Source organism: Anopheles coustani, chromosome 3 (genome assembly GCF_943734705.1).
Source record: "Anopheles coustani chromosome 3, idAnoCousDA_361_x.2, whole genome shotgun sequence".
In the NCBI taxonomy this organism is placed as follows: domain Eukaryota; kingdom Metazoa; phylum Arthropoda; class Insecta; order Diptera; family Culicidae; genus Anopheles; species Anopheles coustani.
Window position 1 is genome coordinate 61905219 of NC_071288.1, and position 72089 is coordinate 61977307.

Consider the following 72089-nt stretch of genomic DNA (forward strand, 5'->3'; position numbering starts at 1 on the left):
AGAAACGTATACCGATCACTGAGTGAGATCGATTTATGGTTAGTTTTTATTTGAAAACTTTGTTTGGGAACTACAACTTGTCATCTATTTATTTTCAAGATATGTTAAAAAGGGACTAGTGATTAACGTGGACTTATTGTCGTAAAAGTCAACGAAGTCGGAAAGTAAACATCCACAACCATTGCTGTCCTAGTACGATCTGATCGATGCTTGATAGCCACAGAAAAGAACAGTGCCTATATCTCGGTGCCATTTAATTATGTTTCGTAACTTCACGGTAGCCAGTGTATAATTTTTTTCGTTTTTACCACCAATGCATCATTATGCAACAACATCCAAAACGAGAACCATTCGCAACTCGATAAAAAGATGATAAGACAACCGTAAAAACAAAATACAAAAAAATTGGCAAGTGAAGCCAAAATCGAAAAACCAAAACACAACAATTCATCCCATTCCTGGCCATGTCGTTCGGGCCATATGTTTCACCTTTCAAAAAAAAATGAAATAAAATAAAATAAAATAAACGAATGGTCTGTTTATCATCAATGGCACTCCATCGTCGTCTCCGGTCAGGGGTCCGCGGGTTGGTTGGTTCCTCTTTTGGTCCGGGCCAGAAATGTCCTCAGCTCGGTGCAGAAAACCAGTTTTCCCCTGGCCAGTGTGTTCTTCCCGGGGCACCGTGGAAGTGGCCGAAAAAGGCCCGACAGCCCATAACCGCATTGCCACACGAGAAAAGGCCGCGGACCCGTGTGGCATAATTGAGTGGAAAAGATAACATTTCGGTGCCTGCGTAAGATATTCGCCACCACGCGGGAAACGAGGAACTTCAGACGCAAGCAAAGGTAGAGAAGAAGAAGAAGAAGGAAAACCTGCAAACAACAAACGACTCAACGGAAAAAGCTCCTCCAAAGTGCCGAGAAGTGGTTGAGATCGCACGACAACGAGCGATGATCGGGGAACCGGCGATCGTATTCTTATCTAAATTAAAAACATTCATAAAACCAGTCGGCAGACTTGCGGTCAGACAGAACCCTCTCCTGGGATCGCGGAAGAGGCAGATGACGATAGTCAGCAGCATCATGATCAAGGCGCACAGTGGGATAAGGTAGAACAATCATGCGAATATTTCGATTTTTTTAATAAATTTCTTTACGATTTTGATTTGATTTTTACGTGATTTATAAATTCAATAACATGAAACAAGTCAATTTTTATTTTAGTGAAAATCCAGGTAGCGCCACTGAAGTATGAAAACGGCTTGGAATAAAAGATGTATGTATGCAGAAACGTGAAGAAATGTATCCATTGAATTTTATATTTCAAATTATCTTACAGAATATCATTCTTCGAAGCATTGCTTTTAGCGCCTTCTTCCTATGCGATTGATATGCTAAAGCTCAAAAATGGGTCAGGTAATACTCCATAACGTACGCGATGGTAGTGCCTTTACATAAAAGGATTATTCGCAAAAACGGGGAATATTCTGGAAGCTAAAATTTTCAGAAATTATCTACTTTTTCAGGACAAATGTATAATTATGTTGAAAAAAATTCTTAGATACGTTTTGGGACTCTTTTCTTATACATCAGTAAAGTTTGATAATCTTGGTTTTTCTTCATTTTCCATCATGTGGTTTCAATATCTGACAACTATCTGACTATCGTTCAAGCTTGTTATCATCAACATATAAACACGTTTTTTCCCAAAATATCTGCCGCTTATCCCACCGTGCGGCGTTGTCATCTTCGCCGTTGTCGTCGCTGCTGTCGTGATCGCTGTTGGTGAATGTTTTGGCGTGGTATTTGCATTTTTTGGTAATAATTTCCGCCACTCTGCTGCGGTGTCTTCCATTCCCCCATCCACGGGACGCCATTTTGTCTTTCGATAATGAGAGTTTTGCCTTTTCGATCCTTCCGCTGTTCTGCGACGCTGGAAGTACCGTCCTGAAAGGCTCATTCTCCTCAAGCCTCTAATGGATGGATGGACCCATCTCCGGCAGGACATCTGAGCCGGTGCCGGTGGTAGGCGTTGCTAGTGGCTTCTCGTTTTCTCGGTGACCTACACCGGGCGGTTCATAACACCGGCAATCAATTAAAAAACCCTCCGAATGGCTCGTTCAAGGTTGGGGCGCAATAAAAACCGCGGAACAAAAACGCAAACTCCCTCCCCGAAAAAGGGTACAGATCGTATCGACGCACTATCAAACGATAGGGCGACATTCGTGTTGTCTTTACTTCTCTTCTTTGTTGCTTTGCTCTGTCTCGAATGAGCATTTCACTAGCTGCTCGCAGAGGTGGACTACGTTTCTCGCTGCTGAACGTAAAAATACGTCTAGAACACATTCTTCAGCCTGCCACGTCACGTTGGATGAGTTGAGAATATTCGTGAGCCACTCGTGTGTTTGCTACAAATATGATACCAAAATTACAAGATGAATTCGCCGTGAGTTGTGGTCCATAATGGACTGTAGGACACTTTAAATGAGATGTCATTAGTGGAGGAGCGCCGGATCGGTCGGATGTGTTTGGGGGGCCTTTAATGTCGGTGTGCCGCATCACGCAATTTACAAGTTTAATGTTTATTCAAATATTCCAACGTAAAACTCCCCAGCAATCCCTGGTTTTGGCTCAAGCTGGGGTTCGTGTAGCCTCCTTCGGTTCCAATAACATGTCAAAAATGCGTAAAAAATACACCAAAGCATCAGATCAATCGAGCCATCCCATTTTCGGTGCATCTTAAAGTCTGCCAGCTTCATCCGAACAGCGTCTCTGCGTTGGGGAAGATCTGGCCGGCACAAAAAAAAACCAAAAGCTGCCTCAATTATAGTAATTATGCGAACACAAGTCAAAAAAGAAAAAAATGAATCAAATTATGCAACAATACACTCTGCCCGCCTTGGACCCGGGACGAGGCGATCCTTTGCAAGCCAGTTCTTCCTCGCAAGAAGATCGAGCACGATCCGCGCATCCCTTCAGATACGTTCCGATACGTTAATGTATTCCAACCTTTTGTCTCGGGCGGAGACAAAGGAGAGGTTTCGAAAAGTGGGCGAATTTGAAAGCCTTGAGTCGATTCTTTGAGGTTCAGGATCTTATTTTCAATTTTGGTCCCATCGTGCAAGCACATCTGTAAGAGCTTGGTGTTGATAAGTTTTTCCCTTAAAATTGAAAGCATTTTTTGCCACTAAAACTATTGTTTGTTCAAAAAAGGAAGTTTTTAAGACAATGCTTTCCACTAATTTTGTAATTTAGAGTCAGATTTATGATATTTAAGATCCTTCATAAATATTTAAGATCCTTCCGAGCGGCTTTTGTAGTAAAACGGAGGTTGGTAAATTTGAGGCTGTTTTTTGTTTATTTTCAAGAATTCTGCCCGGAACATGTTAAAACATTGTATTGCAGTCTACTATTTCGTGTTATTAAATTTGTGTCAGCGGTCAAGCCACCTGTGCTTATAAATAGTATCGATCACATGGAAGATTACTCGCGTAGCATTCCCACTTCCCTTTCAGAATATCCTACTCCGTTCTACTACTCGTACCTCGTTCTCAAGTCTAGATCTTCACTCTGACAATAAAGTATCCGACAACTTTGTCTATATTTTAAGATCTCATAACATATAGTGAAAATTTTTCTTGATCATACTTTCCACATGTTTGTACTAGGCCAAGTAAATGCCGAGTAAATTAAACTTAAAGTTGGAACTGTTGACTGTACGGATACTTTATTGTCAGACTGTATGTTTAGCGTGTTTTTCGTCGTAATGGTTGTTTGTGCTCGTGATCCCGTGCATTGCATGGCTAACGCTTACAATTTGTCAGTTCCTACTTTGGGTTTAAATATGTCTGTTGACTCGGTCAACCGTCTGTTACGTAATGATAGTATGTATTCAACACAATTCAATTATAATACTCTATTATTACCAATGCATACTGTACGATTCATGAGTCTCCAACAATGCACGCATCTTGTGAACAAAACTTAAAAAATCTCTCACGTTTATACTATTGTGCAACATATAAATAATCTAACGTGTATTGTAGTTAGTGAAATGCAAACTGAACCGTAGTGGGTGAGTGGGTTTATTCTTCTTAATTAGTTAATTGCTCTAATAATATCAATTCTCTCATTATTTTGGCTCATTTGTAATTTAACAGACTGGAAAGCTTTGGTCCGCTCAGAAGGGTTTGACTCCCAAACAATGATTTATGGCTCAGTCAAGTTCAAAGAATCAGCTAGATTTGGGAGGGAAAGCCTGTTGTTTTTCTTTGCTAGAACTATGAACGTCAAATCATCGCGAAGATTTCTTCAAAACAATAAAGGATGGAATCATTAGAAGGGAGTCAAATTATTATGAATGAATTAAAGAATCGACTCTCCATTCAACTTACTCCCTCTGAATTGATTCACTTTATTGAATATTGAATCGTTATTCTCATCGATAATCGTAGTGAAGGTTCACAACGTTTTGAAGACCATGAATCATAGAAAATTCATTATAAATTTGAATGATAATGACCATAATCACTCTTCCTTTTTCAATGCACTGTTTTTAATACACTTTATTATTTGAGTAAACTATAAAAATATAAATAACACCAAAAATTGCCCAAGAGCTTACTTGCAACTGGCTCATAAATGGAAGATTATGTTTCTCAATCTAGCCTAGTAGAAGTTTTCCTATAAATTGTTTAGATTTTTTGTCACTATAAAGAATGAAGTTATAACTGAAAAATGGTATTCAATATAATAATATGAATTGTTCAATCCCGTACATTAAACCTCGTTAGGTAGATGTTAGATTCATTTGAACGATGAAAGGAACAGTAAACCCAACCTTACCACGCCGATAGTCTGGTAGTGTTGCAACATTGTTGACGGTCCTCTTCAAGTGCCCTAGCGATGGGAATGTCGTCGCAATCGAAAGTGGATTTATTTTTTGCTACGGCATCCACTCCAACTCGACTGAGCGCGGCATTTTTTTCTAGAACGCACCATTCGAAAGCATCCTGATAGTGGCAGTCAAAGATTATCGGTACTAGCGGCTTATCACATTGTTGGGGCAACATTCGACACAAGCCGAGGTTTTATGCTTTCCGTAGGGCCCCAAAGGAGGGCACCACAGTAAGCTGCACCACTTCCTTGAACAGTATTGCAGTGCGCTTGGGGCTTATCAACTGGCTTCAATTGCAGAGCAATAAAAAATGTGAAGTAGAAGAACAGGACAGATAGCTCGACAATGGTTTTCCCTTTGAAGACATTTTTACTTTTTAATTAAAAAGTAATTGTTCAAAGCATTCATTTACCGATGCTGACCAAATTAGAAACCATTTCCAAAATCATTGTTTATGCCATCAGTCAGCGCCAGTGGGCACCAACACAACAAATCCACAGATGGCCCGAGAAAACTCTGGCAAAACAAAACTGGTCGGGCCGTTTGTTGACAAAACTGCACTGCACACCAAGCTGACGGTTGTTAAACAACGCAGAACGCGCGACGTTATCATCCATCATCCGGGGCCACGATGATAACTTCTGACACATTCAGCTCAACATCCGCATCCAGCTAGCTTGGGCCAGATGATGAATACGTTTTTTTTCCAAGTTCCAGTAAAACATCACGCGATTTGTGTACGGTGTGCCATTTCATCAGCAAAATTGATCGTTTTACCGTTGCTAAAATAGGAACAGGAATAGGAATTTGTGGAATTGAAATATTGATAACGTATTTCCGTATTCCTTCCTGATAATGTTGGTTGACATATTTAGTTTCATGAATTGAATGCATACTTATATTTAAACTTTTTCTTGATTACTTGGAACGTTTTCAAACATTGTCCATTTATTTACAGATAGTAAATAGAAACAATTTAAACAATGTCAATTCTGGAACTGTTATCGAATACTAAATGATTCATGGGGTTTTTTGAATACAAGTTAATCATTTACAATATTTCATATTGCAACACTGGTAGTAATCCAACAATTTTGCTCCACAACCGTTCTGCAAACAGTTCCCAAACTCTTTTTTGTTAACTTTTTCCCAACGAGTCTCCGCACTATATGTTTCGGCATTTCAGCTAATTCCGTTTTTCTTTGCTGCTTCGGGAAGATTGGCTCCACCTTCCCAAAATCCCCGCACTTTTTCTGCCTCAATTTGCAATGGAGTGAAAAATGATCGTACGGTTGCCGTAAGCGATAGGAAACCCCTCAGTCCGATACGAAATAACCGGTTGCATCATCTCCATCAACATTATCGTCCACACCGTCGTAATCGGGCGCGATGCGATGGCAGCAGCAACTGGAAGTGATCGATCGACACATTGTTGCTTTGTTTCGCATCAAACTCAGCAAGGAGGAGGAAGGAAAGCACCGCTTCAAAAATACGAGATAAAAAATTTCAGCAAAAAACGCATTTTCACAAAGAGAAGCTTTCGAGGTGTACGCACAAAAGGTGTCACTTTATCGAAAGGATAGTGGAAAGACTTGGTTGGAGCAGCAAACGAAACCAAGAACACCACCAAACTGAATCTGGAATTCTTACCACAAACGCCAATTGCTGGCAGCGGTTGGAATTCATAAAAATAAAACTCCACAATCCTCGCAGCCAATCTCTTGAGCATGTGAGAACGACGAATCATTGTCCTGGGAGTCAGACCCGAGGATCGGGAATCATAGCAAAAACCCTTGGAAAAGAGTGGATGTTCCGTGCACGGAATGTCGTTGTACAGACGTTCCCTCGGAATTGGTCAACACCGTCCTGGGTTGTCCTTTCTCCGTCCGGTGATGCCTTTCGCGGACAAGCAACGAATGCAGCCCAGCTTCCTCAATTCCTCCAGTATGTCAACGTCTTCTGTCACTGGCCACGGCCACAGAGTTCGGATGGTTCTTGCCCTGGAATCTTGGAACTACATAGCCTTTGTTTTAATTTCATCAGGCCAATGAGGTACATTCTTACACCGGAGCAGAATCTTCCCCAAAAACCGTCCAAAATCTTACACTCACCGGAAAATCCCCACCGAACGATTCGCTCGCGCAGCTCGACGCTCGTTCGGAATGGCGCGACCGTGCGATCGAACGATTATAACAATAATAATAACATCACAACACAAGTAACCGACGCGAAAGAAGAATTAAACAATCCAACGTGCAGCAGCCGACGTTGGCGCAAAGGATCGTCGCCATCGTCAGTTCGTGTCCAAACTGGATCCTGGAGCCAAACTCCCCGAACCGGTTCGCTGAAAAATATCGGTTTACTTAACCGATTACCTCCGTCGTCCGCGCCGTTCGAGCGATTGCTCTTCACCGAAGGTTTCGGTGGCACGTTTTGGCCATTTTCAACTTGCTTTGCTTTTTTCCTTCCCCCTACTGTTTCATTTTTTGGTGTTCTTTTTTCGGGTGTTTGTGTCTTTCAGGTTTCATGTCTTTTTTATGTTGTTCTTCTTTCATTTTACAATTTACGGACGTAAACAAGTTTGCATTTGAGACGTTGCCAGTCGCGTTATTTATTTTTGAGCAGTTTTACGTTTTTTCCACACTTTATTATTTCATCTTAAAGTTACGTATTTACACGTAGTTTTTTTCCTTGCCTTAGCGAACCTGACGTTCCCGCGTAATGCTTTTAATTCCTTTGAGAATTCAGTGCATTTACCAGGAGGACCGCAATACGTCAGCGCAGATTGAAGCATGCTGTACCAGCAAAGAGCCTGCAAAGTGAGAGGTTGTTCGGGGCAGTCGATTCATTAATAACTTGTCAGCAAAAGCTTGGTGCCCCGTAATGGTTGGCGCTACGCGCTCTCCATCGAAGGCAACATTCTGAACACTGGAATACCAAGCAATTCGCAAGCGTTCGCACGGTTCCCAATTCTCTTGACAGCTACTGCGCGACTGTGTTGAGTTGTCCTAGTTGCAAGTGTCTGGACAGCATTTTTTTCGTGCCGAAAATAATTAATCGTTTTCCCAAGTCTCTTTATGCTCATGAGAGAAATATTTTCTTATAAACGTTATTCGAAACCACGATCTCCTTAAATACTTTTCTAATAAAATACGAAAGGAAATGTAAATCTAATTCTACTCCTACATTAATTCCAATAGTCAAATGATTAGAAATATTCGAGAAAAAAAAGGAGACCGTTTGAAAAACGCGTTGCTCGTTAAACGAATTAATACCAAATAAAAAGAGCTACAAATAGAGCTCCTAAATAGTGCGAATATTTGAAGCAAACATGAAATGGGTATTTTACGATCATAACCACAATCAAATCGTTTCTACAGCTTGATGAGCATCGGCTTATCTTTGACCGGGCTCGTAAAGAAGCCCAAGCCAGCCCTGCCTCAATAACGCCCTGCTCTTGACATCGTTCTCAGCATAACAAACATTTCATATGCAACCGACAGATTTTCGAACCATTGAAAAGGTCCTTCTGACGAGCTGGTGTTGCTCGTCGGGTCCGTTTCTAGCCGAGACTTAGGGGTCAGCTTGCGGTGACCCTCGATAGTGGTCCTGAAACACCAGCCCCCCACGGCCACCGAAAGACACCCCGATCAGAGAGGTAGAAAAGTGAAAACCGATCCACCTTGCCTTCGACAGTTGTTGCGCCACCGACGCCGGTTTGTACGCAAAGTGCACGTCTCCGTGAGCAGACGCGCTATAGCCTTCAAGAATTACCGAGCTCGAAATTAAACAACGCCCGCTAACGAAAAGCCCCCGGCCCCATGCCCCGTGTCCTTGGTCCAAGTCCGGTAAAGAGCGGCTACATCGTGAGGGTCTCTCGGACGAGACGCACTTCACGCAGAGTGGTATCGGTCTGGTGCGTGGCTGAACTTTTCGAAAGCTACTGAACTTCAGATGACTACCAAATTTACTGCTCCGACGGGTGACTTCGGTATAGGGTACATGGGTCCGAGCCAACAGCACAACGCCTGCAGACAAGGTAGCCAAACAACTGACCTAACAATTTGAATTAATAAACATCGCAGACCCCTCCAGAGAGGGTCGGAGTCAGTTTCTCAGACCTCGGATAGCTCCATTTGAGACCAGTCGAATCGTGTTCCATTATTAACAAATTATATCTGACCATATTCCTCTCTTCAAAAATGCTTTTAAGGGATAAAACCTAAAGTTTTCCTAAATATCTGCCGATGCGAAGCTTTGACTTTTGTCAAACGTACATTTTAGTGAGCTAGAGAGTAAGTAACCTTTAAAAGCTCATGATTTTAAATGGTTCCTAGATAAGTAAATTGTTCCTGTTTTGACTTCAACATGTGCATATGGGGTCCACAAAGTCAAACATTTGTGGGTCCTTATAAGAACAAATTGGAGGTTTAATGCTGTATGTCTGTATTTAATGTTTAAAACCAGTTTTGATCACTTATACTTATTCCTTGGGATGTTCCACTTATATCCCCTTACCCTTCTACAGACATTGTTTCCATTCACTAACCAGTTATCTTATCAAACGACGCCGGTAAACCCATTCGTTTTGACGTCGCCGTGAATCCTCATTTTTCCATCTCACCCTGCATCATGCAGACGTGGTTGGTTTAAAAATGTATTCTTTGTTTCCACCCAGATTCACCACCCGGTCGCCCCTGGTAACGTTCCCGGTTGAAGTGCGTGGACAGAAACTGAATTTTCTTTCTAACGCAACTATCGATACGGTGGAAGAATTTCGACAGACGGCCACGAGCGCGTTTTGCAGGGAAGACAAAAATCAACATGGCGAAGATGTCGATGAAAGCACAACCAAAAACTGTGTATATGAATAAATTAACCTTGAATCGAATGAAATGAGTAAAATGGCTCCGGAATACGACCTATAGCATGAATAAACAACATGTGAAAATCGAATGTTATGTTTTATGTTTAAGAAATCCATCGATCGGCTCTTTAGAATTTGAACAAAAATTGTTTTTCTCTAACCAAATTAATTCAACCTGGACACTGACTACTTTACCGGCTTTACAAAGTAAATTCATGGGCAAAATTCAAAAAAGAAATTGTATTTTCTTGACTCTAGATACAAACCATGCACGAGCATGTTTTTGAACTGCCAAACACTGTGCGTGATGCTGCCTCTCAAAAAACAACGAGCGCTAAACTCCAAAATCGAACATACCTTCATAAAACGGGGCGAACAAGAAATTACCAGAAATGGGCGCTAAGAAAAACACACGAAGCGCGATGTTCGGATGGGGATTGGCAACCCCGGGCAAGGAATCCTTTAGAGTTGATTGCCCAAACGCACCGATCCGGGCAACAGCGCCGGACCTGGTGCGGCCCTGAAATTATGCTGGCAAATAAATTGCCCAGCCGTATCGGTCGTTATCGGTGCTGGTCTTCTGGTTCGCTTTCGTTCGAACCATTCCGCCGCGCCGGACCCGATCGCGTCGCTGGGCAATCCTGCATGTTTTAGGGTGGCCCGACATGGCGGGAGTCATGAGGGGTGGGAAATCCGGAGGACACGGATGCCATCGTGAGCCTGTGACATAAGCGATTCCTCATGGTATGCTGCACGTTGCGCTGCAGAAGTCTCAAAACCGGAATCCGGCTGAAGCTAACGCCCAACCCGAACGGGAATTAACATCGGTGCCTTGGTGCAAACAGCTGATAAGTAAAGCCAATGGTACGTTTACGTATCGGGATGATTTATAAACGCAAACGCGATGAACGAAACTTTGCAGCCCACCATCGGAGGTGACTAGTTGGTTTTTCACACTTTTTGTTTTTGTGAGTCTTCCATACCGCGGTATTATTAAAAATAATACATATAAAATTTGAAATGTAATAAATATGGCTTCAAAACTAACTATTTAGGGTGACTCAAATTTAAGTATTCAAATTCAGTAATAAAACCTGGATTCTTTTCATTTTACCACTACAGTAAAAATTGATACATGTGTAACGCTACATTTTTATTGATTGAGAACATCTTTTCTTCTCTGGTTCCTCTGGTTCCTGCCCCAATATATACCAATAACTAAACATTTTCCTCTTTTTCATACGCATCCAGTTAGTTCTCTCGTCAATTGGACCGTATTCTAACCAGCTTAATCATATGATTGTCCCAGACTCTTTATGAAACACATCACAACAAGTAACCCGATACTTGCTAGACTGCATTAGGAAATAATTTAAAACATAAACTATGTTTCTGTAACCATTTGCCACTAAAATCTATTGATCGTGTTTGAAAAGGACTATTGTAAAATCTTTATGCCAATTGTGCCAAAGGCAAACTTTTTCATCACAGCAAACTTCACAATCCAAATATTATTCACAAATCAAAAAAGAGTGGATGATACCTTAAAATTTGATTCGATTGGAAATGAAAATATATTTCTATCGTTTTGAAACCATCGAATCCCGAAGAAAATCGCATCACACGTACCTTCTTTATTTAACTTGTAATTTTTCAGTCTTGCATTCTTCTAACTGTTGCAAAGGTTAATATGCAATGTTCATTTTCCTTTGGAGAATAATATACCATTAATTATTTCATAAAATATGTAATCTGGCGTATCCATAAGAACAACATGATAATATTTAGCTTTATGCTAATACAAGTTAAATTTCCCTACTAATTCTTTAATTTATTTTATTACCTAAGCATACATTTTATTCAATATTCAAATTTTAATATACATAGTTTTCTTAAAAAAAACTGTTGACTTCCGTATAGCTTAACGCAGAGAAGTAAAGAAGCTTCTTTGCCTTGGTTTACTCTACAGACGGGTCTCTCCACAACGAACACTTTGAGTGGTTCGGTCGGATGTGAATAACTCAGGAAGGATGCATCATTGTTGATCGGCGTACGCTTATGAAAACAATCAACTCGGTTTCTTCTACAATCTTAAGTTGCCCGGAGCGGTGCGGGAGGGGGAGCAACTGTCAACAACCCGTCCGTCATCGTCCGTCTATCAGCTATTTTTTCCCTTGTTCTTTTTAGTCGTTTCTCGTATCTCATCACCCGCCCAAGAAGCAACAAACCAGAAACCAACATGAACCGTCCAGCGCAAACCCTTATCGTGTAACGCACCAGATATTGCAAATATGTAAACACTTGCTCCGTTTATTGTTTCCCTTCGGCGTGGCGCAGCAGTACATTTTAATTAACACCCCATGCGGACGTTGGACATGGCTGACGTTTGCGTTTGAAGAACAGACCGATTAGATACGCTGAGCAGCGCTTGCGAGTAGAGCGTGGGGCGATTTTGTTTCTTTTGCAAAACAGAAAATATCTTGTTTTTCCTTCCGGCCCATGCCAAAGACCGATTTACCGGTGAGGACATCGGTGCACTCGGAAGGGAACCACCTGGTCACACTCCCGTACGTGAGGTACGTACCATCACGCGTCCAAGATGTACTGTACTTCGACATCTATTCGCTAGCCGTTGGTCAAGAAGGTGATGGAGGCTTTGAATGACAACATGCATTACTGAATCATTGTAACGCACGCATATGTGATTCCCCGGGGTCACATATTCGAAGCAATCGCTGATGAATACAGGCACAAAGAAAACCTAACCACGTGTTTGTAGCTATCTTTAAAGAAATAAATAACACTAAAAATGACACATTTAATTGGCTGACATTGGCAGATAGACGAAATATTTTATTAATTAATTCTTCAGACGTGCGAATATTTGACCAGCCTTTAGGCAATATTTGGATGCCCTTGTCTGCTCGCGTTTATGACCATGGCGCGAATAAACGTGATATGACATAAGCCAAAATAACAGTTTCACCATGCCCGCTCGGACGTCTGGTACACGGTTCCTCCAGTTATTTACAAAAGCTAAAAATGTTCATGCATATTTTTGAATTAATTCACCTTGGCATTTGATAACATTCACACACCGGTTCGGCTATTTGGTTTCCAGAGCACCAATCGAATGTAAACTGTCGCCAGCTGCACAAAAGAAAACTATTTTGAATATTTTGCTAATCCGTAGTAATAGTTGGAAGATACGAAGAAGATTTAAAGAACGTAAGGAAGTGGAGAAATACAGAGTTGCTTGAGTGCGCCCGTACGAGGTATTTGCAAGAATTTTAGTCGGTATTTCGCAGTTTTTTTATGTTAAATCAGGAACTTATAATGCATTCGGAAATTTCTGATTCTTGAATACAGATTCGTTTCTGATTCTTGAATATAAATGTTGATGTAGGAAAAAAACGACTCTCTTAAATATTCTCGGGTATTCATCTTCATAAAAGTATTTTTCCTATTGATCATATACTGAATCTTGGACATACTTAAGGTGTGCAATACACGCCATTCATCGAGAAGCGTTGCAATATGCTGATAGCGGGGTTTTTGATTTTTTATTTCAACTGGAAAAAAATCGTTACTACAAGCAAAAGCTGCATGAATCGCTGGATAGATTCAAACTCTTTCCCGATCGCTCCTCCTTCGCCTCCTTGGGATCCCGTCCTCGGATTTCTATAACACACCAGAGGCATACACCGATAAGAGACCGCGTTCCCAGCGTTGCCGGACCAGAATCGGCGTTCCGTCTTCTTTTGCGTTGTGCAGTTGCCTGACCTGAAACTGTCCAGTGCGCGCCCAGTTGTATAACAGGCGAGTTACTGACATGGGACTTCGCTGATAACGCGGCACCCGTGTTGGCCTGCCCGCCTGGACACCCTGAATCGCTCTGGAGTTGACGCTGGCGATAAGGACGGCCGTTTGTTTGAGTTCGGAAACGTCAACGGTCCGGCGTGTACAAACCGAAAACTTCAACTAGCGTTGATAGGGGTCTTAGATTCCACGCCATCGTGCAGCGTGTTTCTATGAACACGAGCACATCCGTAGGCACTATAGTGAATGTTTTGCCTTTCATCTGAATCAAATCAAATCCCAAAGCGGATGCACTAAAAAGCGTGGTGGCAGGAAAGGTCACTGGATTTTTTTACACTACGAAATGAATAACAAGATGTTCGTCTTCGGTAAACATAGTATCTCTTCGAATACCTCGAAAATAGCACACGAGATGATTAGTGGAACGTATAGTGTTTCTTTAATGTTCTTCCTGTATGGTCTGGCTCAATCATTGCGCAGATTACGTTTTATTTAGGAACATTAAGATGAAGCCATTTTTTCTCTTCTTCGTACAACCCAAAACACCAGGGGTTATCCTTTGTGTTTGCAGGCCATATGCAGCAACGGTTCTAGACATGGACATTATTTAATTTGCGTCATTGGAACGGTGTTTTGTGTTTATTTGTTTCCAGGAATGATTTAGATGTCAAGCGAAGAGTGAAATTAAACTCAACAATCCTAATCTAGACCCGTACAACCTTTCATTCAAGCGTAGATGAATTGACCAACGGGATCGGTAACCGGTGAAGGTCATTTTCGCTTAACTAAAAAAACTTGATAACAACGTGTAACTCAATGCGTTTGCAAATTTTAAAGATTATTATGCATTTCCAAAATCCACCAAACATACACTTTCTTTCATTGCAACACCCAAACGTCGAAACATAACGAGTTAAGCTCTATTTCTATTTGCAATGGGTTGTGTTTTACGTGTGAAAAATCACGATACAATCGAGGATTATCGTTTCTACTAAAAAAATGCGGCTAATGATTGCCACTTTAAAAAGAACAAAACCGAGAAAAGATTTATATAAGTAAATGCGATAGAAATAATTAGACAATTAATGTACGAACTTTGGACAAGTATTGTAGAATACGAGATTGAATGAATAGAAATACACCTTCATCTGTGATTTAGAAAAAGACATATAAAAATATGACAATAATTCGCGTAATGTTCCAGGTCATAAAATGTTCAGTAATTATTTAAGGCAATTACATACCTTAAATAGATCAATTACCAGGTTTATTACATTGATAACTCTCGTAGTAAATCATCTACATTCGGTTTCACGAACGCTGTTTGAGTGCATGCTGAGGCAAATTCTTTGAACAGTCATAAAACTTTTCGCCAATCCCGTCCGTTTCGCGTAGACTTTTTCGGTTTGGAGAATACTCCAAACCAACCCCTGAGAGGCAGCCTTTGGTTGAACAAGCGCATAATCAGCTTCCCGCAGTTCCCCATTTACCATCTTCGCTAGTTTTTTGTTTACAAACATTCATTTTCGAAACAATCCGAACTTTGTTTTAGTTCCAGGAAGCGTCGTCGATGTTTTCTTTTGCTCGCCGTTTGCGTTTTTGGCAAATTTTAAGTGACGTTCTTTTCAGATTTTGTTTTTAGTCGTACGGCTTGTTTCTACGCTTCTACGCGGTATAAGACAATCTAAATGTACATCCGTCGGAAGAAAAGGGACGGGGCGCAAGCGGGAGACAATGGATGGATGCGGATGGAAAAGGATTGGAGAATAAATTGAAAATCACTTCGTGCGTCCTACGTTTGGGCGTATTAAATTAGCCTTCGACATAAGATCCCTGCCCGCCCTGAGCTTTGCATCTGACGTCTCCGTGTATTGGGAAGCGTACCATGACGATCGCCTCGGAACAATCGTCGATCCTGCGGTCATGGACTAACACATCGAAGAAACCCGTACGGGTAGAACAGTGCGCATGAAACAGGACACGAACCTCGGGACGATGCTGACGCAAAGGAGCAGGGAATAAAAAGGAACTCCATCGAGATGGGGAAGATAGAATTGTGTCGGAGAAAGAACAGCAGTAGTAGAAGCAGAAGAACGAAAAAGGCAGTAAGAAAAGATACATGAAACAGGTTTTGAAGACGATAGCAGCTCCGTCCGGGTCAGAAGGAGTACAGCAAAACAAAAAACACCAGAAATTTCAGAATAATAAAATCCACACCATCGTCCAGCACCATCCCCCACCAGCAAGTCCTGGGTTCTGCTGAGGATCCTGAGGGCTGGGCAATGGCAGCGGAAGCAGCGAGGGGTAGAAAGAATCCTTTTTCCACTCTGGAAACTTGTTTCACTGTGTTCAATTTTTTCCTCTCCTTTCGTAAGTTCCTTCTTGGGTCCGGTTACATGCTTCGTTTGTTGGCTGTATTCTACGTTAACTTTGCTTCTTTTACTAGCGTGTATACCGTCTTCTTTTACTTGTTGGTATCTTTATGTTCAAAGCACAAGCTTTTTCGAGCAGTACATTTTTCGGTCCAGCATCGTTTCGGGATCCTGCTGGTGGAATGCCAAAAAGGAAGCAACAACCGATCGGTCGTTCGACAGTGGACTCAAATCTCGGATGGGATGGAAGGGGAAGTAAATAAGAGCCTTGTGACCATGGGGAAGGGTATGAAGATGAGATGGAAGACGAGAATGCTATGTAATCAACTCCGGAGGATCAAACGGCTAAGATTTTCGGAACCCTCGGAGGTTCTTTGAGATCATCTGATCTGTTCCATCCGTCCTCCACGGTTATGCAAACGAGAAATACAAACTTACTCAAACGTAAAGGATACGGGACGGTGCATTGTTGCCCCGTTGCTTTCTCCACATTGCCCTCGTTTTCCTCAGGGTAATGGATGATCGAATACTCAGCAGCAAACAGGTAGTCGAAAGAACATGGGTTTTTTACCGTTCCTGTAATGACAAGGGGTCGATTTTTTACTACTACGTTTCATCTCGTAGACTTCGAGCGTGGAGAAAAATCAGGTGCTGCGGGTCCTCAGAAACCTATGGTGTGTCCAATATCCTTTGCGAATAGGAAAGCAGGTAAAGATGAAATCAGGAAGCAAGTTACCCTAGCAAAAACTAAATTAAAAAACATTTCCATTTCTTCCTTTTCGTTGGTAAGGTGCCAATGGTTGTAATAAACAGCAGCAATTTAAGGTTTCAGGTATCGCGCTATTTAAGGTAGCATTGAAAAAAATATATTAATAATACCTAAAAACAACAATTTCTGCCTTGTGACATCGTTCCGAGTACTGCACTTCTCAAAAGATTCTTAAATATTCTCGTATGACAAACGCGTAGAACAAAACATTGAAAGCAAGGGAAGAAAGAGTAGAGCCATTCTGATGCAGAATTTCTGTTTCAAACTAAGTCAAAAAAGCGAAGGAACAAATTATTTTAATTTATTTGCAGAATCGGTTTGCCTCCACCAACGTGTATTCCATCGACGGCACACATTCGAAGTACAAACACAATACACAACCAACGCACACTCGATCGGTTCGACTTCTTTCTCCTTCCACACAAGTTTTTGGGTTCGCAAAAAATCTTTGGAGGGGAAAAAGGCAATCTACGCTATCCCGCTCACATCAACATCGTAATTCCCTTTCAAACGCACACAGCACGCATGGGTCGTACACGGGAGCAGGGTTTCAAGAGGTGGATGCATGCAACCTAGCCGTTGTGTACAGCCGCATTGTTTGCATGTGTTTGAACGCATGTGTGTGCCACTTGTTTTGTTTGATCATTTCCTCCTTTTCATTTCGTTTTCATTTCGCTGCACGTCGGTTTACAAACGGCAGTCGGTTGCTCGAACTGGAGTTTGCTCGAAATTGGATTCGGTAGGACAGCGTTTGACCGGTACTATTTAATTGTGTATAATGTTTATAGTTTTTTAATTATAGCATGTTCTAAAAGCTCTTGTTGTCTCAGAAGCAAGTATTTTACTTACGAAAAACGTTACAAACAAGACATCACTTAAGTGCGTGAAACGCATCAAGCTGGAGTCTGGAGGGGAAGAAAAGCAGTGTGCGTCGCTTGTTCGACAAAGCGACGCTTGGTGGTGTTCGTGGTAACAGCCATTCTGTCGGTGTGTTTGTGACGTGGCGTTTGCCTGCCTCTGCGGTGGTAGTGCACAGGAGGGAGATGGTACAACTGTTCAGCGATTCCGATGGATTTCAAACAAGCGGCAAACGCGATCGCTTCCAGCGCAGTCCGGGTCAGTTCTGAAACGAGCGGCGTCCAGTGCAGATCGGTACGAAAGCGTAGCGGACTTAGCGCAGTTGTTGCGAGCGAGTTCGGAACAGAGAGCCAAGTTGAGCAAATCCAACGAAACGGATCGGAGAGTGCAGAAATCGAAAGCAGCAACGAAAACCACAACACACCGGTCTCGGATCTAAGTGCGTCCCCGGATTTTTTTTTTCTCCTGCTGTTGTGTGCGATTGTTTTGTTGCAAAGACAGTTGAATCCGCCGCGCAAGGCAAGAAACACAAAGCCCGAGTTCGGGGCCAGCTTCTAGTGTGTGCCTCTTTTTGTGAGTTTATTTAAAGCATATAAAGAAACACTTCTCGACCTTACAAAACGTGCACGTAGACACACTTCCGCTAAAGTCTGGCACAAGCGGTCCGTAGTACAACGTTTTATTTTACTGAAGTGAAATAGTACAACACACGCCTGTTTTTTTTCACTACCATCATCGTTGAAACTATTCTTTTACTCACCGAGTCATACACGGGTTACGTTCAGTGGTAAACGCAGCAAACCAAATTCTCGTGTCGTGTACGCTTCCGTTTGCCAATGTAAGTTTCGAAGCCTAAAAAATAAGCTAACCGTTTTCATTACATTCCGTAATGCGTCAGCGTAGAAGGTGATGGAGCAAAAAAAGTTAATCCATTTTTTCCCCATTTTACCTTATCTTTTTACAGGCAGAGTGACACATCGGAATTGGACAAACACCCTTCCAACGCTGCAGCCTGATTACAGTTTTGCTCCGGCACAGTTAGCTCTCTCTCTGTATCACTGTTTGCTACCGTAACGTAAAAATCCAAACCAGTCAAAAAGAACACAAATTCAAAATTACAAAAAGACAGCAAAAGAAAAACTATTCTCGCTTGCCGGCTGCTTTTTAGTGCTAATCATTCGCCAACCGAACAGGATAGCAACAGGAGGAGGAATAGTACGAATTCCGATACGCGCGCCTACTACTACGCGGGAAAGCCGGAACACAACACACAACCGTGAACGCACTGGTACGAGCATGTCGAGAGAACGGCAAAATAACAGGAATATATAAGAGCAGTTCGCGTCCGAATCTCGCGGTTTTTGAAAAGTTAACGTGAAAACAGTGACACACAATATTGTTGTCAACGAAAGCAGCCTGGCTGAAGAAGGAAGCTGTTGTCACAAAAATTCTCGGGGTGTTAAGTGAAAATCATTATTTGCGCCAGCAAAAAAGTAGTGCATTTTCCAGGGCCAGAAAGAAGCCAGCGCGATCGTTGCGTAGGTTTTTCGTAGTGTGTGCTTGCAGAAGCTGGAGATCTTTGTGCCGCCACAAGGCAGCCGTACGCCAATAGTAGTAGCAGTAGCAGTTGGTAGGCAAAATATAAGTGTGCCACACGACGTACGCACCCGAGCAGCAGCGGCCTCACCGATCAGCGCACCATTATTCTTTCCGTAATACCAGTAGTGGTCGAAAAAGTTACTCGAAAAGTGCTTATTTTAACCAATGCGAGTGCGCGCATCCTTTGCATCTCTCGTGTATTTAGTGCTTTGGCGTGTATCGAATAGGAGTGAACGACGCGCACACGTTGTGTCGGAGTGAAACATCCTTCGATTCGAAACCACGAAGGTGCAAAAGTGTTGAAGAAGCAAGAAGAGAAAAATCAACCTCACAACAAAAAGAAGCGCTCCTCGGTGGTGTCGATTCTAGCGTCGAATAAAAAACCAACGCGCACGTGTGGAGGTATCTTTTTCTCCAGTCCCTTGGTTTGTTACCTAGTCGAATGTGTGCAAATTTGGCGTCAAAGTGTGTACAGCAACTAAAGGGTAACGATTGCTAGATCATCGTAAATTCGGAACACTCTGGGCACAACGACACGCATAAAGGCAGGCTAGGGAACAGATCATCAAGTCCGCCAGAGTCCGGACCACAACGAGAGCAGAGTGCGTAACCACAGCAACATGTCTACTGCGATAATGCACAGCACGGCACTCTACGACTTTGGAGAGTATCCGCGAAAGGTAAGTTTGAAAAATCTCACCCGTTGTTTAAAAAGGTTTTACAAATGGCGGTAAAAAAGTGGTTCGATAGCAGTGTCCTCCAAATTGATCATTTTTAGTCCTTCGTTTTATCTCATTTTTCCTCAGTCATGAAACTTCCTGTACAGATTGGTTTGAAATTTCTCCAGGAAATGTTAGTGTCGTCCTGTTGGTAGTTGCCTCTGCAAAACGTTATTGCACACACTCCTACGAGGTCATCACCATCGATGCACTAAGAGAAACTGTCATTTGCATATGGTTTATTGTGGCTCGCGTGGACTGCTGGACGACAGGAGAATTTCCTTGTCGTGGGGTTGCCAGTTTTTATTTTGTTTTTCACTTCAACGTTACCGTTTCGCTTGTAAAACCGCGAAATCCTGCTGCACACCCACCCTTCCTTGTTGGGTTCCCTTGCTTGCTTCCCGCGGGGAACGAACCAATCGGAATAGCAGCCTGGCGTAGCAAATAAGTCATAACTTTCACTGTTCCTGTTGCTGCAACGGCGAAGGCCCCCCATATACACACACACACACACACCCTGGTTGGCTTCTCCAAGCCGGTTGTGAGGGAGGACTGGAGAAAGGGCGAGGTTGACAACCATGACGATCGTTGGTGGCGTGAGTTTTGGATCGCAAGGGATTTCTCTCGCAAACAGCACCAGCGGTTCGATCGGCTGTGCCGTGGGAGGAGATAAAACAGGATCAGCCGAGTAAACGCAAATTAAACCAACAATCCCTGGAGCGAACCGACATCGTTGTTGATGGGACGTTGTGGTGATCACCTCTTCGTTCTCGAGGTTCATCCAAAGTAGTTGCAGTGTAATCGACGCCACAAATCTGACGGACTGTTTGCAACTTGGTTGAAGAGTTCCATGCATTTGTGCTTGCCTATGCTGCTGGTAGATGCATGAGTTTATTTTTTTCCGCCAAATGATCGTGGCTCGCTGAGGCATCAACATATAAACCATCACGGTGTTGTAGTTTATTTTTCGCTGAAAATAATGCTTACGTCATCATCTCTTTCTATCTCTGATTTTAGCCTTTTAACTTTCTGAAGGATGCCACAGTTGCATATAATTCTGAAATATTCCAACAGATAGTACATTTACCAGTACAGAGGCTATTCAGTAAACATCTTCCCATAAAAATCAAATATTCGAAACTATTCTTGCATGAGAGCACTTGGTGGAATTTCAAACCCTGTCTTATTAAAGCACTGCACGTTGTCATTCTGGATGACAGTATTACGCCTCTAAACAAGTGACTATGGTGGTAGCAGCAGCGCACTTGTTCAAACTCTGTCACCCTTCTTAACACAACGTGCTTTGACCCAGAGCTAAACAGCTGTAAATGGTTTCAACAGCGCCACACACAGAGTAGCAGAGGAAGAAGTTCTGTCGTTGGCGACGCGCGGTCATGATGATGATGTTCCATTTACGAATTCAAAGTATCGCCTGTATTATTGAGACCGCTGTTGGATTTTTATGTAGTGTGTTGTTCATCCACAATGCTACTCTTTTGGCCCGCGTTGTGTGTACATGCGTGCTTTATGCCATGCTGGATGGATAGTGGTTTGGTTTGACGCAATAATAACCACACCGACTTCTGGACTGAGGAAAAGAGGTAGCCGGCAGTGTCGTATGCGCACGATGAGGGTTGGTGTATCTTGCCGTTGCGCTCGGAACACAAATTGGCTTCAATGAGAAGAAATTGAATACTCCAATTGAGGACCCCTGGTGAATCGTAACCAAGGGACGAAGGGAGAGAGCGAGCGGAGTGGTGGTCGCCCTCTGGAACCTGACTCTCCTTAGACCGACGACGACGACAATCTTCCCGCCCGACGAACTGCTGGACGGCCACCTCATCTCGTTGTTGTTTGTCAGAGAGAAGATAAAGTCCGTCGTACAAATCCGAGGAACAAGGAGTGACAGAAACGAAGACGCACCGAAAAACCAAGAGGCCAAAGTTCGGCGATATTTGTTGTCCCATACCCCGTGGTGCAAACAATCGTGGAAAGGGGAAGAGTCGCGTGCATGCTTTTGTATGAACTTCTGCGCCTATATATTCAATATTAATTGCTCTTGATTTGAAATCACCACAAATCATCGGCCAGCAACATCTCATATACATTCATCCAAGGAGAGAGAATTGAGACGAGATGGTGGAACTCCCCGGTGCTCGATCGAATGATGCTGCTAAAATTCTATTAGTTTGGCGCCATAACACTTCGCACGATCTTACAATGTGGAGTTCGCAACTGCGAGGAACTGTATTGAAGTTGAGCTTTTCGTTCAGAACTTTGTATTCGGACCCATTTAATGCCTTTTCTGTTGAATGGTGAAATCGGCGGTTCTATCAGTAGTTCCCGTACGTTTTCTCGGGGTCATGGTTCGCTCATTAGCATTGATTAGACATTTTTTCCATCTCCCCCCACCTGCCGATCGTTCTGCGTTCTTCTTTTCGCTCCTGTTTGTGCGTTCTTCATTTTGTGTTGTGTTCTTGAGTTTCAACGTCGCAAAAGCTGCCTAGTTCTATCCTGTATAAATAGAACAGAAGCGGCAGGTGACTCAGCCGACAAGTCTGTTTTTCTGCGAACCTCACCATCGCCACCAACACACATCGAGGAGAAGTGGACTCATGTTGTTTTATTTCGCGCTTTTTTTTTTTTGCTTCTTCTAAAACGAGGTTCCCCCTGGCTGATATTCCGCGCTTTTCCACGCATCGGTGGAGCGCACCTCATACGGCACCCTCTCCCGTAACTTGTTCGATGGGGGTACACCGAGTCCCCGTCCCTCTGCTGGTTTGGTTTCCATCGTTTCCAAACCCATATCATCATCCCTCTTCCAAAGTACGACGATGCGTGACTCGCTTTTCCGGGAGTGAAGCATCCCAGCTCCAACTAGGCTCTTGTGTGTTGGCAAGGTCGTCGTCACGCTTGCCCTGTTCTTCCCGTTCCCTCCTTCCCGGCCGATAACGTTGAACGGTCACGGCACGATGGGAAATGTTCAAACGACCACCCCACACGGAAATCATCACCCTGGTTGTTTTTTTTGCTGTCCCTCAAGAGTGCATAAGGGGGAAATTGTGCGCGATATGATGCGGGTGCCTCGCCTCTTCTATACTCGTATGTCACCGGAGTTCTAGGCTCGAAGTCGGCAAAAGAACATTTTTCCAGTGGTCCGAAAGGAAATAACTCCGAGCAACGTGTTGCATGCTGGTAGCATTTTAGAACTACGGCGGTGCTCCAGCCGCTCGCTATCTCTGCGCGGGACCTTGGACAATAATTTTCCCCTTTACCCACTCTAGGGAAACCCATTTTGTTTCCCATGGAATTCGTTAACGCCGGTTGCAGGGAAAAGCGTTTCCCAGCGACGTGTTCTGTTGTATGATACGAGCCTTAAGGGGATTGGCTTTTCCGGAAGCATGCGCCCTTCGGTTCGGTTTATCAATTGGGGGGAACGGTTCTGGTTCTGTCACAATGTCGTCATGTTGCAAGTCAAAGGGGCGGATCACATCATCGTTTGTTGATAAATGGGACCTGTTGATACACTTGCCTTCGTCAGTTCTCACAAGGGGGAAATGCAGCTCAAGTAAGCTTCTCGAACAAAACATACCAAACATGTTTGTTGGTGCAGATTTAGAGAAGCACCGTTTTGGTGTGTACCGTGCAGGCTAAAACCACCATGCCTTTCGTCGCTCCTTGTTCGTTTTAGTGTGCGTCCGAAAGTAGGCTAAATCGTTTCCGCAGACTTTTGCGTGTGTAGACCATTAGTGTGGACCACTGCAAACTTCTCCTTCATACCCAATCCGGAACAAACGATTGCTGGCCGCACCAACGCGCCGAGTCTTACCGAATCGGGCTGCGAGTTTGTGGATTGCGCAACAGAATCGTCAAGTTGAAAAGAAACAGAGAAAGTAGGGTGTGTTTGCTCATCGGAGGAAGAGGTGGTGGTGTTGTGTGTTCCCCACACACTGTTGTGAAGTGTGGTTAGCTAATAATTCCACTAGTTGCGTCGGGAAAAAACATCTTTGATTGCAGGGACACACATTCCGATGGACATTCACTGTGCGCGGGGAATCTCCCATCTGTCTATGAATCAAAACAACAACATTTTGGTGTTCCCCGGCGCGCACTGGCGTTAGGGACTATGCCTGGTAAATCCCTTTATGGATGTTTTAAAGCTTTTAAAGTGGTTTTCTGTTGCCTTCGAAACAATTTTTTCATTTATTCCTGGCTTGAAGAAGTTCTAAATTCAACCATGTTATCTTATTCGTTTTCAAATAAATGATCCCAGAGTGCACGGCGGTCGAAAAAAGGTAACGATGAAAAGTAAGAGTTCTCTTTCGCCGGTAGTGTTTGTGTGGTGTTTTTGTCTGCTTTGGAAACCAATTCCTTCTCCTATAGAGGAAAACCATGCACAAGAAAGGCGCAAAATCCAAAGGAACAACCTTCCGCCACCATTCAACTTCTTCCATCGGCGCTTGCGTCAATCATCTTCAAACGGCTTCCGGGAGCCAAAACAACAACACCACTACCACCACTATAGTCTCTGTGTGCTTTGCCGGTCAGGAGATCGCGCTAGAATAATTGCATAAATTAATCGTTCGTTTTCAATTTCGCTTGGCCACTCTCTTCTTCCCGGGCGTGGGTTTGTTCTTTTCCCCTTTCTTGGGTTTCATCCATTTTCATGATCTGGCGCGCTCGAACGTTCCTTTTCGCTCGGATGGTTGCGCCTTTTCTTTCCTTTCTTGAGAATACGCGAATACTACTTTTCCTTTACTTTTTTTTACGGTGGTTGATAAGTAAAAGTAACCTAAGCCGCTGTGTGTGGAAACTATTGACGTTCTTACACAGGAAGCACCGGACGCTCCCGGTCATGTTATCATCTTCAAGTTGTTGTGTGGCGCAAGAAACCGGCGTCCCGCGCTTTTTAATGGTGGTTGCGTGTGCTCCGGGGATCGTGCCCGAAGCTTGCATAAATAGCGAAGCATTCGGAGATATAAATTACATTTTTATATGATGGCGGAGCTGCTCTCCGTACGCACTCACGCATCAGTTTTGCGTTCGTTTACGTCACAGCCCGATGGGTTGGACGAACAAATGGAAAGGAACAGCAGAACTGTTTGATATTGCTTGCTCTCGTTGGGTCTCGTAGAGTGATTTTCCCGCATGTTGGTGGGTGTGGGTGAGGTGTCCGGGCGACGAAAATTTGCTGTTTTTGTCCTACTTTTTACTGAAGTTTAGTAGAGAAGCAAGATTGGTTCCACGCTTTGCCTTTTTCCCGCTCGAAGTTGCTTCAACTCCTTATTTCTTGCCTTGGCAATTCTTTCAATTTTACGATCGCCAGCTTTTATATGAATTGCTAATGTGTGCGCAACGAATCGTAGCATGCGGCGACCGGCGATGTGTAGTAGAATGTTTCGTTTCGTTGGTGTTTGTCAAAACATTCTTTCGCTTTTTAAACACTAAGTTGCTTCATGTTTTAATTAGCTTCTAACCAAGAGATTTTTATTTAGTTTTGGTTTAGTTTAAAATGCATTGCAGTCGGATCATGGTTTCGAGACTTTAAAACGCCTTCCAACTTGGCGTCAAAAGATGATTAATTACGTGCACAACAACGAGTTTCCTTTGTCCTGGTTCCGTTTGAAGTGGGTTTCTGTTTTCTCGCTGGTGGAAAACGCTGAAAAAAAAAAACCTTCGCCACCTTCTTCAATTCAACTTCATTTTCGTTCGGTGCAACATCATTTCAGATGAAAGCGCATCATTGTACTCTCCTGGGTAAGAGTGCAACTGCTATTGCAGCTTTTGCTTTGCGGCGGATCGAAAAAGCCTCGGTTTGAAGGCAAAGTGGGAAATCTTCATTTATTTATTCGCTACGCCAACTACGACTACTATCCCCCTTGCCTTCAGTGAGGGCTGTCTGGCGTCGAGTGGAAAAACTCATTTCGATCCCTCAAAGCGGGACGCGGCAGAGTAGGTTTTCGTAGTGATTGAAATGTAAAATTCAACCAACGCAAATTCAAGTCCCGAGGTTCAGATGCGATCGTACCGCGCAAGTTACTCGCAGGGGATGAATTCGAGCCGGTGAAGTTGTTTTTATTTATGCTATTTTTTTTACTGACCCTCCTCATCCATCCCCCGTGAGAAGGGGGGGGGGGGGTGCACAAAAACCACCCAACGGATTTAATGTGCGGAGTTATGCTAATATTTACTTTTCGCGCCACCATCACCCCGTTTTGGAGGGGTGGGGGTGGGTGTGAGTATTAATTTCCCCAGTAGTGTTTTCTTGATGGCGTGCTTGTGTATCTGACAGGGGGGTTGTTTCCGTCGTCTGTCTGTGTGTGTGTGTATGTAGAGATGGTACCACTTTAAAAAGTGGGTGTTCTCCTCCGACAATCTTCAGGTTGGGAGGATGATCGCAAAAAATGAATCATAAAGTAACACACAAAAAACCCCATACCCACACACACACACACCCCCCACGGCTCACCGGAGATAGGTTGTTCAATAACGTGTGCCTCTTGTGATCTAATACATCCCTCAGGCTCACTTTGCTTTTCCCTTCCTCTGTTCATTTCTTTTTCTTCCGCCAATTATACAACTTTCTTAGCGATCGAAAGCGAAATCTTGCGCATCACACACACATACACATACCACACGTCGACGAATATGATCAACTTCCCACTTCCATCGAGAAGGAAATGATGGTAGGGGAAAAAGTAAGAAAAAAGCGAATGTGTCGGGTGGAGGAGTTGTGGGGAGTTGATTATGGTTGCTATTGTTTGTTGGCTTCTAAGAGTAGTGAAGAGAGACGAGCAGCATAACCATCATCATCATCAAAGCATCGTATGATTGTCTTTTATTTCTGTTTTCTGTCCAAGCAGAGGTTGCGAGCGAAAGAAAGATACTTTTAATGTTTCTTTACGGCATCTACTCTGTTTGTGCGTTTGGGAGTGTGTTGGAGATCCGCGAACAAGATACGAAGCGACTGGGAGGCCAGACAACCAATATCAACCCTTGGAAAAGATCGAAGGAAATCCATCCGCCATTTTTTGAGTGTTCGTCTGTCTGTGTGTGTGTGCCGGGGCTTCTGGTGTTCGCACTGAAACCGAGGACTACATATGACCACTGACTTGGTCGGTCAGACTCTGCAAAAACCCCTGCTTTGGTTGGGCGCGGACTCTTCATCGTCCGTCTCCTCCATAACGAGTTTTTCGAGCTCTGAAACCACCTTCCACCACCTCACCCAGGGCATGTGGTGTTGAGTCTGCCGGACCACGTCTCGAGACCACTCCACGAGGTTAGGTAATAGTGTGGTGCAGCGTTTTCTTTTTTTTCCCCCCCGATCGCCAAGATCACGAATGTCCTTCTCTATCTCCATTCGCATTCTCCGGCATTTGTAGTTTCGTGTTAATGGCTTGCACTAGTTTTTACAACTCGGAACATTATCAACTCCTCCCGACATCATATCCGTGTAGTTTCCATCTTTCCGCTCACTTGGTGCATTGCTTTCCCAATCTCGTATGATCTGGCGATTACTTAAGCTTTCGTGTCCTCCTTGAAATTTATTTTTAACACACCGCATGGTTTTGTTTGCCTTCTTCGAGCCACATCCACACAAACAAGTTGAGATCGTGCAACAAAAGTTCACGGTTTTATGTGTTTGGCGCGAAAAAAAAGGCGCGAAAGTCGTCCTCCCTCGTCGACAACCTTACGACACTTCGTGGGAGAGAGATAGAGAGGTCAGTTTGCGGATGTAAAGTTTTGGGGGCAAGACCACGGACCCCCCCGTACCCGTTTCTTCAAACCCCCTCCGATCCTGGCAAATTATGTGGAACCCCTCGGTTTGCGAAGGTGTGGGATGTGATTTTTTGTTCGGTTTTATTTTCAGACGCTTTTCCGGTTTGTTTTTACGTAATCTCTCTCTCTCTCTCTCCCTCTCTCCCTCTGGTCGTTCGATTTATTTCTCTTCCCGTAGCGTTGGGTTCAGGGGGTAGTTTCTCACTTTCTGTTTGCGTTTATCCCATTTTCGATGAGTTAAATCAATCACCATTTTACACCCCGTTTCTGTTGGCTTTACGATCGCCCAAGGGTGGGGAAAAATGTGTCGCTGAACGATCTTGGAGCGGAGTGAGGGTAGATTAATCTATTAGCAGATCCGGTTATGCTTTTTACCACCGCCACACCGGGTTTTGTCGTCGTCAATTAGAAGCGAAATGAGTGTTGCGAAATTATCTCATTAACGCGCATGGAAACTGCATCGCTTTGTGTCGGGTCTTGTGTGTGCGCTTGGGAGGAAAAGTTGGAACACGAGCGCGAGTCGACGAAAGGCAGCCAAAGTGGTACTTTATCGTGGGTGTATGATTCAATGCAGCCCTCACAATCTCTACCCACTCCAGAGAGAAAATGAAACCGGAAGTATGCTGCGGAAACCCTTTCGAGCACAGCGATATGCCATCACTTGCATGTGGTAGTTTCCTTCCTCCTAGTCCGCCCCAACCACAGGGCGGTTTGGCTAGAAAACGCTAACCATAATTGTCAACTGGTATTATTCAAGAATGACTTTTCTGTGCAAAAAGATCGTTGATTTTATTCAAGTACTGGAAAGCTCCTTTTCTGATCTCCATGCATACTCGCTTAGCTTACTTTTTCCCGACCAAAATCACTACTAATGCATTTTGTTGATAAGATTGCAAATTTGCCTTGCGTTTCTGCAGTGAACACTAAATTGAACAATTTTTTAAAGGAAGAAGCATCTACTTGAAGTCTAACTTGGAGAATCGAAGTTCGGAATCGGGATTCGAATACGAGACGTTCAAAAAAGCTGATCGTCAACGCTCTCTACCAGTTAGGCTACGGACGCCGATCGTCAAAATGACTGTATTGTGTAATATAAACCCCTCCGACACATTACCATTAAGGTGTCAATGGTCGAAACGACCGTTTCCAATCAATGGTAAGCGTTTATTCCTGACACGTTTGCCACATTACTTACTACTTTGTAATGAGACAATGCATCCTATAGACATCTTCCACGAGCGTACCTTATATGGGAGTAGGTTAGTCACTTCGCCTCGTGCTGCAAACTCTTTCTTTTCCAATAAAATATTGACACGCAAGTGCGTATTGGCAAGCAGCAACAGCAACTCCGTAACGGTCAACTCGCGTACTCAAAGCCGCGCGTACTCAAAGCCATCTTGGTGGCCGGATTTTAGTGTGCTTTTCTGCGGGGGTGTTGTGGTGGTGGTGGTGCGGGACCTTACAAAACTCCACTTGGCACCATCGGTCGCAGTTTGGGGAGGGAAGGGAGTACGAAAGCTGACCCTAAAGCGGACCGAGTTGGTTTGGCGAAACGCTCGGAAGAAGAAGCGAGCAACTGTGTGTGAGGAGTAGCCGTGACCGCCTCAGTTATTGCCTCAGTTTGCCTCAGAAAACTTCGATGCGTGAATGACAACATGTGCCTTTTCACGCAAGAGCTGGGGTGGCGTAATATCAACTCACACCTTCTTCAACACGACGTGGAGAGGAGCAAGTGGTGGGCAGGTTTTTTGTTGGACGATTCAATTTACAGATGGAAAATCGAGGTGACGATCATATCGAAGAGTGGAATTCCCAGACCGATCTGGCGTTTTGATTCCACCCTACTAAAATCCGACCGAAGGTGAGGATACGCCAAACTAAGCGGATGTGGTACTTGAGTAGGGGATGGCGGACGACCTGCTGGCTGGCGCGCATTTGCTCGCAATCGCTTAATACACACTCTGCCTGCTGCCAAACAGGCTTTTTATACGATCGTGGGTTCGTAGTAGCACACCCAAAATAATTACACGCAGTCACGCAACGGCACGGTAAACCCATTCGTTACCGGTTGCGGCAGTGATTCCCGCCAGATATAGGAGTCTCCGGTCGCGCGCCCCTCACACAACACCACCTCGTCGGCCGCTCGTGGATGTTGTCTATGGTAGTGTAATCCACTGAAGGCGTGTGTTGTTTCGTCGCGCTCGCAAACTGCTGCTCTGCGGTACAATTAATTGCAAGTTCCCGCTTCCCCACGACCCGCTGACTCACGCGGATCTCCGGCTCCACTCGGTTGCGCCTCAGTACTAAGTTAAGACTTCCACGGCACGGCCGCCCGGGCCATTGTTGTCGTCTGTCCGCATGTCTGGCTGATTTTCGCGCTCCATGCGCAGCTGGAAGCTTACCCCCCCTCGCTCCTCCTCCTGTCTTTCTGCGGAGGAATGAAAACGAAATTAAAATCGAGTGGATGAAGCCCAGCTGAGCCCCGTCTTCTTGATCGTCGAAAGTGAAGTCATTACTTGACACGCGCTGTTATTTCATATGTCCGCAGAATTTAATAGCACCATCCGTTAAATGCTTTTCGGCGTTGGTGCAAGCATAAGACCGTGAGGTTGCATCTCTTGGCAATACGTGCCATCGTGTGTCCACCGTCATCCTACAAACCTATATATATACCTTTTTTTTGCTAGTCTCGTCCACCAGTCCCGCGCGGTTTCCTTTTGTATGCCTCGCCACCACCATGCTCATTCATTATTCAGCAGAGGCTTATATGATCGCGATTAGCTCAACAACTATGCGCGGTAACGTTTTCACCGGTGCGGTGTGGCCCAAATTACTTTAGGACTTACTTTGCCCCACAGCCGACGCAACAACAAGTCACCCAAACTGGGTTTTTACTGGTGATCGTGTTGTTTAACAGGCTTTTCTTGTCTAGCGGATCGGGTTTTGTCCATCATTTGGACTCACTCTAGCTCTAGTGCGCTTTGAGGTCGTCGGGTAGTAGGATCATCATCCACTCCAATATGTATATATTCGCGTCGATGGACTACACGGATGACCTTGAGAGGAGTTGAAGCCCGCATATCGCTAGCAGTTAGTGTCAAACGCCCCGAGCATACTGACATTGACCAAGTGCCAATCGCGAAGTGACGGTGGACCGCTCCTCCTCTCCCTCTTCCGATTAACGTTCGTTGCATACTTCTGGAGCTCATGAGTCGCGAGTTTATCACGAATGGCAGATGGGTATACGCTTCATTCGTCGCTATTACCAGAAGTCTAGCATTCCCAAATGCCATCAAGGGTTCAAGTGGTACGAGGTCATACGAGAGCTTTTTCTTTCTTTTACAAGACGTTCAGTCTTCGTCTCCACCGAAAAAACCGATATAGGGGTTCCCAAACAATTACACTTTGGATATACGAGTACTTGACCGAAGTAGGACTTCCGGGAGTTAGTGTTCTACACATTCAGTTATGTTTCGAGGTATATTCAATATTTAATTTGAATAATAATGTGTCAAAATCATGGAAAGGCTAGATCTGTAGGTTTTACGATATATTTTAGTCCCGAACGATATTGAAGCGGCTATAGACGTCCCCTCGTAAGTGAATAAACTTTCTTCTTTCGGGATCAATCATTTTGTTTCTTTTTGCATGTGTGTGTGTGTGTTAGTCTCGAAAGTTTGGACTCCTGCTGGAGAAATCGGTTTGTAATCGTGGTGGCGTTTTGTGACTACCTTCATCCCCGGCTTGTTGCACGCTTATTTATTGACGACACAAGGAAGAGCGCGCCCGAGGTGGTCGGGTGGTGCATTCCACCACCTACAACTGGTGCAACACGTCGCCTTCGTAAAAAAAAAACTGGTGCAAAACGTGGCCATGCTGTGTGTATGTGGATCCGTGGAAGAGATTGCGGCTGCGTCAAAAGTGAACGTAGTGAAAAATCGAACTCTCCGGCGCGAGATCGGGGTGACTTCCTTGCAGTCCAAGCCAAAAGCCGCCCCGCCGCCAATGCCACCGACCTGTTGTCGGCAGGAAACGGGGGAGGATGTCACGACGTTGTTACGGTTTTACTTTTTCACTTTCGATTTCACCGCCCTCTCTCTCTCTGTGCGCCCTCAGAGATGGTAGACCTCATTTTCTCCGGTTCTTTCCATGCAATCTGTGGCGGTCTGATGAGGCTCTGGCCGGTGGTGGTGGTGGTGGTGGTGCTTGTTCGCTCGGGAGCAATGTCGCGGAACGAACTGCATGTGACGTGCTGCGCTCGTTTGTGAACCTGACGGGTGTTCGCCGGCTGGATTACCTTCCAGGTTTACTCCACGATCGACGATCCAGCCAATGGCTGAGGGGAAAGAGTCACAAGTAGAGCGTCCGATGGCTACAACACCCTGGTCTCGGAGGAAATTGTAGTGTCAGTTTTCTCGCTATCCACGATCAAGGTTCGCGACTCACAAAACACGCGGCCTGTCGTGCATTGGACGCCGCCTGAGGCAAAACTGACCACTTGACCAAGACACCCAGAGCCCCTCTCGGGAGGAAGGGCTTGGTTTAGTGGTGGTGTGTTTGTGGTAGTAATTGCTGGTCATGCGAATTATCGACCTTCTCCTCCCTGGAGGGCTCTCTTCTACGCAGAGCTTCGATATAGCTCATTAGGGCGGGACGACGAGTACTCTCGTCGTTGAATCTCTTTGCGCTTCCTAGTTGGCCGAGGTTTGCTAGGAGTTTTTCTTTCTTCTGACCATTAGACAGTATTCCGCAAGCGGTTAGCACCGTCCGGCGTAGTCTAAACGAAATGGAAAGGTGCGGTACAATTATTAGCATGTTGTTGGGCCCTTTGCCTGCCAAGATTTTCAAGGGAGAGATTGCTGTCTATTGCCTCGAGGTTATTATACTTGTGTAGCTCCAATCGAACTAGCTTTGATCGATTCGTCTGGTTTCCTCTGGGGTGCAGTTTCCCGCATAAGTGTTGTTTTAAAGAGAGGGGGAAGTTCGTTGTTGCCTTGTGGCTCTCTTCTATATCTCGTTGTATGTAGAGCCTTTCCGCCAGCCCTTGAAACCCTCACCCCACCCAGTTCGTTCATTCGAAAGCTATCAAGTTTGATTACAGCCGAAGCCAAGGGGGTACCTTCAGTTTATGACCGCATTACCTTGCCTTAAGAAATTCGTTTGTTTGAGTAAACCAAGCTTGGGTGCACTTGCTCCGACAGCCGACTTAGGACAACAGAGCGCACAAGAGAAGAGTTGATTTAGTATTTAGTACAAAGACTGACGCTCGATTAATTATTTGCCCGGTTGCTAAGGCAGATATACTCGCCTAGTTCTGAACTTCAAGTTCGTTTGGTGATCTATCATAATTAGATTTACCGTGAGTTTCGGAACGCACCAACTCCATGGTCCAACTTTTGCTGCTGGCGTTGCACGGAACGAAGCGGAAATCCACAAACACGTTCACTTTCGAAACGGAAGCTTAACGCTTTACGCTTTTGTGAACCGGTAAACTACTACACCACCACCGCTACCACCGCTGTTTGCTCGATAACGCCATCATCCATCCGCACGTTGGCGCGCAGATCGTGGCCATACGGCGTCGACGCTCTGAACTCCGAACTCTTTTTCCTCCCGCACGGAACCGAAACTCCCACCCTTTTTGTGTGGGTTGCTTTCCGTAGCTTCTCACTCACTGGAACTAATAAAAAATATCCTTTAAAACAACCACTTTTTGCTTTACCCCAGAGCTCTCGTGGTGGTTGTGGAGTTGTTGCTGCTGGAAACCGGTTTTCGAAAAACGGTGTATTTTTTTGGTTTGCTTTGTGTGTCTCTGCATATTTACGGAAGGGCCAAGACGGCAGCAGCGACTCTACTACAACCACTGGCTCGGTTCAACTCCGGTTGTCGCTAGAGCAACGATGCCGGGCCCGAATTGTGCTTTGAAGCAGTAACTAACGACGTCGCGATATTTTATACCTACAGGTGACCTCCAAAAAGGCTTGGCTGTGCTGTAAATCAATCAACGGCAACCATTCCGTCGTTGTATCGCGGACCTGTCAGACACCTCGCACCGAGGAAGTCTAGTCTAGTCTGGTCTGCAAGCAATAACGAGGTGTGGTGTTTGATGTTGTAGCACTAATTGTTGCAGGAGTTATAGTCTCCTCAAGGGGTATTTGGCAGTCTTATGCGGATATACTTGATAGCCAAATCATCTAATTTGATGAGGACTAGAGCTTAAGAATATCTGCTACAGTTCGGGATTAGGAGTCAACAAGAGTTGGATTTTGGTCGCACAGCTTAAACTTTGGTACTTCTGCTACGAATCTCTCAGATGTAGGTGTAAAGAAGGTGGGGTTTCGGTGTGTTTATGGTTGTTTTGCAACCACTTTTTAATTATGTTCCGACCTGCTGACAACAACAGTTCTATAAGAGCGCTGCACGAAAAGAAAAACAATTAAAACGTTACCTCGTGCTGGAACTCGTTTCTCAGCCAGTCGTGGACCGGGCCGGAACACAGTACAAACAGCACGACTATTGTGACTTGTGTGGGAAAGCGGAAGTCGACCGCAAAACAATGTCTCCCAAGACGTAGTGACTGCGGTGCGCGCCATATTGTGTGAAGTCCGATGACATTTTGCGAGGTTTTGTGTCGGCATTGCGAAACTGTCGGTGTTATCTGCCCAGTTGGGTTAAGCAAAGGCGCCAAAAAACCTGGCTAGAAGTAGGGGTTGTTGTTGAAACGTTCGGATATGGAGCTCTGGCAAGTTACCGTCTACCGGTAGTTCCGCCTTTAAATTGTAGGGGGACCCGCGCTGGTAACACACTGCTATTGTTTGAGGGCCGAACAAAATGCCAGGAGTCGCACGTGAAAATCTCCCATTGAGTAGTACCTCCGTGCTATGATTACTTTTATTTTCGACTGGCTGATGAGAGGGGTCTCCGGTGTTATTTCTTTTTTTTTTTTTGGGAATTTGCTCGATGGTTCCGCTTCCCGAGCCCAAGTTCCGCAATTGGTGTTTTTCTTTCTTTGTGTAACCACTTCTGTTTGCGTAACTTCAGCATTTCGGATGTCACTCCCGCCATTGTGGCTTGCCTTCTTAAGTGATCTTTTCGTGCAGAGGTGTATTTCTCATCTCGGCTCTCGGATCGCTCAACAACGGTGCCTTCAAGTGTTCGTAGCGTCGGTGTTGAAATGTTAATCGCACTCTCATCCGCAGACACGAGGTCGTCGTGGATGGAGTTCAGCATAACGCGCTTCCTGACTTTGGTTTATTTTTTTTCGTCGGAATAATCTTTCTTTCACTTTCGCTTGCGGATTGAAATTTCTTTCTTCTCGCGAACCCGCGCACTCTCTTCGGACCGCGAACTCCTCCATTGTGACCGTTGGTTGTCTTCTTTCACCATCTTCGCCTCCCCACAACCATTTCCCATCTCTTTGACTCCGGGGGAGAGGTTGCATAATATCTTCCGAGGAGTTGCTGCTGCTCCATGCCGATGTCTTTACCACCAACTCCCCAACGTCTGCTTCTTCGTGCGTGTGTTTGCGGGGAGAGCTTTGGTCTACTGTGCGTGCGCGTTCGTTCGTATGTGCTGGCTGACGGTTACCTCAGAGCTTTACGATTCCGGTTTTCCCCGTCACACCGTCATCGCGCGTTCGTCGTCAAACAACCGCAGGTTGTTGGTTGGCGGGACGTCGTTCGCTCCCAAAAACCGCCCCAAAAAACACTAATCTATTTTTCCTGCGTCGGCATAGGCTGCAGTTTTACGCCTTTGTTGTGGCCTTTCAAGCACTGGACATGGTTTTGCCGTAGATTCGTTTGATCTACCTCCGGGTAGACACCGTTCAAAATGAAAGGGATTTTTGGAGGGTGAAAAACACATCCCCCCACCTGTGTTTCCTTGCCTCCGTTGGCGGGAGATTCGTCCGCTCGTCTGTCTGTTGTCTGTCTGTCCGTCTGGTTTGTCTGTTTTTTTCTTCTTTTGGTCTGGCTTCTGTTTTGACCGTATCTGACCACATCATCGCAGAAATTGGGACACTTTCACTTCGGCCAACATACACTCCATCTCCTCCCCCCCTCTCCCCCCGCCAAATGCGGTTCCCTTCGCCATTTTCGGCGGGAGGGAAGGAATTATGACACAACCGAAAAACCGGCCATCACCGATCGAAACGCACAATCTCAAGGTGCAGATGTAGAGGCGTGAGACAGAGAAAGAAACCCCCTCATGCATCCCTGTAGAGAAAAAGCCTCTCCTATGCTGCACGTGTGTTGTGTTGCGGTACACAAACTATGGGATTGCCGTCGGTGGGTCTGGGTCCTGTCCTCTGGTGGAATGTAAAAGGTGTGTGCACTTCGGGGTGGAAGTGGGAGGTTAGTAATCAACACCAGAAAGAAAACCAAACCCAAACATTCGCTGTCCAAACGACCTACCATTGGGGGGGGTGGTCTCGGAAGTCTCGGAAGGGCAGGTGCTCTGGGCATCATCTTCTCCTCCTCCTCCTCCTCCGGGGGGTGTTATTGCGTACGTACGTCCTTCGGCAAGGTTGTGAAAGTTGCATCTGTCGAAGTGTAATTACCGCGCGAAATAAGAGAAATGTTCACCTTCTCCTTTGGGGCTTCAAATGTGGCCCACGGCGAATCAGGCGATTATGTAACCTCCTCATATAGTAGTTGCTTCCATGCCACTGCGCGACGAAATGGTGATGTTGTGGCTGATCGATAATTGGTGTATCGTCCAGACAGGGAGACTACTAGCTCTTCACGGCGTGCTGTTATCTCTTAGAGGGCGTGAGGGAGTCTAGTTTTGATTTATAGATACCACGCGGACGCGACATTAGTGGTCCGAATTGCTTTCCACTGTCGACGATAGTAGTGTGTACGGTTCCATCACATGTGGGGTGCTGTTCTCCAGCACACAAACACACGTGGTGTACCAGAGGGTGGGTATCTTATCGTTCCACCACGGAACTCTGTGAAGGCGCGGGAGCGAACGGTTGACGAGTGATGATAACCATTTTCGCCATCAACATTCCGACAAGGTTTGCACAAATTGTGCGATTGCACGCCCGGAACACAACAGCGCCTTCGCCTGATAACAACAACGCCCGCCCGTCGGCAACACGGTGCTTGGGAACTGCTATTCTACAAAGGAGTGGAGTTGGAGTGTGCTTATCATCATCGCCTTTTTGTGTTGTCTCTGTTGAAGGGCCTGCGATAAGATAGTGTGATAAGAGTGGTGGGGCAGTCGACGACGCTAAATTCCATTTGCCTGAAAACAAACCACTTGAGTAATAGTTTTGGAAATTTTTTTTTGATAAACAATGCACACTCATTGAACGCTGGTCCTTAATTTCTCTCTTCTTCCAGAACCAAACGAACTCCTCCCGCAGCAACACGCAGCTGGTTGGCGGCGGTGGTGGTGGCGGTATTGGCAGTGGCAACAGCAACAACCAGCTCGCCGGCGCAACCGGCGCACCCTCGAACGGAAGCAACAGCCCACTGCTGCTGTCACAGGGCTTCAGCGTGGCGATGGGTGCTACCAGCAACGGCTTCACCGGCAGCAACGCCACCATGCTCAACCCAAGCACCCAGCAGACACTGAGCCATAGCCAGCAACAGCAGCTGCAGCATCAGACGTTCGGGTACCAGCTCCAGAAACAACCGGCTGCTTCGCACAAGCAGCAACAACCATCGCATGGGCTCGGTACGCACAACGCCCTGCACCGCAGCGTGTCGCAGCCGGCCGCCAAGCCCACCTACGCTAACATCATGGAGCTGCTGAAGCTCTCCGGCGTGCAGTCGGTGCTGAACTGCGACATGGGCAGCGCTGTGGCCACCGCTGCAGCCGCCAACAACAACGGCAACGCCAGCAGCAGCAACAGCAGCACCAGCAGCACCAGCAGCAGTAGCAGCAGCAGTGCCAGCTCCATCAACAGCAACAGCGGCAACAACGGTCACCATCACCACCACCACGCCAACAACACTTCCTCCTCCTCCGGCCACCGGAAGTTGGAACGAACGCAGTCCGAGCCACTGCCGCAGCAAGTTAACACCTCGAGGTAAGTATTTCAAGTTATAAAAATGTGAAAAGAAGTCCCTCCGTTTTTCACTTCCAGAAGTCGCTTGATCCGAAAGGTTCGAAAGATTCGCCAATGTTTTGTGATTCGAATGCCTAAAAATGAAATTCATGAGGCCTACTACGAATCGAATGCGTACTTGCATTTTGAAATATGTTTAAGAAATTGACATGGACTTTTCCCTCCCATGGTCAACAACATTGTTTTTTTGACACCCTTGGTGTTTATTTATGGTCTCCCAAGACTCTTAAGATTATAACATTTGAAACAAGAACAACGAAGAGAAGAGAACAATGGAAGCGATCATGCCTGTTAGTACCTAGAGGTCTCTTGCTTTGTAGTAATGTTTACATGCTAGAGTTGATCTCTCATTCAAAAATTCATGATTCTCAAAATTGAAGCAAGGATTTATTCATATTCATGAATCAGAAATCACTTATGCAACTCTAATACTTATCATTTCTTTGCGTTGTAGAGCTTACTTACGTTGTTATTACTATTCCTGTTTTTAAGACGTGTTGATGCCTTAGTTTAGGTATTTAAACATCTAACAAAACACTAGGACTGGTTGTTCGGCTATCGTCTAATATTGAAGATCCTCGTCGTTCTTAGGCCTTGTACCTGCTGTTGGGTATCTTCTGACTATCAGGATACCTTGCTCTATCGCTCTCAAGTAGGATACCTTGCTCTATCGTTGTTTTGGTTTCAATTCTTAAAATCTATCACTCTCATCATATTCGATCACAGAATTTGAATAAATGTGAAAGTCACTCCTAGTGTTGCGAATACAACTATGATCGCCTATCTTGATAATATACCATCCGTAAATATGTCAATAAGACACTCTGTACGGCAAATCCTACTTCGGAATGTCGTGCTATTGGCTAAAAGACTAGTTTAAATAAAATTTAAACGTAGCAAATGTTATTTGTTAAATTAACCATTGTTTTTTTTGGTTTTTCGCTATCGTAGATATAAAACCGAACTCTGCCGACCATATGAGGAGGCTGGCGAGTGCAAGTATGGCGACAAGTGCCAGTTTGCGCACGGCATGCAGGAGCTTCGCAACCTGCAGCGTCACCCGAAGTACAAGACCGAGCTGTGCCGCACGTTCCATAGCGTGGGCTTCTGCCCGTACGGGCCCCGCTGCCACTTTGTGCACAACGCCGAGGAGGCGCGCAACCACAACCGCAACGTGGCCGCCTACCACGCGCGCCTCGCGGCGGCAGCCGCCGTCGCCAACGGCTCGCAGTCGGCCAAGAATCATCATCATCAACAACAACAGCAGCAGCAGCAGCAGCAGCAGCAGCAGCAGCAACAACAACAACAACAGCAACTCCAGGAAGTTGCCTCCCAGTCCCAGCAGCAACAGCAGCAACAGCACGCCGGCGGGCTTGTTGGTGGCGTATCGGTGGCTCAGCTTCAGACGGTGGCTGCTCTCCTGCAGCAGCACCATCAACATCAGCAACAGCAGCAACAGTTGCACCAGCACAACACCCACCAGCAGCTCCAGCACCAGCTGCCCATGAGCCCGGCGCTCTCGATGTCCACCGGCTCGGACCGGGCGTCGCCGATCGGTTCGCTGTCGCTCAGCAGGACCACCTCGATGACCAGCTTCTTCCCGGAAGCGAGCAGCCCGACATTCCAGCAGGCTGCCGTACAGCACGCGTTCAACTTCCCCAGTAGCCCCCCGGCCAGCCCGATCGACGGGCTGTCGCCGATGGCCACTCCGCCTCCGTCGTCGCCCTCGCTGACCGCCATGAAGCTGGGAGGATCGATGGTTCTCGGCGGTGGAGGTGCGGTCTCGGGGCTCGAGGACCGACTGCCGGTGTTCAATCGGCTCAGTTCCGCCATGGATGCCTTCACTAACCTCGCATTGTAAGGAGGAGAAGAAGAAGCGTTGAAGAAAATGAGAAGACACACACGACAAACAGAAGTAGAACGAGAGAGGAGCCAGCCCTATACCAGGAACATCCCAGGTATGCGCTTTAGAACATCGTAATACAGCCACACCAACCCTTTGACGAGCTGCTGACTTGGGGGAAGCTGACCGCAGCTCTTTCCCCCATGTTTCCGGCGAGAAGTGTGTGCCCTAATGTGGGAGTGTATGTGTGTGCCTTGTGACTCTTCCCCTCCCCCCTCTCCTTCCCACCCAAGGAGGCGGGATGTCCGATATTTTCTTGATCTTATGTGAGCTTATCTGGGATAGCGTTTGTAAGTTTATATAATTATGCAACGGAACGGAACTGATATGCACCACCACTGTTAAACGAGGGGGGAAACGTGTTACGCACATGAGACAAAAAGCGCGCACACATATCAAGGGTCTCTTTTTTCCCGGTGCACGAAAATGAACTTGGTCGTGGAGTTATTATTTTTTGCGATATGTATATTTATATTTAAAAGAAACAGAGTAAAACGAAACTTCGAACGAGAGCACTGGCGTTGCGTTGCGGGAAAAAAGACGGTAATGGGATAGATAGATAGGAGATGATAACACTGAGAGCGAAATCAACGAAGAATGTGAGTTAAAAGGAGGGATAATATTTATTGATTCGATTGGTGTAGCACTATGATTTAGTAGTGATATGCATACAATTTTTTGTCTTATTCATTTTCTTATGTGATTTAAATGGTACGTTTTTTTCTTCGATAGTAATATTATATTTGATTTTTTTTATTAACAAACTATTACTGTAATTACTATAACCAGCCTGCGTTCCGCTTCGCCAAACAAGGTGCATTCGCGGATGAGGGTGTGACAAGGAAAACGAATGAAATATTACGCAAAGTGAGGTAGGTTTTCATAGGAGCTTGCGTGTGAATAAATCAGACACATAGGCCGCAAGAGCAAGTTCATAAATGAATTGATGAAAAAACCCGCAAGACCGAGAAGATCATGTTTTACGATGATAAAGATTGATTGCCAAATAGAACAGGATTAATTTACCGCCCCGAACCAAGTTTAGAAAACACATAACGCAACAAGCTATAGAGAGCGCAGGAAATGTCTCTAACTATGCTATACTACTATTGATGGAACAGCAACCACTACTACAACAACTACGATTAATATTATTATTATTATTATTATTATTGCGTGAAAACATATGTTATAGTCGCTACAACCCAGATTTATTTAATTATTATTTATTATATCAACGAGACACATAGTAATTGCCGATAAATGTGGTACTGCACCAATTTCAGTCGAAGAACGATACACGCCACCCCGTTCTGCTCTCACGCTAACCTTACACACAGTTTCGGTGTTCTGCGATTTTTTTTTCTCTGCTTCACTTGGCAACATAACTATTTGCGCTATTTTTTTTTCTATGCTACTATGGTTAATATCATTATTGTTTGATTTTTTCTCCTTTTATTTTTGCAAACGAGCACTTTATTTTCTCCTATTTATGACGTATATCGTAAAGGATTGCATGGTTCTGTTAATATTTCTTCCATTAAGTTATGAGTTTCAAATTTATCTTACTCTACAGTAAACAAGAAAATAATACTTCCAACTATGCTATTTCCCGAAAGGGGCAACCGTATTTATAATTGATTTCGTATATCGGTTTCTTTTGTGCTATACATTTAATATTATTGTGACAGAAACAGTACACACAACTGACTCGTGTGTATGTGTGTGTACCTTATCAGGTGATGATTACTATTGTAACAAGAGTTAGAGAAGCGGCAGTCTGGAGCGATGATGAGAGAACGAAGCCCCTTGGTTCTGGGATGTAGTGAAAACTAATCGAGCAGAGGAGATAGGTTTTGCCCCCTTTTTTAATTTATTTTATTTATTCTCAACATTCGAGTTGTTTTTTTACAACACTTGCGTGAAAAAAGACGCACTAGCCAGGGAAGTCCGAAATCCCCACTGATGCACCGTATGTAATATCCGCGATCACAGCCGCTCATTAGCCAGGTATAGAAGAGCACTCATTTGAAATACCGAGACACACACGCATATATAATGTAGAAGGCAGATAGAGCCAATTCCAATGGAGAGGAGGTAACGGAACTTAGCACGCTGAAAGGATTAGAATTCTATTGTTGGCAACGATTATGAAATGTGAAAACCTAGAAGATGGTCCTCCCCACCACCACCACACTAGCAACATACCACCATTATCGCTCGCTAGGTGATATAAATCTCTTCCCGCGACTCTATTACAGCCTTGCGACAAGAAATCGACGATAAGGGATAATATAATGCTGGAATATTTCATTTTATTTTTATTATTTCGCTGTAGAGATTATTTATGACTAGAAGATACGGTTCGGTGTGGGGCCCCTCTCTCACCACCGGTAAGCTGTGGGAAAAACATTTTCTATCGACCTTACATGTATAGATGGACGGTCGGATGTAATGATAAAACGGTGCGTTGGGTAGGGCGTTTAAGGCAGCAGCACAAAACATGCAACAAGTGATCACTAAGCTACGTATCTGTGTAGACATATTTAAAAAAAGGGCACGTATTTCTATTTCCGACAACGTGTGTAGTTAAAACAAAGCGAAAACAACCATCCCAACTATTTAGTTCTTCCAAAATGATGATGGGAGAGGAAATAAGGCCTTAGATTCAGGATTGGGAAGAATTATGTAACCCTTTCTGTGGCTGGCTTATGTGTTCGAAGAAGACAACGAGGAAACGGAAAAAGACGATTTACAATAACGTGTGTGTGTGCGTATGTGAGGGCAAGAGATAATGTAACAGAATGCGTGTGCGACAAGAGATGAAAATCAAAAAATGAATTTGTAGCTCTTCCTATATACGAGATAATGTATCCATATATATTTTTTTATAAACATAATTATTTCTGGAATAATCATTAATGTACTATCGTAATAATTATCGCAAATTTTCTGCTGCGCTATTTACTATTCAATGTACATTTGTAGTAATTTATATTTTGCCTGATAGGTGCCGTTTATTATTTTCGTTCTCGGACACACGCTCTTGCGGGAGAATTGCGGGGAGATTGCCGTTTGTGTTTTACGTAGAACTCTAATGCCTGTACATGCAATGTAATATTATATTTTTGGATTCACCAAGCGAGTGCCTTATGAAACAAAGTACACCAGCGCACTTCCGCCATTAGCACCACATTCATACGCAAATTCCGCATCAAAACCGCACGCCATTCCCCGGTCCATTACTCTGTGAATCCCTTACCATGGTCTTCTGGTCGATCGTACAACGCGCACCTTACAGATCTTGTCTTCCCGTTGTGGTGATTTCGTCCGAAATCCAACGCTACCAACCTCCGGTATGCAGAACAATTTGCGTACCGAGCCTGTGCTTCCAAAAGAAACGCGTTCGATCGGCCACAAGGCAGCATCGGAGATCTCTCTTTGACAGTCAAAAAGCCTCTTTTCCTTCAAACTTGTCCCTAATGTCCAGGTCCTGTAGAATCGCTCTTGTTGAAAACATTCAAATTGTGTTGGGTGGGTGTGTTTGCGTGTGCGTGCTCTATGGAGTGGAGGATGCGGGTGTGTAGGTTTTCTTTTCAATTGTTCCAATTGTGTAAAGTGTAGCGTTTTATGGTAAGAGGTCGGATGGAGCGTGTGTTAAATAAGTAAAATATGTACGAAATTAAGCCAACGATTGCACAAAAATGCAAACAAACAAACAAAAAAATATGAAAAACCCCAATCGTGATCATGAACGGTGAACTTTTGTATACACTGATGCGTGGAAGAGAGGAAAGAGCAATTCTATATATGATGTCAGCCGATAAGGAGCGAACTGTGTTTGAACATTAAAATGAAAACGTAGAAAAATAATACAAAACTTAAACAATGGTGTGTTTTTACTACCCTAATCGACAGGATGGAAACATTTGAGAAATAATCGTTGATGTTTGGAAAGAAATGCGAATTGTTTGAACGAAAGTGTTCGACGACAGTGTGCTTACATCTGTTGTTATATATGCAGATTAACTTCGGTTTCAGCGGATGTTATTGTTGTAAGTTATGTATTGGTTATTTGAATGATTTTCTTTACAGATTCGTTCATTTGTCATGTTATTCATTGGTAATCCAACCTGGCTCTATGAGATTAAATTTTAATGAAGTTAAACAATATTCATAAAATTCAACCCCGTTCTTAACACACACAATAAGTAAATCACAAAACACTTATTTGCTGTGTCTTTGAATGCGGAATGACACTAGTGAAGTGCAAAAAACGTACGCATGTTTTGTCGATGAGTTTGGTGGCATGGCTTTTGTCACAGAAATTAACATATTTCCGAAGCAAGCAGGTTTAATAAAAGATAATAAAAGCAACACGTTGATGAATGTGCAAAATAAAAATAATTCACACGAATGATGAAAAAATCATTGAGGCACAATATACAATAATAGACACGTTGTGATTGATTAGATGTCCACGAGCGGCCACAAAGAGCTGATGCGTGACAAAAAGAGCACAAAATACGACGTGTCTAAAATCAATCAGAGTAGGTATGTTTGGAAAAAGAGTAAAAAATTATAATTAAATATATTGCGAGAAGCATTTTGGTAAATATTTTTATTGCTGCCACCTTCGGTTGGGTTGGGTTCAATTTAGTTTGCATTGAGCTTCACTTCAATTGATCTCACTGCCACCCACCCCTGGGGATCGTGATTGAGATGACTTGTTTCCGTTTTTTCTTCTTTTCTGCTTTTCCATAGCCAATCTGCATTCAGTTTACTTTTTCATCTCCTGTTCAACCTCCGCCCCTCCCTCTCATCTCATTACATCAACCGGTGGGTTTTTGCTGAACACTTTCACAATCTTTACCTTCCCGCGCATTGAGGTTATCACCCAAAAGAGCACCCGAGTCTCGTTCAGCCGTTGTTGTCGCCGTTGGGATGGGAATCAAGCGCTCGCAAGAGATGGAGGAGAAGTGAATGGAGCTATCCTAGTTCCGGTTCGGATGTAAGTACCTTTCGATTAATTCAGCGATTCCTTCACCTTCGTGTGCGCCCTCATACCTCATTCCCAAGCCTAGGGGTCGGTGGTGGGTGTTTGTGTGTTTTTTCATCGTTTCCTTCCATTTTGAGCTGACTTTTGCTTGTCTACATCGAGGGCAAAGATTAATCGATTGAAGACTAGCATTCAAGTACGTAGATCGGAGTTTCGATAAATTACGGTAAGTAAAAAGAAACCATATATCCAGACGTATGGATCAAACATAACTACGCACGAAGAAAAGAGCCGTATGAACTGAGAAGGTATGACTAAGTCATAGCAGGCCACTTGAAAGTTGTAATTGTTGCTGAACTACTAGCTGTTATAAACGGCACTACGAAAATATAGAGGACCAGATCATAATAATAAAAATATTACAATATTATTTAATGCCGTTGTAACAAAAACAATGGTTTAGAAATGGATAAATTCTACTCTAAAAAGATAGTAATCATCGATGATGACCTGAGCTGAGAGAGAGGATTCTGTTAACTCAGGCCAGAGGCTCCGGCGAGATTCGAACTCACGATCTCCTGTTTACTAGACAGGCGCTTTAACCAACTAAGCCACGGCGCCAGGTGGTTACGGGATGTCGTGTGCACTTTAACACGTTGACTGCCAAGCTTATTTTGGTCGTGTTTACCTGCAGGCCAACTTTTTCTTCATACAATATCGCTGGCTATCATTTTTGATAGCCATGGTCTGCTGGGAAGTGCATAGGTGCTCGAAGCACACACACACAGCTCGGCAATTGATATTTTTCTGGTGTTTTGCCTTTAACACCTTATTGTTTATTTCTATTGGAGTAATTATTAAATATATAGCGCCTCAAGATTTCTCCAATAAACGGCTTACTTATTAGCAGCGCGACTGCATCCGTCTCATTCACCCAATAGACACGCAATGACATTTAGCGAAAGAGACAAAGCGATTCACATGTGATTCTATAAACAAAAACCTTCCACTAAAACAGCTTGTAACATTTTTCATACCATAGTTATTTTAAAACCAACTACATATTAAGCTAGACAGAAGATGAAACTATGTAACTACCAAAGGATTTGTAGGTAAGAGTTGTCATTTCAAAGATATAGTACTTCAAAAATCATGGTAGGTGGCTATCAAAAATGATAGCCATGGCCCCCCAGGAAACATCACTGGCTATCAAAAATGATAGCCATGGCAGTCAACGTGTTAAATGTTCATGTATACGAGACGACAAGTGAATCTAAATGCTTGTTATTGAATAGACGGAGCGGATAGTGGCTGTTATACACAAAAAAATAAACGTTTTCCCTCAGCGTGATGCGAACGGTTATTTTTCTGCTACCCGCTTTCCTTGTTTTTGGCATTGGACTCTCATTGAAAATTCTTAACTGAATTCGGTACTAACTTTTTAGAAATATGTGATACACTAGGTGTGGTGTGGGAACCACTTTGGCGTAATTCTAGGGTCTATGAAAACTATACGCTTCGAACCGAAGAAAACACAAAAATTTGAAGTTTTTACATGATAGAATAATTTTTCATAGTTTTGATGTCTCAAGGGTGATGTTCGAATCCCAAACCAAAATTCCAACCCATGCACCCAGTTGCTACCGTTATTTAGCAAAGTTTTATTAGTTGCACCCTTACACAGGACCGGTGCACACATATTCTACTATCAAAGGCGCACGCGTGTTGATAATAGCGTATGCATCCATGCCAGCACGGGACCACGCTCAATGGCGGATAGCAGAAAAGCTGAAATCGCGCCCCAGAACGTGTTACTTGGCCCCGCGATTGATTCTGGCCGACAGAGGCGTCGATCCGTTGACGCGAAGATCGTAGCACGTGAAGCACTGGATGGCCAGCGCGGTGTGAGATACTGGCGTTCCGAGCCGTGCCGGCGACCGATATCCGCGGCCCATATCGGGACGAGTATCCCCGTGTCGGAGGAAGCTCCCGTTTTTGTCACGTACGCCCGTACGGCGATGATGGCGAACCAGCGCGTTCGTCGTGTGTTTGTTTGTTTGTTTGTGACTCACTCAAGCAGTGCAAATGCTCGAATCGATTGTGTACTAGCGCTCTTCAGCCGATGCGGACGATCCGAGCAGGGCGCACTAGAGGCCCATGACGTGCGGGGTGTCCACTTGAGGAAGCGATAACGTCATGCTTCCTGGCCAATCGGTCCCAGTTTCGTCAATAAGGAATTGCGTTACTCAAGTCAACTCATTGCCGATACTGCATATGCCATGGACGATGGCCAGTGAAACGCTCTGTGTACGAACTCTTTATGCATCTTCAGTTTTGTCAGATTGTTCACATGGGTACCTTTTAGGTTTCCAAATTTTCTTGTTCGTAAAATTTGCAGCAGATTACGTTTTTAAAAATCTTACCTTATTCAAATAAAACATCTTTGTTTGCCTTTTCATATTTCTTTGTTTCCTATATATTTTTTAAAATTTAAATAGTAGTTACATTAACTTTTAAGTTGCAATTGCATTCACACTATCATTTTTGCACCCCTACAGTTGTTCTTCGTCTGATAATTCAACTATACTGTGATGTTAGAACTACACTTTAAATTTTGAACTTTCGCAGGGTATTGTTTATTGTATTTGTATGTGTGTGTGTGTGCGGTAGCATATAATTGCTTTAGTTGCTATCAGCCTTCAATGTAGTGAGTGGTCTATTTGATTACATTATATCCATCTCTCAATTTCTTTCCCGTACCCTCTCGCTTACCTCTTAATCCTATTTAAGCCAGCATTAAGTTTAGTATTGTACAGCCCATGAGGCAAATAAATGTACCAAATAAATGTGAATGTAAATGTTAATGTAAATAATGTTCAGTGTTTGGTGACTTCCTGAATGGTTTACAGCAATTTTTTTCAATTTTTCATGTATTGCACTATTGCTAGATCATTCTTTTAAGCTTATGCTCGGACTTCAACTAACTTAATAGTTCATACCATACCTCCATTTTCTAAGTGATAAAAAATATTATTCTTTATTTCGCGAAACGTTTTTAACACGCGAAACGCTTTTAGAAAAGTGAACGTTTCTCCTCAGTTTATTCATCTTATAAAATGTAAATTTCAATCAAAACCCAAATAGAAACGGTGATAAAATGAACACATTTGATAGGTTTTTTTTTTTGATAGGACATTTTTTCATTAGTTGTTAGTCCTATAGACGAAAAATTAAATGATACCAAAGGACATAAAATCTCATAATCATGTCCTGTTTTATGACAAAATATGGTTTCGAGAATGCGATATCTTTGCTTTAATCAGCAGTTTCACATACATTGTCTGCCGTATTCATTTATTTCATTTCAAGTATTGCTTCAATGTCAAAAATGATATTCTCATATCTAAAATTATTACCAGGAAGCTGAACGATACTGCAACCAAGTCTCATACAAAGTATCATACGTTTGCGTACTCGATACTAAGTCGAGAGAGTCGTGATAAAAAAGGGATTTGTATTCACACAGAAGCAGTCGTTACTGGCCGTCTTTTTACTACCGAGTACGTCTTTGAAAACGACATTAAACGCTGATGGCGTTGCCTTCGAGGATGTAGGAATTTTATCTATTTTGAATCGTGAGCAAAACATTACCGGAACGCGCTGAACGACAAACGCCTAGTGGCGCCACCGTGTTTGACAGCTTTTAATCTAACCTTTCCAGCCCAACCCCTGATTTACTGGCCTAAGATAAACTTTTAGGAAACAAAGTTCATACTTCGGTAGTCTGTTGACAATCAGGTATTTGGGATTATTCGAAGTAGAAATTTGTTATACCTTGTGGTAGACAAATAAAACTAAATTTAAACCAAAACTTCCGTCTGTTTGCTCAACCAGACGGTGGTGTGGAGATTCTTCTCCGCTTTATAGCGGCGTCGATGATCACGTTTTGTTTGTTGTAAAGTTTTAATTGGCTGACGATAATATGTGGTCGTGGTGGGCACGTTAAGGGCTTTTGAGGGATTTTCGAAAGAAATAGAAATATTTAATACACTCAAAAAATATCGTGTATTGTCGGATGAGCTTCACCGAACCAGCAATGTAGCGTTTGAATGCTTCCTGAAGTCGTACGATCGTGTTTTGTTAGGCCGTCGCAATAATCATTTACAAAACAATTAAACGTCTGAGTTATGCTTTCCGTGTAGTAGCTTGTTACAAGCTGTTATGGAATTCACTTACCACGAAGGATTCACTCGACCAAGGAAACGAATGTTCGGTTGTGCAACGAAAGTCCCATGCTGGACGCAGCAATATGGTCGCCTTGATATATTTTTAGAAAGACGCTAAACGCTCAAATCGCGTTGCTAAACTGTTAGCCAAATAGATGTCCCGCGGCACCCTGCCGGGTTTGGCCGAACCCTTCCGCCCCTAGACTACTATCTGCCGGGCTACTGGTTGAGTAATCGAGCGTGGCGCGGACGGAAAGGGCTCATTGAATGGCAATCATTCACCGATCGGCACCCCAGGGCCGGTTGTTGCGTGATTGCACGCTGGTAATTGCTGAGGAAGAGCCGGACTCATCGGTGCGGCCCTTGGTTGATCGGTTGGGTTGTTTACAAAACGTTTACACCAACTCGAAGGAAAACGGGGACGAATGGAAGAGGCGGGAAGGTGGCGCGTGCGTAAGCACCCAACGCCACATGTGTGCGAGCCGAAGAGTTTCTGTTTCATATTTTATGAATCAATTTGAATCATTGGATGTACGCAACGCCGGAGCACTTGCCAAGTCGTTAGCTGATGGGTGCAGATCGTATCTGGAACAGGCAAAGCATGCGGTACCAACTAACATGGACTCGTGATATGTTCGATTAATGTAGGTTTTGATTCAGAGTTTATCTTATTAAGGTTTTTCCATTGATTTCAGCTTTATATTTGGACTTGAAATAAGTTCAAAGCTTGAAAGAAACCCTTTTGAAAAATAAATCCCTTACCCTTTTGAATAAGTCTTAAATAATAATTCTAGAAAATTTCCAACTTGAATTTTCATTTTAATATAAATAATAAAGGCAAATTTTAGATAAAAAAACTTACCTACGCTTTGTTCAGAGCTATTTTTTCTGCAAAAATGTTTAAAAATAAAAAATTCTTGCATATGGAAATTCCGTTTGGTCATCAACACAAGTGTTTCCTCACAGTTGTTAATGTTAATCTGGTTTTAGTTTGTTAAAGTGGTAAACTGATCAAGTAAAATGACATTATTTTGAGTTTTTATGCAAGATATATCCAAATTAATCAAGCAAATAACTCAAAACCCTAACAGTCTGTTTCTCTTAAAAGTAAATAGCAAGTTGGTGATCTGATTTTGTTCGTAAAAAGTTGTTGGATGTAAGCAAATATTTCACTTTTAGATTCACAGGGTGGAAGGATGAATTAACTGATTGGCAACCCAACGTCTAGTTTTCCTTAGCACAGTGTTTCCTCACACAAGCCTCAAAACAAAAATTATGGTTTTTATCTTAAGGCTTCGTTCACAATAAGGTTTCCTTAATGCTAAGTAAAACATAATTTTAATCTAATTCTAAGTTAAAATCAGATCAGTAAAGTAAACGCATTTATACAACATCGAAACTTTAAACAATTTGGATTTGTATTAAATTTGTCAAATGTATGTAACAACTTGAAAAATTCTGTTAACATGCCTGTAAGTAAATCTACCAAATGTCGGTTGAATGTTTGTCCGTAAATTAACTGAGAAATCTAGCCTTAAAGTTAAAATTATTGACTTTACGGATGTTTTCTTGTCCGACTGTACTTGTGAGAAAATGTTTTCCCAATCATTATCATCTTCGGAGTGAACCGATTACTATTTACAATGATTTTAAAAGGAAGTTTAAATGTTATCATTAACAACAATAGATAAAATTGTGCTTTTAGTTGGGATCATTTAAAAATACTAAACAGTTCCTACACCGGTTGGGTAAAGATACGTAGATAAATACACTAAAGCAACTGAACAATTATTCATTTTATAGTATTAAAAGTCTTCAAAAACAGGATTTGAACGACGTAAAGGGTGAGCATCATCTTCAGCGTGATTATGGCTTATTTTTACAACCATCGTAAAAAATATCCCAACAATCGCTTGTCAGGGCTTTCGATACGGCCCTGATGCTTTGGTCAACCAACCCTAACCAGGCGTAGCTGATGCGACAATAATGGTGGGTAATCAAAACGACAATAAACCATTCACTGTTTCCCCGTGTGACGTAGGACTGTTATTGGGTTTTATTAAAAACTCAACGCCACATGTATCTGTGTAGTAAGTGCGCGTGGACCATCGGCTTATTAATTGATCGACAATAGTCAATTGCCGGCTGACAAAAAACGGGAGTCCATTTGAGCATTTAAATTAATGGGAAACAATTGCGTCCGTTAGTTGCCCAGTATAAACAGTCTGATATTCAACGAACATGTTCAATCTCTTTCAAATGTTAGATGATTTACATGTTTAGCTACTTATTTATTATTTTGACAAAATTGATCAACTGATAAAATAGTTTCTAGAGAATATTTAACAGAAGGAGAATATTTATTCGGTTGCTTATAATTATATTCAACTAAGAATATGATTGCGCACAACAAAATCTCTTTTTTTAACGATCCAAAAAAATTTAAATTCGGTTTTTGTTGTTCGTAACGTTGAATAAATATTTTCTTAGTCGGACAAAATCAAATAAATGGATGGCACAAGGTTAATGCGTTCACTATTTACTCCCAGCGAGAAGTGAGTAACGTAATGAAACGTGGACAAATCCAACTAGTGATACACTTTCTAGAAAAACTGAAAAAATGTGTATTATTTGGATTATTTTCCAACAAGATCGTACAAAAGATGTTAAGATTCAGATCAGTTTCATGAGTTCATTCATCGCATGTGCAAATTGACAAGTAAATAATTGGCACTCTTGTGAATTGCAGTTGTCAACGATAAGAGATGAAGTAGTAACATATAAATTAATGCGAGGTTATTTGCTTTGTGCGAATCGATCAACAACAAATTGAGGTTGCAGCTAACAGTTTGGATTGGATGACAAACGTTGGGGCCGTGTTACACAGTTGCACGAATTTAAATTAAAAGCAAATATAACTTGTTGGATGAAAACATTATTTGTTGCATGTTTTAATTTACGTATTGCTACAAGCGTTGTGAGTGTTTTGGAAAGGTATTAAAATATTACATTTTTAGTACGCCAGTTTTTCAAATTAGAATAAATTAAAGAACATTTGAACTCTTAATGTGATGATATTTGAACCGTCGATCAATCTTTTGAATAATCTAAATATTTCCATCCTTTTTAATATTTTCTTACAAAATGATATGTTTGGCGATCGCAAATTGAATACGATTAATAAATATGCTCAGAATTTTACTGTATCCTATAAAAATTATTGCTAAGAATGGGAGAAGTAAAATAACATAGTTTTTCTACACTAACTATTGAATAAGAATTGTTAGACAAGATTGATAAAATCAAACTTAGAGTAGTCAGTCAGTAAACTTATTGGTTATAGGATAAAAGTAATATCTAACATTGAATTTGTTGAATTGCATAAATGGTATTGTTTAGGGGCCCGTGTAAATCCGCCACTGGATATCTGGTATCTGGTAGAAATTGAACCTCATTTCTTATTCCTAAACCAAAGAACCTAGAGTAATGTTGAAGGTCAACGGTCTTCCGAAGAAAACGGTGAGCCTAACTATCGAAGTGGCATTTTCAAACGTATTCTAACGGATCGCTCGAGCCCCGGACTGATCGAAAGATCGATGGAAACGCTGCCAATCCCTGAACGGCTGTCGAAAGTGGTTGTGTTCTGACGGTGCCAACCCTTTTTTTTTTTAAAAAAAAAAAAAAAGATCTCCCCTACACTAATGGAACAGACAAGACGTACCGTAAAACGTCATGCATCTCACAGGACGGCGGTGTGGGTTCAGAGGAGGACAGGATAAGCCGTTGCCTCACGCCGTGAGTGTGACGCGCCTTCAAATTTGTAAATCCGATAAGCATCTCTAGGTAGGCTTCGCCGTACGACGATTTCTCGGATCGGATCTAACAGCTTGCGATCGCCGCGGAGCCTTGGAGTGGTAGAAAACCTTCAACGAATGGTTTGTCGATTGTTGTCGGGCCAGTCGAGCTGTGGATCGTTGCGGTTTCAAGAAGTATGCCTTTGAAGGTTGATCAACAGGAACAGTTTTTTATATTTCCAAACAGTTGTTGTTCCTGGACCAGATACTACAAATCAAGCGTGTGCCAAAGAAGTCTGCGTAGTACACAGCTCAGTTTTAATTTCCGCCTTCTCGGGTGTCCGTTTTGTTGCTTCCTGCAGGAAGAACCATAGTAGAGCTAACCACACCAGGGGGCAGGTCCGGAATAGGCAAGTCATCCGCTGTTGGAAATGACCAGCGGTTCGTCTGATCCTCCGTCATTGACACCCCATTGTTTGCTTCCTGTATATGCAAAAAAGGAAGAAAGTGCCCTAAAACAATAACAGCGATCCAATCGGGGCTGAGAGGGACGGTAGTCCAGGGTCATATCCCAGGAACTTGATGCAAGCTAGTTCAGCACAGTGGAAAGCCCACCATAAACCATCACCGGTCAAGGATAAACGGACGGATGGGAAGGAACAGCACAAAGAGAAAGAATGATCCGATCTTGGCACAGACCTTCCGGGAATTGGTACTACCCGGAATACTACGAACCATACCACGGCAGGTACCAAGCAGCGAGGTTAGGATGAAATGCTCTCTTTCGATGTCCATTCTTTTTGTGATCAGTCGCTCTGCCCCGCCACCTTCTAACTTTCCATGGAACAACATGCGAATTTAGAGCCATGAAACGGGAAAACAGAGAAACAACACAAATCATCTTTCGTTTGGCCTGCCTCGCCTGCCTGTTCGGATGTAAATATGAGTGAGAAGAAAACTGAACCTTCAAAGAACCATAACTAAAGTCAATGACCAAGAATGGAAGAGAAAGAGCGGGCATTTGGCCTTCGAAATTTGGATGTTCTGGGAAGTCGCTGTTTTAAATTCAGTTTCAGATGGCAGATGAAAACACAGTTTGGATGAATAGCGTTATATAATATTTTTCTAGTGAAATAACAAGCTAAGTCACAATTTTTGGATGCTTCATTGTTATGTTACACCGGAAAAAGGTTGAAGTGACGGGATAATTTATGTTGAAACTTCCCTGCTTTGGAAATCTTATAATATTGCCAAGATGTGTCTTTTTAAAGCTAAGCGGCTTTACGCTTTCTCTTAGAAGTTTTACAAAGAACTCGTGATCTTTCTGAAGGTCTATTTAATTTAAAACCCAACAGAAGTAAAGCAAGTTTCTACATGTAAACAGTATACAAGCTGAATAGGAAAATAATTTAGCTGTTAGGCAAGATGAAATTTAATTTTTAGTTTTTAACCTGTGGCACATATAACTTTTTGTGAAAATCTTCTTTGTTTTTTTTACAGCTTACTATCTAGAATTGAGGGTCCGCGACAGCCGAGCGGTAGCGCCGGTTAGAAAATCGGCCCATGAGCGCCAGAGCTCACCACCTCGACGGCATGGGTTCGAATCCCAACCGAGACCGGACCGGACCCTCCCCTGTACGAGAGGACTGACTATCCACGTACAACAGGGAAATAAGTCTCGTAAGCCCTTAACGGGCAGGCATGACCAAGAGGTCGTTACGCCAAGCAGAAGAATGTCAGTTTTTAGCAGCAGCACCAGCAATCTCTTCAGAACATGTAACTTATAGAAGGAACTGTATCAATTTCATCAAAAGTATTCTATAGTCTATTGTTGTAATCAAGTATTTAGACGTTGATTCCAAAATGTTGATATTTTTTTGTATTTTTTTTTTGGTAACGTTTTGAAACGGTCTACGATTTTAAAGATCTAAATCTTTTAGCATCGCTATGTTCTAACACGCCATGTTTCTTTGCTTCGCCATATTCTAACACACCATTGAACGGTTCAACAGGTGATACCTCAGTCGAAAATATTATTAACACGATTTAGCGAACAATTTTCGGACATGAGCAAAATCCAAATTTTGGATGAAGGTGCTAATTTTCCCATTGGTTAACACATCTTTTTAATGGCACTTACAATGAGTGCAAAGAAGGGTTTTTGGCACGATGACAAACAAAATGCTGAGTGGCTTCTCATGGGGCAGCAAAAAAAGTAACATCGACAATAGACACACAAAACCAGGAATGGAAGAGCGATCAAACGATTCGCCGGATTTGACGTCCTTCGCTGTAGCGTGTGTCAAAAGTGTAATTGCTCAACGGTGTTCCTTTTTGTACGAGTGTGAAGGTGTGTTGAAGGACTTAAAATATCTGAAGGTTGGGGAGGTAAAATGGCGGAAGGAAGAGTGTTTTGTTGTTACAGTCCTGTTTATCCAGTCTCGAACTCTGGGAATCCCAAACAGAGGTTCGACGATGGACACCTTACAAATCTGTTTGCAGGACTTTGGTTTGGTAAATACCGAGCGTGTGTACTTTCCGTGCTCGAGGAATCATGAGAGCTAGGTATTTGTTGTTGTGATGTAATAGTTAAATGTATTCAAACAGTTTATCCATTATTTCATTATTTCTCATTTCATCTTTTTTTTTTGCAGGAACTATTAAAATGCAAAACGTATATTTATTTATTTATTTATTTATTTATTTCCTAATTGCATGGCACACGCAGGGGCCTCAGCAATGCTTAATACTATGCTTAAATATAACAGAACACGTAACAAAAGCAGCAATACTAAACATTTGCAAAAAGACACTTCGATTTAAAGACGGCTGACGATACATGGAGGTCAAAAAACTGCGAGAAGGTATTGAAGGCTGAGCACATGGAGGTAAATGGGTCGTTGGCGCCCCTGACCGTTCTCGCTAGATCTAGTCTTAAGAGGTTGTGGCGGGGACGAAGTGCATGGTCCGGAGTATAAAAATTAATTCTAGCTAGTAAATATGGCGCGTCTATTTCTCCTAATATAAGTTTGGCAATAAATACTGCTTGTGTCACTTCCCTCCTCTTCTCTAAAGATTGTAGACCTAGGAGGAGCCTTCTAGTTTCGTATACCGGGGGTTGCTCCATACGCCACCTTAAACATCTGATTGCCAGCTTAGTGAATTTCCGCTGAATTTTTTCGATCCTAGCAGACCAAGTCATATTGTGTGGCGCCCAAGTTACAACATTAAACTCTAGGATGGATCGAACAAGCGCGACAAATAATTGTTTCAAACAAATAGGATCTCTAAAATCAGTGGTTAGTCGATGTAGGAAGCCTAGCTGGCGATATGCTTTGTCGATAATAAGCGAGATGTGATCTCGAAACGAAAGAGAAGAGTCAAGTAACGTACCGAGATCCTTAACTTCTAAGTTACGTGATAAAACGCGTGAGTTCAGCCTGTAATCCTTTAGAATCGGGTTCTGTCTTCTCGTAAAGCTAATGACACAACATTTCTCTACACACAATGACAAACAATTATCAGAGCACCATATGCTGAACCTGTCGAGACTTTCTTGAAGCATATCGCAGTCACGTTGAGATTTTATGACTGAGTAAATCTTAATGTCATCAGCATACATAAGTAACGACTGATTAGGCAGGGCCAATACCACGTCATTAACAAACAGAATGAACAACAAGGGGCCAATATTACTACCCTGCGGTACACCAGACGAGCTAATAAACGGGTCGGACAGCGAATTATTTAACTTCACACAGTAAGATCTTTGGTGCAGGTATGAATTGAGCCAGGCTATTAAATTAACATGTACTCCGAGTCGGTTTAGTTTCGCTAGCAGAATCTCGTGGTTGATGGAGTCAAAAGCTGACTTAAAATCAGTGTAGATTGTATCTGTCTGTATATCTCCTTTGTTTTGGTAACATCTTGAAATAATCGCCAGAATGTTCTAATAAGTTATTACTTATGTTTCATCATATTACACTTGTTACTATTGTTTTGTTGATGGTTCCAAGTAAAAAAAATACACGTATAATCACAAATGTTGGTTCTACGCGGTGTAAACAATGTTACAATTGATGTATTAAATCACTCCTGGAAGGTGTTTGTAACATTCACACACATTCAGCTTCATCTAATCGGCCGTCGAACGTTGTCGAACTACGCTTTTTGGGTCACCTCCGATAGCAGCTTATCTTATCGGTGCAGTTTAGGTCTAAAAATGGTTGCACTTACAGATACGCATACAAGCGAGTTTCTGATCAGGGCACCTATAGCGGTCCATAAAACGGCGCTCCAAGTTTTGTCTTTTTCTTGTCGCTTGGGAGTGCCGGTCATCGCTTGCTTGCATACAACCGAGCGTGTGTCCACTTGGGGCCGGTGAGTTTTATCTCCCCCAAAAACAATTATCTTCAGCACACACGAGGGGCGAGTGGACGATAGAGCATCACACGCGGACGCAAGGAGCACGTTTGTTGGGCGAATGTTGACTAAATATAGAAGTTTAGCCCAACGCCAACCAACGTGTGACAAGCGCGCGGACAAAACTCATACCCAACTATGGGACGAGCATTTGTCACACCGAGACTGGACATTGACTTCCGTAAGCTCGAACACCTCGTGTGGTTTGGTGAAATGATCTCATGTTCTCGTCTAGCGAATAAGCGATAAGCATTGAACAGTGACAATGAACTCAAAGGGGTCTGCTGAACATCACTTGCTTTAACTGGATAGAAACAAAACGGCGATTGCACGTAGTTAACAGATGAAGATTGATTGCTTTAAGGGTGTGTAAACCCGAACACGATGAAACTGAAGAAGCGTGCAAAAGAACTGAAATTCTATATTTTCATGAATACAAGTTAGTTTTTCCAGGTCAGTCATAAACCTTTAATTGATTTCATTTATTGCAACATTTCGTTTCTGTTGAAAACAAACGTTAATCATATTTAATTTGAAGTATTTTACATTCAGGTACAAGTATGGTTGGGTCGTGTGACACTGTGCCACCCAACATACACAGCACAGTAAACATGCACTTTAAAAAAAGATATTGGTAGCACAATAAGGTGCCATTACGTTATATCAATATAGTTTATAACTCCTACAGAATGGGGGAGTTGGAGAAAACATATTTTCCGATCTTGTACTAAATACCAATGATACGCACGCTTTGCCATGCGTGCGAGTAATTTCTAAAGTCGGCGATGTTGAAACAAAACAGAGAAATAGCTTGGCAACTAGAAAAATTGCGAAAATATTATTCATCAAACATAATTTTGAGTAAATTTTAATACATTGAGTGTAAGTTTAGAGTATGTTTTGTAATTAGCATAAGACGTTCACATAAACATTGAGTATAGAAGAAGAATTGTACTAAGATTTGTTCTCATCATTTGTTCTCATATTCATTTGCATTCCACAGTATTATACACTCACTAATAACCTTTGCGACTGAAATTGCATTGTTTATCAAACGGGAACACCGCCCCGCCTGCTATGTGCGATATTTTGAAACACCTAGCGCCGGCCATGAATAATGGAAGGAATGTAGCTTTACTACTTTACTAGTAGCATGCAAATTTTGACTGGTTTGTTCAAGAAATAGGTTAAAATGTACAATAACGGGCGCACGCCCATCCAATTAGTAATAATTAACCTTCATTACATGGTTGAACAAGCGAAACAGATAAATACGTTTGATTATATAGTCTAAATCGACAGAATTTCTGCCTATTCGATCAGCTAATAAACAAATTTTTAAAGTTCACTTCCATTTTAGAAGTTCGAAATACAGTTCAAACGGTGATTAATTTTAATTAATTGTTGTTTCTATTCTTCCCGAACGACGTCACGGTTTTTTCACGCTTTGAGAAAACACGTTCTCCCGCCTTTTTACGTTCCAAACCCAATACTCGCCCACTCTCGTTCAAACAATCATCTCCAGAGCATCGTGCGAACTTTACACGATCTTCATGCAATCTTTACTAGATCTCCTGTGATCTGCCCTCCGCTTGATGATCGTGGCTGCAACTGATCACTTATTATTCAAACACCTCGCAAAGCGTGCCCTTCTTGATGAGGTAAAGCTCTTTTTTCGCTGCCCTCCGTTTCCCCTTTACTGTTCGGTTTGCTTGACCGTTTTGTGAAAAAATAGCCGGTGCGCGTGGAAAGGCGTCAAATTCTAAGCCGACAACGAAAACATTCGCTCCTATTACTGGTCGACCGGCTAAGGAATGTGCAAGCAATTAAAACATCATTAAACGACTCCATAACACTCTCTCACGATGACATTATATTTGTCATTTTGACCGTACGGAGGAAAATAAACATGTTGTACGAGTATCAAGTAAAAAAGCATACTGTTTGTAAACTCATATAAAAATAAAACAATAGAGAAAATGAGTAGATGTTTAAAATAATAAAATAACAAAAATTATTCTGGCTTAGCCGGCACCATTCAATTATGCAATTGAGTTTTAAAGATGAAAATATTGAAACATACGGTGCGTACAAAATCTAGAATTCCTGGAGTGTACCTGCGACCTGCCAAAGCTTTAACTGACCACTTTCCAAATGTATGGATGTACTGTAAGATCAATTTACTCGTATAGCATCAACGACGTATAAAATATTACTTCGACCCAAATCAACTCTGTTGAAGCGTTACTTGGACAAACCAATTCGATTGATTTCTTGCAAGATGCAACCAAGATAGTGGCAATAGGTCAGATTAGTTACTTTACCACCGCCCGATTGACACCGATTCTTCAATGACGCACTTGCTGGACAACTTACCCATCTCCTTTAGAGCTCACTACGTCTCACGCTGCAGTAATGAGTCGTTCGAATTCTGGCTCCACCAACTGATCTGGAAGTTTAGCATCGATATTAATTTTTTTTGTTTAAAAGCGTTCACACACCTCGGTCCTGTTACCGAACCAGCAGAACATCGAACCCGATTATCTGATCCATATTTTATCGAAACCCTGTTTACTATTCCTTACCCGATACCGACCCAAGTGTCGGATTAATAATAGCGTCGGTATGAGAGTTTTTCGAAGCTCGACACTAATTGTACTCCGTGCTCTTTTAAGTATAGTCCGGTTTAATGAGTATGTGAGCATGCAATGAACACTATCTCTGGATTATGATGATTAGTTTGGAAGATCACACATCCACAGGGAGTTGTTTTGATTGATGCTGGAGTGGAAATAGTCCATGGAAAGCGTCCATATTATCATTAAATTTAATATTTAATAGCATAAACTTTTTGGTCAATGTAACATTCCACGTTTTTAGTGTGAACTAGTTCGATCTGTGGTTTAATTAATCTGTTACACAACCGATCCTTAGCAGCAAAAAGAAACAGAAAAGACCTTAAATCAAATTATGCACCGATCGTCACTGGGCTCATTGGGCCATATTCACTCTCACAAAAACACACATACACACATCTCAGCCCAGTGCCGATTATTCATGGGCCAGCCAGACGTTTTTTGGTGGCTTTTGCGAAATGTTTCTCCACACGCAAGGCCCACGATGGCGCTTTTTGGCCTCGTGAAGCCGGAACACCGTTTCTCACCTGCGCCGAAACGGGCCGTTTCTCAACGCGAGGCTCGACGGGTGTTCCGCGCGAAGCCGTAGTTATAACACCGTAATAAAACAACAGCAACAACAAAAAATCCTCGCTGAAATCCCAACCACAATTCGATAAATACACGGCGGATTTTTTTATGCAAATCCAATAAGCCGTCGAGCAAGTTTCGATCGCGCTGCGCAAGCGTCCGGTACCGGGCGGTGGTGAAATTAGCATTTTATTGGGCCGTTTTGGAAGCCGCTGGGTCTGCATCTGGTGTCGTCGTCGTTGTCGCCGGGGCCGAGGGTCACCAATCCGGCCCGCGTGCGCACTTATGTGTGAGTGTGTATGTGTGAACGTGCGATGCTGAGGTGTGCATGATAAAACTGCAATTTTATGGCACAAATTTAGAAAACCCGATACTCGGCGGTGTCCATTTTGTTCCAGCGGTTTGGTGCACGATGAGTCCGGGGAGCAATCGTTACGCGCCCGATTTCAGGTTAAATGTCCATGGGCTCATCGGCGGTGTTGCGTTGGTAACGTCCGGTGAGCATTTTTATTTGTTTTTGGCCTAACAAGCAGTGATCTGTGAGACTGCCTTTGCTGCAAATTTGTTATCCAGCCTAAGTAAATGAAGCCAATGGTAAACATTTTTTTAAATCATCAATGATATCAAGGGATAAATAGTAAACAAATTAGATAAAGGTTTTAAAATTATGAGTAATCAATATAAATCTCAAAAATTATAATAATCTATATAAAGCTCTTAAGAAAAAACATTACTTGCATGATTTCTGTGGACAACTTTTAGACACAAACTATAACTTTTAGCGCCTTTTTACTTTCAACCTTTTGTGGTATAAAAGAAGATAAGCTAAGAAACAAGAATAGTACCACCTTGTTTTTTGTCAATATTTTTCAACTTTTCATAAAATTGGACCTTTTTCTAGTTTCGACCGTTATTGCAATCAGTTTCAGAAATTTCCAGTGGGTTACGATCGTTTTAATGTGGACTATTAACGTGTAAGCCAAATCATTCAAGAAAATGGGTTGGAAACAAAAATTAGCACCACTTTGGTTTTTTGTTTGGCCATTGAAGATATTTCAAAAAATAATAATTTTAAACGATGTTTTAAAATATAAGTAGTTAGTATAAAACCCAAACTGTAGAAATTAAATTTTATTAGTCGATGTTGATGTTTAAGTCATTTAGAAGAAATGGGTCAGTAACAGCATCGCTTTGACAAAACTGAGCTAAGCATCAAAACTGACCGTAATACAGCCCTCCGTTCCCTAAAAACCGGTCCAAAAATCTTCCGATTACATACCATAGCAGTACGGTACATGGAACATTCCGGTAACGACGGCCACAAGGACCAGCGCGGGAGTAAAACCCAGCTTACGGTGATAGATAAACGAGTAATTTATGAATAAGTAGCAGCTTTTCCTCTATATTGTTTCCTTTTCTGGTTTAATATATTCTCTGGAATAAGAATAAAAACATAGTAACTTACACTTCGGAGATTACTAGCTGTGTCAATGAGGTTGTTTTAGAAATAAAATGTAATTAAAGCTCTACGCCCAAAACATGTTGCATTATCAAACACAAGCTGTCCCAACAAACTCCTTGAAACTCAAGGGATGCCCTATAAATTTGGTGCTTGAAGATGTCGGTATATAACAAATAACATCTTTAAGTTGTGGCATTTTAGGCAAATTTACGGCTTTGAACAGATTTGCAGGACCACTCGCATATAGTTAATTTTTCAATATTTGAAAAGCTCACGTAACAATTCACGATAGATTACGTCTCTAAATCGACAATTCGGTGCTGGGTTTTGAATTTACGCCAATAGATTAAATCTCATATACAATCTGGCATCTAGATCATTGGCATAGTAGATCATTCATTTTTCGTTTCAAAATGTCTCATCCAAATGTGCGACTTGTTGATGTTCCAAAGACGTTTTAGTGCTGACAATGATCATTGTGTTAAGTGTTGAAACTTTAGTTCCTGCAGGTCGTTCATCGATTCCAGCGATTATGATGTTACAGAAATTGTAACTGCACATGCTTCTTGAAAAGTTAAACACACCATATTCGTCACAGTCCGCAGTGACTCAACCAAACCGTAGGTATTCATATTGCGTGGATTGTGTGTCAACATGAAAACTCACATAGATGCTGTGTTCCTGCCTCAAGAGTTCTTGGTGAATTCTTCAAACATTCTTAAAATCTTCTCCATCCATCTCCTTCAATCCAATCTATCTCCTTCAATACCAAAAACCACCATACCGCTAACCGCGATGTACGTGCAAACTTGTTTGATCGATTTCACTGAGCTTAAACACTCATCGATAATACGTGTTTTGAATGTCTTACACAATATAGGCCCATATGATATGAAGTTGGTGTTTTCGAAAGAAACTTTTCATATATAAGAAACAAAGTGGAATTGCATAGTCCTCAGGCTCCATGAACTGCTGGATCTGAAATTTTTGTAGTTTGATCTGATGGAATCTTCTACAACTTCCATATAGGAATGTGTGCGTGCAGTAACCATCTTTTCTGCCACTCAACAAAATACATCCAAAACCTAATGTAATATACGCGATCTATGCGATCGTTTTTTAGATTAACCGAGGTTTAATACCGAAGTGATAGTGGGAGTTGCAGTGGAAGTGATGGTTGTTATGATGCTTTTGATCAGGTTGATAGTGTAATTCGGATAACATTCTTAGGTCAGAATTGTCAAATAGATTGATGATTTTTGGTATAGATGGTATATTTAATATTTTTTATATGAAAAGAGCCGTTTTAACTGAATTTTCCCATTTTCCAGCTTTTCCTAGGGAATTTTAAAATTTTCTTTTTTCCTAAACCTTCCTTGGGGTAAAAGGATCAAATCATACAAATACATCGTTAAGATTGGTACAGTCGGTTATGTATAGACTAATAATAATACGCACAATCCTGGTTAGTTAGTTAGTGTAGTTAGGGCTTAGTTTGTTGTCAACTTTTAAGGTTAAATGTTTTCGAATGTATATTTTTTTGTCCTTTATAAGTTGTTTTTGAAATTATGATGATGGTTTATTAATCCAATTGAGGACCCTTAATTTGTGGTTGGTGATTGTTCACTATGAATTTAAATACATGGAACATGTACAATAAAAAAAAAACAAAAAATTCACTCTGATATAATATCGATGAGGTACCATTTTTCAATGAAATTTTTATCTTCGAAGCTGATGACCGAAACCTTATGCAAGTTATTCACATTTTGTTTCGTTTACTGGGCTGATGCAATCTATGCAAATAAGGTTTCTTTAAATCAATTAACTTTCCTTCCTTCGACAGATCGCGTGTAATTCTTCGAATCTGCCAACCAGACGCTCCAAAGCGGGCGTGCCTTTCTATTTCCTTCACGCAACCTGTCTGCTCGCTGCTGGTACAAGATGGACATCGTGCTTGCATGGGTTTCACTCTCGTTTGTTTCCTGTTTTGCACCGCCGTCGAAGGGAGGGTGTGGGGGGGGGGGGGAACACCGGAACCACTTGACCATGTTTTCCCAACCGGCATCCTCCTCGCGAGCCGTGAATGGAAAACCGGCCCAGTTGTGATGGTCGTGGTTTATTGGGAAGGATGTGCATGGTTGCACTTGCCTTTCCAAACCTGAAAATTGTATCGTGAATGTACTACAACCGCGCCCGGTGTGGAGGAAATTGTTTGCACCTCGGAAAATGAAGACTCGGCGTCGGTACCGGAAGCTTCATCCAGGGTCCAGTTTAGATGCCGGCGTTACAATGGTGTTCTCTCCTCCACTCGGTCGCGCTTCCCTGTTTGGAGAGTGCGTGCTGTCCTCTGCTTCGGTCGGATGCGGAAGTTTACCGAGCTGGGAGCGACCATATTTAGCACGGGGACAGCGCACGCCTTGGTCGCGCGATGGTGTGAGTAATGGACGACATCGCATTGACATTGAACGCCGGTTGAACGCAGAGCGCGAAAGCGGGGAAAACCGACCCGTGTTGGGGTTGAACGGCTTCCAAGGGCTCATCGCTAGATCGCACGCGGCTCGGCAAAGATCGTAGGTTAAGACCAAGGTGTTTTCACCCTTCTCCCCACCCCACCCCCATCAGCTGCTGCGGACGGGGGTCTTCGCGGTATTTCTTCACAAAGAAATCGTGCCGCGGATCGTCTTCGATGCTTCATCGGTACATCCCAGCTTGGCCCTGGAAGAGGCCAATAGCACTCAAACACCAACTCACTCGCTCTCGCTACCCAACTAGCTCTGTGACTTTTCCGCTCCTAGGTACGATGCACTACAGCCAAGAGGTCATGCAATTGGTCTGTGCGCGGCACTCGACAAGGGAAAACCACAAAAATAAACCGTTTTCCCTCTGGACGCGCTGCGGTCCGGTGTTAAAATTAGCCCAAATTCCATTCCGCCCGGCACACAGCGGGAGACGCGAACAAACGGTGCGCTCTGGGGAGGCTGGATGCAGTGACTTGCATCCACAATTAGATTATTAAACCTGCATTGTGCGCACTATAGACGCTGGTGATGCAATGCTAGAACTGACTGGACTTTTATCGTTTGATAGTTATGACTAAAATTATTTCTTCTCTGGCACTATTCAGTTATTAGTAGATGTATCAAAAATATTGAATTTAAATCGCATGCTTGATTTATAAAGTGCATATAAAAGGTCATGCTATCCACAGTTTGCTTTTGTTTTTGTCGATGATTTCTTGGGATTTTAATTTAGGATTAAAAGTCGCCAGGACGATCAATGATTTATTCATTTTGCATTTTGCCAAAATGATAGCCTCACCTAGTTTTTTCTATGCAGGGCGAATACCGAGCATATATTTTTTTTCAAAAAATTATCAAATATTTTTAAGTATACAATGACTACTTTGCATAAATATTGTTGAAGAATACGGATGAACAATCCCTTTTGTACCAAGAAACTAAAATCAGTGGTGTCCCAAAATGATAGCCTCACTTAGGATTTTGATTGAATTATCAACAAAAATAGCATAAATGGATTCAAAATTCATGATTTAGTAATCAGTGGGTCCTCCATTACGAGTTATTGCTTGGACAATTCTTGATGGCATGCTCTCCGATAATTTTTCTAACGAATTTACTGATAAAGAACGCCAAGCAGTTCGGATAGCAAGTTTAAGCTCCTATATGGTCTCGTAATGTCTCCCATCTTCATAAATCTCTTGAACTAGCCTTCCACAAACATTTTCCATTGGATTAAGGTCTGGGGAAACGGCTGGCTAAGACATTGTTTTGATACCCGACCGTGCAAGGTGAGCTCTTGTTGTCTTGCGTGCGTGCCCAGCATTTTCTTGCTTAAAAATGAGCTGTTGAGTGTTGTGATTTTCCAGGTAAGGCTTCAAATGATTTTCCAGGATGTCAATAAACATATCGTTGTTCATACGTGTTGGTATAATCACCAATTCACTTCTACTAAGATCACTGAACGCAGCCCAAATTATGACGGAATCACCTTCAAAATTGCGACGATAGAAAAATCATGCTATATGTGAGACGATAGTCGCCAGTAATGGATGTTTCCATTCGATCCATCAATAATGAACTTTTTTTCATCATTATAATCCACCTAACATGAATTATTAATTTAAAATTTGAACAAGACTACAAAGTGACAATTTACGTTTCTCCACTCATTCTTCCATTTCATATGTTCTGTAGCAAACTCCAATCTATCGACTTTTTGGTGAAGTTTGAGGGCAGAAACTTTTTTCATGGACTCTCTTACAATATCAGAACATGAATTCAAAGCTCGCAACACAGCATTTTTGTGCACATACAACCAGAAATCGTTTTTTGTCCTACGGCAACCTTTGGTTGCATTGAAAGCAACTGAAAAAATCCTCCGATTATCACGCGAGGAAAGATTTTGAAGACGACCAGGAGACTTCTGAAGCCCATATTAACTGGAATCTTTTACATAATCGTTAATGACGTTTGTGGATCTATTTATTAGCACACCAATCTCGTTCTCAATCTTCTCGTTCCTAGAGTTGTTTTCCCCTTCCAATGTTCAAATTAAATTACTAATTAAAGTAAGAGAACTTAAAAATTACTTTTGGCAACTGATGACGTGGCTAGGAACTGGGTTGCTTTGTTAATTTGAATGATTTTTGAAGTGAGGCTATCATTATGGGACACTACATTTTTTTAATTTTTGACCAAAATGTTATAATTAAATTTTTTTTCTGATAAATTAGAAGTGAAACACATATCTTTTAGATTAAGAAATATGTTCCTGTCGTTTATTTTACCTTGTGATCATTTAAAATAGCATATGAGCGAAAAAACTGGGTGAGGCTATCATTTTGGGGCGCAGTGTAGCTTATTTGCCCGGTTACACGGGCACTATGCATTTTTCTTATGTGAAAGCTATCTAGGAGGTGAAATATGAAATTTTAGTCAAATATGACATTTATTCAACATTTTATTCCAAGTACAGCTGGGTCATTTTTCGAGCCGTTGTCATCGATACTGTCCGAACTTCATACCAATCTTAGGAAACTTTGAAATTATTTGTTGCTAAAAAATGTCTATCAAATACCTGCTTCGGTTTCCGTGTGTTGTCCAACGGAGTTAGCTGTGCATTGCGGTCTGATTTGTGCATTTTAGTGATATTTTTGTTTTGTTTGTGACTGTGTTTTTATGAATTTGTGTTTTGTATGTGCTTCGAAGCTCTTGAAGAATCATTTCTCCCAGTATTTGAGAAGACCGTGTAAAGGAAATTCGCCATCACTGCTGTTTGTGTTGCGTTTTGTTTTTTTTAAGTGCCTCAAACATCTAATTCAACATTAAAAGTATTTTAGTAATCCAAGTATCCTTACACTTTCTTAAATCGAGCTGGTTGCTATAGCAATCAATGATATGTAATGGGAAAAGGTATATGATAGTTTTAGCCAAAAAGTGAAAATACTAAACATCCGTAGCAAGATAGTGATAGTGAGATAGTCGACGCTAATTCTGTTCTTCTGTTGGATTTTTTATCTTAACCCTTACATCTTAAAATTACATCTTGAGAATACTATTCTGAAATTAGTGCTGTTTTCATTCATATTACATAACTAGAAAGTTTTCCTTTTATTAGTATTTTCTGTTTTGTCACTCATTGTGAAAACTGTTTTTATTATTACAGGCAATTACTCATATTAGAGCAACAACAATTATACGCTAAGAGTTTTTAGACGGCCTTAAATAATTAGTCTGCGGAGTATTTTTCACCATCTTTAGCCATTAAAGATGGTGTAATATTGTTATCTTCTTTCGGTTTCTCAAATATTGATTCTTTTCTCCACCTTTTACTCAATGAAAATGGACGAATTGTTATAAAGTAGCATATTTCCAATAGGCTGAGAATGCTGAAACCCATAAAAAGGTCGAGAAGACCACCACAGCTATAAAGTCGATCGTTCCGTGAAGCTCGGTTCGTTGCATTGTGATGAAGTGAGAATCCTGGAAGTTCATTGTGATTCTATTGGATCTGAAAGAGATAAACGAATTAGACGTCCGATCATATTGAATATAAAACATCATGTAAGTTAAAGTAAATTACCTTTCAGTTGTATTAGAAAACGCATTTTGGGTTACTTCTATGTCATATTGTATCGTTGAACAGGATGGAAGGCAATTGCAATTTGAAACTATATCTAATGTTGAATTTTGTAGAAGTTGCTGATACAGGTTGAATCGATGTGAATGCTCAGAAGAGTAGGAAGTACTAGAGTTTGTAAACATTATATAAGCCAAGTCCATGCATGCTCGATCTTCTAAGGAACACTCCTGCATTGAGAAGTTCCGTGGCATAGAAAATCGAACGCATCCACAAAGTTGCAAAGTGACGTTGGTCAGACATTCGAGCTCACAATTAGCCTGGTTGTACGTCTTGAAATACTGAAGATGACGCTCATTGTCTAAAAAGCATTGCCGTTTGTCAAAAGCATATCGCTTGGCAGAAGGCGATGTCGTCATTATCTGTGGCTTCAAAGCAATCTGCACGTCGTGGCCCAAGGGAATGAAAAGGCTCCGCCTGTATGTTGAAGGATACTCACTGGATTCATGTACAGTTATTTCATAGCCTTGCATATTCCACTGAAAGTAAAAGTATAGGTTAATACGTACAGCTCTAGAACATTCCCAAAGCCACTGACGCTTTTCGGGAACGAATATTTCTTCGAATATCGATTAAGTTAGCTTTTTATGGGTCAGTAACGGTAACTACTATGGTACTACATGGTCCAGAATTATTCCAAACGGAGATTTGCAATTGGGAGTGCCTGGGGTAATATGCACCCACGAGGCATCATGAAAAAATGCTTTTTTCGCGAGAAAAGTAGCCATCTTGCAAGAATGAACTATACTATGGTCACCTGTTGGTTTGGTAGTCCTACATAGTGTTGAGTAAAGCACCAAAATTCAGTGTGCACACCAAGGTGTGCTGTGCGCACTTCACACACTGTGCGCACTTCGAGCACGGTGGCAAAGTGCGCACTTCAAGAGTATGAATCTTTCAAACCTGCCATGAATCGCCTCGATTCTTCCATTGACGAAGATCGTGCGAGCAAAAAAAAAAGGGTGTCCCTAAAGGAGGCTGTGCTGGCTCCAAGAGCGCGTTGTGCTGGAAGTGCGTTCTGTTCTTGAAGTGCGCGCACTTCAGGCAATGTGCTGTGCGGTGCACACAGTAAGGTGTGTGGTGCGCACAGTGCGCACAATCGCACTTTACCCAACATTAGTCCTACATTAACAGAAAACAAAAACATCACCAGTTCCGAGAGGTTATAATGTAATTTTGCTCACCACTTCGCTAACGAAGAAACAGAGTAAAAATTGTTATTCTATTAATTTGAATTAAAGTTTCAAACTGCATATACAAATTTCGGTATTTATGTAGATTTACTCGTATTTCAATTGAATATATGCTGAACAGCACCTCCGTTTTTGTAAATAAACTAAAACGAATTCTTATCTTGTAAAATACAGATGTTGGGTAATTAAAATCTTGAAGTACATTGAAAACTCTGTAGTTTTTCCTAAAACGGGTATATTATCCCAGAAACCGCTACTGTGAGCAAAACATATTGTAAAAGAGTAAATGAGTCCCTGCGAAGCACAAGGGCCCTCTTATTCCTCAAATTTAGTACAAACTTCCTTTTTCGATAGACGTTTTTCATCAAATGCTATTACGTTTTAATTATTTGTAATTTGTAGAACAATAATGTTGCCGTGGTGGTGCGTTGTTGCCTTGCAATTTTACGTTGCAAAATGCTGTATTAATGTAAAATTTTGGTTTATTTGATATTATCTGCCGTCTACAATACAAGAAAATGTGACAACTTTAACAATGACAAAAAGTCTCTTTGAATTCAGCATCCGAATGCAAATGACTGTGAAATGCCATAATAACAGAAAGAGCACCAAAATAAACGATGTTTACATATAGTAATGGTAATAAATTTAATGATCAAAAATAAAAATTGGAACGTACTGTACAATTATAATCAATGTCGAATTCTTCGGTAGTGAGGACCATCTGCAGATTGCCGATACTTCCAGTAGCAACAACACGCAAAGGAACTTGCTGTACCCCTTTACGGCTATTCGGCCAATTTTCAATGTATCGGTGTTTTTTGTGAAGAATATCCTTACGAAACATTCTATCCTCCGACAATATGTTGAACGAGTAACAGAGGCCAGATTCAGTAACCGTCTTCTTCATGTATGGGTAGCACCTTTCTCCCGCGTATTGACAAACTTTGAAAACTTCATCATGGTCGCGAGATATATTCTTCAGTGTATTTACGATGTTCGGTTCACGAGTGCCTACCATTTCCGCTAAGCTTTCGATTTGGTCGATCAGACGTGGGCAAACCAGAGCAATGGCCTTCAGCTGATCAATGCTATGGAAAACGTTAAGCAAAATGAAATAAAAAACGCATGCTCATGGGATAAAAATCGATTGAAGTCCTTACGTAATAGGATCATGATTTTTTTTATCGTCCAATCCATTGATTTTGGCCATGAATTTTAACTTCTGCACAGATGCTTTTGCTGTCGGACATATGGTAAAAGCTGGGAATTGCACGTCCTTGAGTGGTGTAGTTTTGTCAGCGAACGAAACAATGATCGGGTTCTGGTCTCTATCAATGTACTCTTTATATATCATTGCACCACAACCGGCTAGCGACAGACAGAAGACAATGATCCACCAGAACCTTATAAATAATAAAGTAATTTGAAAGAGAGAACCACAAACTGAAATTTGTAAATATTGCGCGCACCTTTCACAAGTTGTTCGCTCCGCGCTATCCAAGTAACGTACGCCATGGATGGAGCTGCTAGCACAGAACTCACGAATTATCTCCTCTTTAAGAGCTTCGATTTGTTTCTTTGAAGCAGGCTCCATTGGAGCGGCTTTAAGATTCTGCTACCACTTCGAGCAAATGCCTGACAGAGACTGAAAGGATCGACGGTGGTACTCTCATATTATATGCGTACCAATTGACTATATTGGCAAACCATAAATTTCTGTGTACCAGCGACCATGATTTCGATTAGTTCGATCGTCTACTGGTTATTGCGTTAAGCTTGACCGGCTTAAATCTTGAATACCTTCATTCGCTCGTACTAACATACGAAACAAAAAAATGTAGTGCCATAAACTACACTGTACTATTGAAGTACAAACTGAGTCAGGGTGAGTGAGTTAGTCAATTCGTTGCAGTGAATGAATTGATTCAACCCACCGAGATGATTTATTCTAAATCTTTTATGATTTGGCTCAATGAACATTTTTTAACTAACTCTGAATAATTTGAATCAGTGAGAATGATTTGGCACATGTTACGGAGCAAAATCATGTTAAGGGTGTCAAATCACTCCTTTAAATTCTTCTGAGGGAGATTTATTTTGTTGAAATATTTCCTGCAATAGATTTGGTAAGGGCAGCGTCACCATACACAGCAGTCCAAACCCGAAACAAAGACCATTTGCTTTATAAGGATCAATGATTCAGCAAAAGTTAAAATTAAGAATTGTGCTTTGCACTTCTCTATCTTTATGTTTTGATGCACGTTTGGCCACGATGAGTATGTGTATTCCATATTTGAGATATGCTCAATATTACACTGTTTTCAGGGCCAGTTCGTCCGTATCAAGCTGCTCTTTGCCGGTTGTAGGCAGTGAATTGCACGCGCAAGCCTTTTGATTGGCATCGTTAGGAAGTAATTTGGGCTAGTTAACTTTAACTTTGCCGTTATCGGCAGCAACATTGGCGCGCCAAAAAAAGGTCGCGTTCTCTCTTGTCAAACATTTCGGAATAGTTTTGAATGAGTCGTTATTATATTTTTTCGGCAATTAATTTCAGCAATTCAAGAGTGGTGCTTTTGACCTCAAGGGCCAGAACCATCGAAAAAGTTTGACGACGCGAAATTGAAAGAACTGTTGGACGCAGACCCTAACCAAACTCAAAAAAAAGCCGACAGAAACATTAAATATGACGTAAGTTGTGATTTGCAACATTTAAAATCCATGGACAAGATTCAGAAGTTTTGAAAATGGGTTCCCCATGAATTTACCGAAAGGTAGATGGAGCATCGCAAAGTCGTTTGTGAAATGCATCTTCAATGGTGCCAAATTTTTGCATCAGATAGTCACTAGTGATAAGCAGTGGATTTATTTTGAGAATCCTTTGTGTAAAAAATCATGGTTTTCACTAGGTACAGCCGCTCCATCCGCAACAAGACCAAATTGTTTCGATCGAAAGACGATGTGTG

General features: G+C 42.5%; 1 protein-coding gene and 1 non-coding gene across 4 annotated transcripts; one reads left to right on the forward strand and one right to left on the reverse strand.

Moving 5' to 3' along the window:
* Positions 1-17879: 17879 nt before the first annotated feature.
* Positions 17880-40867, forward strand: LOC131261481 (protein TIS11-like). 3 transcript variants are annotated; one of them, XM_058263526.1, is made up of 5 exons: positions 17880-18419; positions 18546-19860; positions 37026-37717; positions 38708-39080; positions 39162-40867. In XM_058263526.1, exons 2-5 carry the CDS (start codon positions 19801-19803, stop codon positions 39615-39617), a joined length of 1581 nt encoding a protein of 526 aa, XP_058119509.1. In that variant the 5' UTR covers positions 17880-18419; positions 18546-19800; the 3' UTR covers positions 39618-40867. The 3 variants fall into 3 exon arrangements, with proteins under 3 accessions (XP_058119509.1, XP_058119507.1, XP_058119508.1); XM_058263524.1 differs by having other exon boundaries at positions 38708-40867; XM_058263525.1 differs by having other exon boundaries at positions 18550-19860; positions 38708-40867.
* A 4338-nt stretch (positions 40868-45205) lies between these two features.
* On the reverse strand, positions 45206-45279 carry Trnat-agu (transfer RNA threonine (anticodon AGU)). Its single transcript has one exon. It is a non-coding gene; the product is annotated as a tRNA-Thr (tRNA).
* Between the last annotated feature and the right edge of the window lie 26810 nt (positions 45280-72089).

What these genes read in the sequence shown, in the direction of transcription:
- LOC131261481 (XM_058263524.1), top strand. Translation starts at nt 19,801, where the DNA reads ATGTCTACTGCGATAATGCACAGCACGGCACTCTACGACTTTGGAGAG. An exon ending in TTGGAGAGTATCCGCGAAAG is followed by an intron (nt 19,861 to 37,025) that starts GTAAGTTTGAAA and finishes CTCTTCTTCCAG; the next exon opens with AACCAAACGAACTCCTCCCG. An exon ending in CAGCAAGTTAACACCTCGAG is followed by an intron (nt 37,718 to 38,707) that starts GTAAGTATTTCA and finishes TCGCTATCGTAG; the next exon opens with ATATAAAACCGAACTCTGCC.